The sequence below is a fragment of the Convolutriloba macropyga genome, chromosome 4 (assembly GCF_964194025.1).
Source record: "Convolutriloba macropyga chromosome 4, txConMacr16.3, whole genome shotgun sequence".
NCBI lineage: Eukaryota > Metazoa > Xenacoelomorpha > Acoela > Convolutidae > Convolutriloba > Convolutriloba macropyga.
The window spans coordinates 78,601,788-78,673,876 of record NC_134471.1 but is presented as its reverse complement, the minus strand read 5'-3'; the positions used below and the strand labels follow the sequence as shown (position 1 = coordinate 78,673,876).

Here is a 72,089-nt window from a genome sequence, read left to right as displayed (position 1 = left end):
GATAACATAATACAATTCGACCTAAGTAGACAAAATGGCTACTTTTTGAATTTTATCAATTAAAGAGAGAGAGAGAGATCCTTTAGCAATTCCATTAAAAAAACAGTAGATCTCAATTAGCTTCTTCCCGATTATCTTTCAAAAAATGTTCCCAAAATAATGAATTTGTGCGAGTGGTTAACTTGTAAGTAACTTTTAAGTCGAATGGTTAACTTGTAAGAGCCTTGTAAGTCGAATGGTTAACTTGTAAGAGCCTTGTAAGTCGAATGGTTAACTTGTAAGAACTTGTAAGTCGAATGGTTAACTTGTAAGAACTTGCAAATTTTGGAAGGAAAACTTGCAAGGCAATGCATCGCCTTGTAATTTTCTTCCAGAAACTTGCAAGTTCTTACAAGTTAACCATTTGGCCTCAAACCGGTAACGTTTTTTTCGTATCCTGATCATACGCCAAGGGCAATTTATGGCAATCCTTTATTTTGTTTGCATTATAATTCCAATTTGACTGCTCGCTGATTGTCACGCATCTCTGTCCCGTAAGATATGACGACTATGTTTTACAATGTTACACTTAAAGGTCTCTAATATAATTCTATTCAGCCAGTGTTCAATCTGAGATCTGCTCATAAGATTTTTTCAGTACGTAAACCCTTAGAAATGCAAAAAAAGAGAATCACAGGGCCGTATTAGTTTTGTCCATTAATGTTATTTTGCTATAGGAGAAATTTTTGCAAATTGAACAACTGCTTTCTTGTGTCCTTTAAAAATCTTTTTGCTTGAGTTTTCAAGTAACTTAACTCGTCGTAACAACTTCTGGTAACTTTGACAATTCTTTGGATGGCGGGAAAAATAAAAGGGATGATTCGAAAACTGTATAAAAACATTACAGTTTTGCTTAATGAAAACTAAAGGTAACTTCCTTATTATGTTCTTTAAAAAACATATTATCAAGCTGAAATGGTAAACTGCAAAAATTGACCTTGAGGCGTCTTCAATTAGGTACAAAAGTAATTCTTCTAGATTTTATCGTTGACAACAAAATCTTCCTTCATATGATCTAAGGACACCAAAAGGAAATTTGTGCGAACAAATGGTATATACTATCCTTTTGAGTGAAAATCGTTGTTGTAGATTTTACTTTGGTTCAGTTTTTTTCTGCTGTTCAATTTTATGGTAATCGCAATTTGGACTAAGCATGTTGCAGATTCACATGTCTATTAGGTAAATCTGTCAGCATTCTTTCTGAATGATACCTAAACCAATTTAGTCTGGCAATTTTTGTATTTTGCATTATAATTGCTTAATTGTTTTGTGATCCTGTTCCCTAACAATTAGTTAGGAGGGATCAAAAGTTATATCACCGGGCAAAATAAAAGAAAACCACGAAATTTCTTGTAGCAAGTGTATGCAAAAATGCAAGTGAATGAAGAATCTCTGCGGTATCTCTATAATTATTAAGAGCTTGGCAGATTGCACTGAGAAAAGTTTACCAAGATCTAATGATGGGTTTGCAAAAATTTTTGGCCTATTGAGATCTTGGCGATTTGTTTCAAGTGTTTCTGCTGCGTTGGTGATCAATAACTTGTATGACATTACAATTTGTATTAGCTTAACGTCTTTTTTCCTTTCCTGACCATACATCAACTGCAAGCGGCAACCGCAAGTTATGGTTTTCCTTAAATGTTTTAATCTTCCAAATTGACTCTTTTGTCCACGTCTTTAACCTGTTTTGTTCATCCACTCACTCCGCTGTCTGCTAGTATAGCGGGTCTGCTTTTCACCTTGTTCCTCGTAAACTTTTTCCCAGGAATATATCTTAAGGAAAGTTTTCTTCTCCTGCGATGATTTTTTAAATTTGAATGGTTCGTTCAAAGTTATTCCCCTCTGTGTATGGCTGCCCTCTGGAACTGCAGCTCAAAACCAGGATTCATTTAAAGTTTGAATGAACGAATTGAACTAAATGTTTGAAAAGAATGAAAAACGTAACTACTTATCGGAAACACGTTATTAGAAAAGCAATTTAAACGCATATACAATAGCCAATTATAACTTATATAACATGTCACGGGTCAAGCTACGTAAGTCTAGATTAAACAGATAGAACTCATCAGTAAAAGTTTTCAATGAAAGAAATTTAAATTCAGATTTCGAGGTATTAATTGAATAGATATACGCCAATTAGATTAATTATTTTTTTCAACATGTACAATAGATTCGCATACCTGTTCCAACACGAGAGGTCAATCAGTTGTACGGTTAGTAACTTCCAAGTAAAAAGGCACATCAGCAGTGAATTCTTGCTGTATAATGAATTAGTAGTTAGTGAAATTGTTATAGAAAATCTGTCTCTGATAAATTGTTTGTGCTATAAGCTGGTTCGTGCAGACGAAGATTGTTTTTAGTTATGTCAATTGAAAGTGTTGTTCTTATTTGTTATTTGTTAGAATTAGACCTTTTATTATTTACTGTTGTAACCATTTTCACTACAATTAAATTATCATGATCATAACTTCTAACTAGATGCTGTAAAGTAACCGAGCTACTTTTTGCAGAATGGTTTGCTGAATCAGATATGAAATTTGGACACTAATGATATGCAGTTCTTATGATAATGATGATAATGAGGCTACAGAAAGTAACGTAAGTTCGGCCATGAATAAGTAGGGATCGTACTCTCCGGATGAGTTTCGCACTCCAGGTAGCAATTTCAACTTATAACCATTTACTTTAACGTAAGTGAAAAGTGACTCTGTATCCCATTTGTACTTCACAAGGGGTTGGAATTTATCATCCTTCATTGTCGTTATTAACACAGATTCGTCTTCACAGCACCAAAGAACTAAGGTACCAGCGATTGCGGTTGTGCTGTTAATTGTTTTATTTTTGTTTCCAACTTTAATAATCCAGTACTTCTGTTCGAGAGCATTGGCAACGATGACATTGTTATCAGCTGTTATGAACATGAGTGTCCTAATGCTATATATGTCATTTCGTTTAACTGTAGGAAGTGTATCAGACTTGATTGTGAACTTATCATCATGAGTGAATTTGATCATCTTGGTTTCTTCGTCCCAGTAACACCAATGAATAGAACCAAGGGCGTCACAATATGGACACAAAACATATTTGTACAAAATAGACGTGATTTGATCCAGTTTTAGTTCTTTTTCGCTCAAATTCAATGTGAAGGCGGAGGTCCCTACAAGAAGCAAGACAAATTTATATGGAGAAATAAACAGACGCCTTTGGAATAAAAAGCAACGATCAATGTTTCCCTGAAACTCAGTCATTCTTTTCGTATCAAGTAAAGCAACCAATCCGGAAGATGTGAAGTTATAATCTTGAAAACAGAGTTGACCGTTACCAGCTGAAACTTTAAAACATTGATTAAACCATCCATCTTGCAAATAAAATTCATTTGACTTCAAACAATTTGGATTTATTTCTTCAACTCCCTTTGGAATTTTCGGTTCTTCTTTTATCGAAGTAACCGATTTAAGATCTGATCTCAATTTTTGCGTAAAACTATTAAAATTTTTGGTAATTAAACTGGTTGAACAGCTTATTAATGATTGTCCTCTTTTTTCCATTATTTTGTATCGCTCGCTTTTGTTTAATACAAAATTCTTCTTTCTTGTCGCAAATTCTTTCAACAAATGAGCATTTGATGAAGCTAACAATTCACGAAACTGTTTCTGTAAATCAACAGTCTGTTCAACACTTTCCGAAAGTTGTTTGAAGTCAGTAGAAAGAGTTTTGCAGTTCTCTTCACTGATTTCTGAACAAGATTGTCGGAGCTTTTCAATTTCTTTTTCCAAGTGTTGAAACAACTTAATTTGCTCCTTTTTGTGTGATTCAATAACGTTTGACATTTCTTCCTTCTTCAGTCGAAGCGGCTTTTCTTCAAGCTCAAGTTCTGTTAACATTCCAAACACTTGTCCTCTCAATTCGGAGCCCCTTTTTTCGAACGTTTCAAATTTATGTTCACTGTGTTTGCTCGTACATTTCCAGCAAAAAGCAACATCGCACGTTCTGCAGTATTCTTGCTGCAACATTTTGTGTTCGGGACAGACTAAAGGCACGTAACCCTTTCTGTCCGATATCAAATGACCTTGCTGCAAATGAGGTCCAACGCAAACGTCACAAAAAAGTTCCTTCTCCGATGGGTTATCTTCACGAGAACGATTGCACGTTTCACAGTGAAACAACTCTGTCGTTTCGGTGTTACATTGGTCGCATTTATGATTACCGTCAAGATTGCTATTCATTGTTTTAAAGTACAAACAGATATTATCAGATTTAAAATTAGCTGACTGTTAGCAGAACTTCACTATCGCAAAATAAACGTAAGTAGACTAAAAACAAGATTTTTCTGCATAATTTCTCTCTCTTTGCTGTTAAAATGCTTTAGTTTTAAGTTTAAAAGCACGTGAGACGAAACTGATAATTTTTGTATACAAATATGGGCTATTATTGTCTGACAGATAACTGAGTTTCTTGTCATAGTTTTATTCTATTTTAAAACGTAAAGTAATCTAAAGTCACAGCATCAGCTGAATTTATATTTTGTATTCAAATTAAGTGAACGTAAAATCACTGAAAAAATGAACTGAGAGAACTTACTGTTTGCGTCCAAAATTTGTAACAAAATGCGTCGTTTCAAATTATAATGCCAACATGCGTCGGCGTTTTTAGCATACTTCTTCAAAAATTGTGGTTAAAGTTTGTTTTATTGACCAATTTTTTCGAAGATCATCACGTGAGTTCTCATCTAATGCCATTTGGTCTTTTTTACTTTTTCCTTTTCGCTTACATTTCACTTTTTGAAACATCGGAACAACTTCTCTTTCCATCTATAAAATTCGTTCTTTTGATTTCTAATTGATGAGTTATGAAACGGTGTATATTATTCTTAAAAGTGCAGTTTGGATAATTACATCAATCGTTTGGCACCAAAAAAGAATTTGCCTCAAATGAAGGGCTAACTGAGCTGTAAAAAAAAGCGAGAAGACAAATTGCATCGTACATTTCTCTTCTTGATTTTGCCAAAAGACACAAGATTAACAATATTGTTATTTTTAAAGTTTCTTTCAGAACGATTTACTTCAGACTACCAAAAATGGGTAATAACAATTGAACAGATGCTGTTAATCTTTCACAAAAATTCAAAACATTATCCAATTTGAGACAGTCGTGTATTGCAGGAGTTAATTTTTCGTTTTAAAAATGGTGTTTTGAGTGTTGTGGTCAAATTCCTTAAAATAATAGAAAATGTATACGAACTCTCAAAATTTCATGAGTAGGACATTTAATTAAAAATGTTTTTTTTCAAAATGAGTACGGACAAACAAACTATTGTAGACAAAACATTCGATGTATAATAATGCATTGGATCTTACTAAACAGAAAAAAAATAATTGAGATATTAAAAAAGGTTAAACTTTTCAATTCTTGGTTTTTTTTACAGATTTTCCAGAAAATTTTAACGATTGATTTAAAATTTGCCCTCAAAATCTTTAAAAACTTCATTTTCAACGCTATTATTCAGATAAATTTCTTGAGAATGACTAAAAAAAAACAAAAACCTCTTTGGCGGTTTTTTCATACTGTTTCATCACTCATTACTTTTTTTGGATTTTCTGACAACTATATCTCAACTCATAGCAAAAATCAAATTAGACCTTTCGTTTTTAACTGATCAACGATATTGGAAAGCATATTTTTTATCAAAAAATTATCCTGTCTTCAATTTAATTTGCGGCAGATATTCTTTGGTTTGAAAATCGAGCAAAATTTAATTTTCAATAAAAACTTACTATTTGTTCGGAAAGAGAAACAAAAAACAGTCAAGTTTGATTTCTTTGGGTCAAAACTATTGTTATAGTCATTTCGGACAACTGATTGTTTGATAAATAGTAAAACCTAATAATAAATAGTAAACAGTTTGAAAAATAGAAAACATGGTAAAAATAATGAAAAACTTCGTGAAAAAGTACAAGCCGTCCTGTTGCTTGTATTGTCAAAATCTTATTTTTGTTAGCCAATACGGTATTTGTTGGTCCTGTGATACTAAAGTACATTTTGCATTTTATTTATTTATTTGGTGCAGTAAAATTTCATATGATGTATTTATTTAGTTCAATTTATTTGCCCTTTAATTCCCATTTCATTCCTGTTCATACTTCATGTCTCGAATTAATTTTATTTCAACTTAGTTTGTTTTCCCGCTTCATGATCAGACATGTCTGATCACACGTTCATGCTTGTTTACAAGTACTTGAGTTAGATCTTAACTTTTCCAATTCAAAGTCAGTTGCTCTTCTCTTTTTGCTAACTAGCACAGCAAGTAAGCGCAAAAGGATTAGGTTCAGATTTCGCTCCGCAAATCACAACTGTAGAAGTATTAAGCTAACGCGCATCGTAACAGTCTTACGAACTCTATCAGCGTACAACAGGGTGCAGCCAGCAAACAAGCGTACACTGCTCGGGAAAGATGCATTTCAGACAAGCCAACACCCGACTCTTTACTTCGTTGGGAAGAATGAAGAGTACAATACGAGCTTGCACTACACGCAAAAAAGAATATCATTCTCGACACTCTACTTAGACCAAAACCTGAGATGGTGGATCTCCCGTTGGAACCCATACATGAAGAGACAATAGTTGGCTTGTCGGCACAACCTGATGGAGAAAGAAATGCTTGCAACGCTTAGCAAAACATGAGATGGCAGAACACATGTCAACAATTCATTGAAAGCGGTTTAATGTGTGGAGATAAGCCATAGCCACTCGCAGATCGAAAAAAGGTCTCTCTTCTCTACTTGAGCATCGGGGGTGGAAGAACGACGCATTCTGAATTGCAAAAACCCGCATATAATGATTGATACATTGTCCACTGCGGAATTTTGGAAGATTGTAGAGGCTGCATTCATACGAACCCGAAACATCACCTTCGATCGTCACGTCTTCTTGAGCACGAAAAAATATCGAGGTGAGACTGTGGAGCATTTCTACCTAAGCTAAAAGAATTAGCTGAAAATTGCGATTTTGAAAACAAGGAAGAAACCCTAACACGTGATGTACTCATCGCCATTTCGATTGACCCTGAGATCCAAAAAGCTCCTCAAACAAACAGTAGAGCTGCGACAGGAGTTGGATTTGGCAATCAAAATGGGATTCGGGATGCGAAACCAGCATCTAATACAACAATACAACAAGATCATAATCCCAGTCAGCGTGAATGCAATTCAATTTCAAGTAACTCACGATCATCAAATTGGCCATTCTCAAACTGATTTCGATTTTCAAAACAAGGAGGAAATCCTAACATGTGATGTATTCATCACCAATTTGATTGACCCTGAGATCCAAAAAGAACTCCATAAACAAACAGTAGAGCTGCGACAGGAGTTGGTTTTGGCAATCAAATGGGATTCGGGATGCGAAACCAGCATCAAATACAGCAAAACAACAAGAACCTAATCCCGGTCAGCGTGAATGCAATTCAATTTCCAAGTGTCTCAGGATCAACCAATGGGTCATTCTCAAACCAGGTTCAAAAACAGGGAAATTGTCCAACCCTTTATTGGTCAAATTGCGAGGGAAACTGGCTCCCGAATCAACGCGGTAAGTGCACTGCCAAAGGCAAGACGTGTAACAATTGTGGGTTAATGAATCAGTTTGGCGAAGTCTGCCGAAAACAAAAAGAATGCGAAGCCCCAAAATCCCAGGAAAAGAACCGTAAACACAGTAGATGAAGAACCAAATCCCAAAAATTCGGTGAATTTCCTTCAGTTGTCGAAACTATATGAATCTGACTACAGCAGTGGGGAGGACCATATGGTCGCTGTTATCCAAAAATAGAACCTCTAAACATGCCGGTCAAAATCTGTAATATATCAACTACGCTTCTCGAGGAGTCCGGAAGCGCGTGTAGCATTTTCAATCGATCTCTGGCGTCAAAAGTAGTGGAGTGCAGCCCACATGCTTCCAGGATACAAGAAAACGCAAGCCCGCAACTCAGAATATTCTCGAATGAGACGATTCGTATTGATGGAATATTACAGGCGCCAATTACGAGAAAAGGAACAACCTCACATTCGGTCACACTCACAGTCGTCGCTGATGGCCTAAAATCTCTAAATGGTTCAGATTTGTTCAATCATTTAGACCTAGCTGTAAAACAATCTTCTTCCTCAGGTTATCAAGTCAATATCGTTTCATCATCGTCAGACTTCAAAAAGAATATTGCACAAATATTTCCTAACTTAATCTAGCGCATCGGAAGATCAAAAAATCACGTGGCTAAATCAAATTTTCACAAAAAATTCCAACCTAGACATCGAAAGGGTAGACAAATACCTATTAACCTTCAAGCTAAAGTTAATAATGAACTCAAAATGTTATTAGATGAAAAACACATCCAATAAAACTCACCAACTGTCCTGATAAATGTCTTATTTCCCCCATTGTAGTCACTGTCAATAAAGATCAGACAGTCAAACTTGCACAGGATTCAAAAAATCTAAATAAAGCCATTAGCAGAAACAAATGCCAAATGCCTAATATTGATACGCTTATCGAGTCTATATCTCAACAATTTAAGGCTCCCGCATCGCAAAACAGGATTTATTTCTCTACAATAGACTTAAAACACCCGTACTGTCAATTAAACTTAGATCCTAACACAGCAAAATCCGTAATTTCAATATAATTAGCGGCGACATGACAGGCACTTATAGATTTCAAACTGGATTTTTTGGTTTAAAAGATATGCCGCCAGAATTACAAAAAGCAACGGATTACACTCTTATTATTTTAAAGAATATCTATTGTTTTCTCGATGACATCTAGATTGTAAGTGAAAGATCGAAGGAAGAGCATAAACAAGACGTTCTAAATTGTCTCAAATGGTTGGATAACAAAAATCTCAGGATAAATCTCCCAAAAAAAATTGGACACCACATTTCACATTTGGGTATTTCGCCCATCCAGATTAAGACCTCAACTATTTTGACTCTTGAAGCACCAAAGACATTTAAAAAACTCCGCTTGTTTCTGGGTTCAGTACACTATATCAGCAAGCTTATTCCAAACCTAGCACAAATTAGCCACACACTTAGTCCTTCATTGAAAAAACCATCTAAATTTATCTGGACGGATGTACATGAGAATTGCTTTATTGAAACAAGAAATCATATTGCGAATGCCACTGAGAATAGTCAGTACAACCCGCAGCTCGATACACGTTTAAAATGTCCGACCTTGGAGCGACACTTGAAAAATTAAAAAATTATGGCTGGAAAAAAAATTGCGTCACTATCTCGATGTATAAACTCATTTGAAGAACGATATCATGTTAATTAACTAGGACTTCTCGCGGTAGTTTGGTTTAATGATAACTTTAGAAATTACCTGTATGGCAAACAGTTTGAAGTGATTACAGGCCACAGAGCCTTTCTTTATATTTTGAAAGAAAATCGTTCTAATAAATCTCATAACAGTCGCATAACTCGCTGGATCGATAGACTGCTACACTTCCAATTTGATATTGAGCATTTGTCCGGGGCAAAAATGGGATTGGGGACTACATCTCACGACATTCAAACCAAAAAGCTAGAAAAGTGTCCGCATGTGATGAGAAATTCATTGTTGCCAAATTAAAACTTATTTCTGTATCAAGCAATTAATTAAATATAAAATATAACGAATCCGCGTCCGATTTACACAAATAAATACAAGCAAATGATCCCTTATCTCAAATCACACCTAAATTTGAGTCTGCAACTAAAGCGATTAGTTTAATTAGCACACTAGCTACTCGTGTACATAAGCATGATGATTTTTTTTCTCCCGCACCGTGAAATCATTTTACAAATACAAGCTGTAATTTAAACAATTTAAAAAATGCATACCCAGCGTTGAAAATACCACCAAACACTTCAAGTGCTAAGCAAAATGTAATTCAGTTTAAACAACTTTTCCAAAATTGGAATGAAAAGTCTTTCGCTAGGCGCGATACTCAGTTCGATCAGCCTAATTTCCAGTCAATAAGGAGATATTTTGAAAATATTTCTAAAATTCACCACCGAAAAATAGAGTTAGTGCTTTTCGCCTCAAATCACTCTCCAATTAAGTCGCATAAATCTTCTTCAAAATTTGTTTCAAATTTTGAAAAATACTCTGATAATTTATCACATCATCTCAAATAAGAAAAACATGCCTACTAAAAAACGAATTACAAGAGTTCAATTCACCAACTCCTCACGCCCGCGAACCCACCCTATACTCCTCCAATATCATCTTGCGCTAAAAATCAGCCACTAAATTTCCCAACTGCTACTCGCAATTTTTATTTAACCGGGGACCAAGTATTAATTTTTAAATATTGTTTTTCTTATTATCCACAAATAAAAAACTGTACAACAGGTACAATTTTTTTTTCACAACAAGTAGTATTTGATACCTGAGTACATTTTACATTTCATTATTTATTTGGTGCAGTAAAGTTTCATAAGATGTATTTCTTCAGTTCATTTTATTTGCTCGTCATATCCCATATAATTCCTGTTCATAATTCATGTCTCGAGTTACTTTAATTTCATCTTAGGTTGGTTTCCCGCTTCATGATCAGACAGGTCTGATCTTCGGTCATGACACACGTTTTTGCTTGTTTACAAGTACTTGAGTTATTTTTTTCAATTTTCCAATTCAAAATCAGTTTCTCTTCTCTCTTTGCAAACTCGCATCTAAAGTACGCGCAGGAGGATTAAGTGCAGATTTCGCTCGGCGAATCAGAATTCTAGCAGTATTAAGCTAACGCGAATCGCAAGAGGCCAACGAAATTTAACAGCGTACGACAGCTTCAAAAAAGATAATTGCCAAAGTTCAATGGCTTGCATTATCTGGTTGTTTACTGGTTTTGGTAAAATTCTATCGCAATTTTCTATTACACGGTAGAAACAATTTACTGTTTCCAGATATTCTTTTCAATCTGTTTTCTCTCTGTATGCAAAATACCGTTTAAAAAATGTATTATGTTTATTTTTTTATTGAAATATTAAATTGTATACATTATTATTGGATTCATCGTCAACAGTAGGAATTTCTTGTTTGTCTGCCTGATTGAAGGTTTGCTTGCCAGACGAATATTAAATTTCACTGATCTTAATAAAAAATAAATTACTCCAAAAAAGTGTTTATTTTTAAAAAGAAAAAATTTCGATAACTGTTAAATTTTCACATAAAACTTAGCGGACAGTGGACTCCTTGTCTCTCCTCATTTTGCTAGATCTGTTTTATAGATTTTGTTTTATCCAAATCAGAAACGAAAATCACAAGACCGGTTTTTCTTATCTAAAACAACTATCTAAGAGGTTTTGAAAAAAGTTCTAATCAGCGTTCTTTTGTTTTGTCTTTGTTTCTATTCTTTCAAACTTTGAAAAAAAATTGAATAGAACAAGAACAAAAACAAAACAAAATTTTTTGGATTTTTTCCCCAAACTTCTGTAGATCGCTGTTTTAGATAAGAAAAACAAATCTTGTGAGTTTTTCCTCAGTTGGATAAATACAAATCTATTAAACAGATCTACAAAAACGTGTAAAGACAAGAAGTCCAAATTCTACAACGCATTATGTGGAATTTTAACAGTTGTCGCATTTTGTCCCTTGTTAAAAAAAACACTGTTTTAGAGTGTTTTATTTTGTTAAACATTGAAATGTAATATTGGTCTAGTAAGCAAGCAATCAAATATTCAATCAGGCAGACAAACATAAATTGCTGACGATGATTTTTTAGCAAAAACATGAACAAAAAACAACAGACGTTTCAATTTTCACAATTTTTTCATAAACCGCGAAAATCGATGGTAAGGCTTGTATCAAGGCTGCACTAAACGTTTCTTTGTCTTCCATTGTTTTCTCCTGCTATTTTTCTCCTGCAAAAAAGCTATTAAGTAAATTGTTTCAAAAGAAAAGACATTCAAATGTTGTCTTTGCGAGTTGTTATTTATTTCATTTTTGTATCTAAACTTTTTTACCAAGACAAACTATAAAAATTAGAAAAAATAAACTTATATCGATCGCAAAATTTCAAAAAAGAGGAATTTTAGTTCTAAAAAACAAATTTTCGCAGAATATTATATACATCTATTCAATTCAGTACTATTTGTGTTGATTTTTGAAAGTTGCTAATATTTTATCTAAAAAGCAACAGAAAACTGCAGTGAGTATTCTTATTTTATCAGCTTTCTTTTGTGTTTGTTATCAACATGGATTTTAAGTTAAATGTAACCGTTTTTCAATTTTTCGACCGAAAATGAACGCACAGACAAGTGCGCGAATTAACATGCCAAACGTGTGTTCCTTTATACAGACAGAAGCTCACTTCTATGAGCTTTAGTCATTTTTAATCTCGGAAAATTTACCAATTCGAGGTAATTGTGCTGACTCTCCTCAAAACCCTGGATTCACGTCTCGCTTGGCTAGGCGGTCCTTGCTAATCAAAGGAAGTTCTCAAAAAATCGAAGCTGAGTCACATTTTTCAATTAAAATTAAGGCTCACAATCTATTCATCCTTCGAGATTTTTAACATTCCGGAAAATTGAAATTTTTCAAATTCCAACAGAATGTTAGCATTTCCGTGAGAGTTATTATATTTTGGTAGAATCATCAAAGAAATTTTTTTGTTTGGCGATGCTTAAACAAAAATGAATATTAAATTCAACAAAGACAGTTGACATTAATTTTTTCTGTAAATTTATAAACCAAACCAGTCACTGCTCGCAAGACAGGGCAGCAAGGTAATGCCCAAATAAATGTTTATCATAAAATGAACAAAAATTTGCCAAAATTAAACTGATGAAAACAACCCTAATTTTTAGAAAAGTTTACCGAAGGGGGATCATAGGCGTCTAGCATAAATAGAACAAAATTTCCAGACTAATTTCCGTGATATTGCCTTGCGAGAAAATCAGTCCGGAAGCATCGGAGACACGTGTACTTTTAGAGACCAGTATTTTGTACATAAATATTGCATACTGGTTAGTTTTTATTCATCACTTATGTTTCAAATCATTTCACATCATTATATCTCCGTCAAGTCAAGAGACTCTATGTTATTCAAAAAAACGGATGCACGTAAATTTTGGGGTTTTATTTGTATACTGGGCCATAACTACTCAATTAAATAAACCTTCTGCTAATTATACCCAGTCTGTGTGCGCTCGATCGGTTCAGTCGAAAGATCTGACGTTAAAAAGTTCCAAACCGTGGCCTGATTCAAAAAGAGCCAAAATGATAAAAAATGATTTTAATAACCCCTAAATTTTCAGTAGCTTAGTACGAAAAGCATTTGTTTTGCTAAGTTGATCTGATGTTCGGTTGTGATATAAAATAGTTCCATATAAAGTCTGATGAAATGCTGAGACATGGCCATGGTCCGCAACAATTAGTGGAATCAACTATTTCGTCAATTCAAATTTTGCTAGTCTATAATGAAACCTGATTTCTGGAATACTCGGTTAAAGAGTATTGAAAACTTTTGTCTATCATTTTATGAGTTATATCTAATTGGCTCATTAAATTAATCTTTTACTATTAACACTTAATTAACTTTCATTAATCACAAAGAAATTGAAATTGTCACGCAGTAATAAAACAAACTCTTCAGATACCATAGCAACTTACTTATCCACAGTACAGTGAGGTGTATGAGAGTCGATGAAAAAAAGCCGATTGAAAGTGCCCAATATTTATTGAGATTATAGGGCGATAACTTAAGAGAAATTTTGCGGTCAATTTGCCCTCTGATATAGGACTAACAAATTCTCAACCAATCATAACCGAGTAATTGAGAAATTAAATTTGAATATTTTCTAGCAAAAAAACTGAAAGCGAATTAATAATTAGTTATTTTGAAATTTTTGCGGGCCATTGCCTCAGCAGCTCATGGGAATTGATATGAAATGTTACATGGCAATTTTTCTAATTCCATTTTACCAACCTGTCATTTTAACCATAACCATTTCACGCAATTACATTTTAACCAGTGACACTTTACCCAATGGTTTTTCATCTTTTTGTCCATTTATCCGATTACAATTTATCAGTCACTATTACACGTATGTTTTTAAATACTTATGTGGACAATATAATCCCATATTCGCTTATGACAATTTCATATCAATTCCGACGGGCCATTTAGATTCATAGCCATTTATAATCCCAAGATCGGTTGTGATATTTTCATCGCACGCGCCATTTTTCATATACTCAGCTAAATAGTAACTCGGGTAATTTCAACAATAGGTTAAATTAAAGTTCGCATTGGATAAAATCCCAGGTTCGTTATAATGGCGTTGAGTAAAATGGCATTGGGTAAAATGGCAATGGGTAAACGGGTATTCGGTGAAGCAAATTGGGTAAATTGTCCTAACAACGATATGAAAATATCACAACTAAACCTGAGACCATTTAACCCAATTAAGTACTCTTCATGGTAGTGAACAAACAACTTAGGGCAATTTAAGGTAACTTTTTGCTTTCGGCTCTGCTGATATCAAGTCAGGTTTCGGCGCTTTCTAACGTCGACTTGTATATATCTTCAAATTTGAAGTTGATAAGTACTGTTCAAATGCTGTGCTTCCGCTGTGAGGCCCTAGTGAGGGTTTTGAATGATAGAGTCAAATATTTTTTTTCATCAACCATATGGCAAATCTTATTTTTTTAAAAAGCAAGGCATAAAGCGACATTGTTTACCGAAAAGTTTGTTACGTTTAATTACTTATTGTAGCTTCTTGGCTTTTTGAAAACCGATTTGTCAAAAAAATTCTATTGATGAAAATAAAATAAAGCACAATGCTTTCTTGGTTTAGCTTTAAGTATTAATGAAAGAAAACAAATTAGAACAATGGATTAGTTAATTTCAACTCAGGAGCTGCTACAAAATTTTTGGCCCAGTAATTTCGATGCTTGTTTTCACATTTTGTATATCTATACATTGACAATGTGGCCCACATATACTTCAGCCTAGTCACTTTATTGGTTTTTAATTGACTCTTTTAAGGTGCTGAAGTGCATAAAATGAGAGCTTTCCACATTAATTTCCAGTTCATAAACGATTTGCAATCAAACTCACTTTTGACCTTCAGCGAAAACCGATAAAGCCTTTAAAACATTGAAGCAATTCCAGCAAGTGCTATTAAATTAAATTTTCACCTCAACGAGGGTGTTTAGTTCGGTTCCGACAGACGCTTTGTGACTATTTTTTGTATAGTTGAGGCAGTTTGAAAGCTCCCTTGTTGTTTTCGAAACAAGCAGCACATGAAATGAGAACTAAAGTTATGGTTTATTGTAAAATTTAATGCACGTATGAGTTAAGGGAGGCGTGAATTAATTAATGCATTGTATCCATAAATGGCAGAAGACAGGCAGGTAATTATAACTAATTAATTAACTAGTTAGTACACCAAGTTAATTAGTAAAGAGACAACTGTATCAATTTGTGATTGATTGAATTTTACGCTGATGTTTTTCAAAAGCTCGCGAACAGATAAAATATAGCACTGTAAATATAACTGTCGATTTGTATAGTTGAGTTATTTTATGACACCTGGTTTTTTGGCAAGTATTTTTTTTTTCGTTTTACTCCATAATAAACTAATGATGAAATTCAACTTTCAAAGACAAATGTAAAACTGCTCAACAAAAGGGTCTTCTGTTACACTTGAAAGCTTCACTATCATTTTTGACTTCCATTAGAGATAATTGGAATTTCAGACTTCTGTACATAACTCCAGTAATTCAGAATTGTCAAAATAATTTATCTAGCTCCAATTTGCAGACCATAAAAATATTATCTTTTTCCGATGAAAACCTTTTTCCGATAAAACCTTTTTCCGATAAAAACCTTTTTCCGATAAAAACCTTTTTCCGATAAAAACCTTTTTCCGATAAAAACCTTTTTCGATGAAAACCTTTTTCCGTTGAGTTGAAGTTCATGTTTTCTCTCCATACTCCATTTGCGAAGTCTCAAAAGTGAGTAATTTCCTCACCGACTCGTGAAAACTTCATCTTCAGTTGTCAAAACTTAACTCCTCTTGGTCCGTTATTATTTTTCCTGAATTTCGATATGCTTGATTGATAATTTGCGCGGACCTGTCTCAAAATATTTCAGTACTGACTCATAGTAATTTTATTATGATTTTTACTATGCCCATAGTTCTGATCATGACACTTTATAGACATTTCATGGTAAAATTCATAGTAAAATTCTGAGCTTATTCTGGACATAATGAACTAAATTCTGAACTGGATCTTTTCCGTTTGTTACCCCCCCCCCTCCCAGTACGTTATGCGCCCCCAGTTACAGAGCACGTGCCATTAGATAGTAAACCATTGTAAAAATATGGCACATGCGTCTGGGGGTTGCAAATAGTATGCGCCCACTAAGCTGGGGGCACAGACGGAAAAGATCCTCTGAACTATTACATGTAATGGTGTAATGGGAGTAGGAAGCAACAGTTGTTAGACGAGGAAGTATTTGAGGAATTCGGCATAGCTCAGTTTCCCATCCATGTTCGTGTCAATGTCTGACATCAAGTGGTACAGATCCTCTTCGTCCAGTTGGATGCCATGGTGGCGCAATATCTGCACAAACAACAACAAAATGGGGTCCGTTTTTGCAACCCCCCCCCCCCCCAGAAGCACTTGCCATAATTTTGCATAATGATTTGCTATGTTATGACACTCTCTAACTATGGGGGTGCATAACGTACTGGAGGGGGGCACCAACGGAGAAGATCCAAAGTTATGTAAACAAAATTGGGATCTTTTCCATTTGCGCCCCCGTACGTTATGCACCCCCAATTACAGAACACGTTCCATTACATAGTAAACCATTGTAAAAATATTGCACGTGCGCCTGGGGTGCAAATAACATGCACTCACTAAGCTTTGGGGGACACAAAGGGAAAAGATCCCAAAAATTTTGCCTCAAATAAACAAACAAAACCTTCCAACCTTCTCGAGTTTTTTTAATTTGAGTATTGTTATTCTTGAAAAAAACGGACAAACGATAAAAAGCTCAGTTAGATGAAAAGTCATAATGGTTCCTTTCGGCTCAAGACATAAGATCAACGATTACGCAATTTCTAAAATTACTCCTAATTTTTCTTTACCATGAATCAATTTTCAAACAGAAAATGAAGATATTTCACGAATACTTTCAGAGTTAAATGCAAAGATGTAAAAAATTACAGAACAGCAGAGAAATTTATCAAGAACCAGCATAGCGTAAACAATCTTTTACTTAATACGTCAAAAAAACAACTGGTTATGTTTTTAACATTTGAAATCCATACTGTGCAATACAATCTTAAAACATGAGAGCTCAGATTTCATTATTGATATACAATAACGGTAACATACAATAACGGGGGCTAGAATTATGTGGGGTGCGTCTATAATGGAAAATACCCGATAGAGCTTTAAAAACCAAATAAAAGACCGATTAAAGACCAAATAAGAGCTGAAACATATTCGATAATAATAAATAACAATGTGCTGGGATTGGCCAGATATGAGGAACAGACAAGACTGTCTATATTTGAGGAACTAATAATCTTCCTGTAAAAAATAGAGCACTAAAGTGAAAATCAACAATTAAGATAAAACAGGCCAAAATTTCCAAAAGCAAATAGACCGATCTCAAGCGCAAGGTGAACAGCGGAGATATTGATTACATTATATTGGCGGAAGCATCTTAGCCATGCGCAATGAACACAAACATAATGACATTCTGAAAACAATTTCTTCTCAAACCCGGGTTAATGACAAAACGCGCAGTCGGCGTACGAAGGAGGGATAGATCGGCTAAACTCAAAGAAGGGCTACGAAACAGCTTAAAAACTACACAAACCAAAGACAAAATCAGTATATATATTCAAGGAAATATCACTAAACGTAGCTTGAAAGTGACAGAAAGCAGAACCGAAAGAGATGTCTAGAGTCATATGAAGCGAATGCTCCAAAGATAAGCGCATCTAACACAGACATACAACCGTGGAACCTCTAATTTCAACTGTATTACAATAAAAAAAGATGAGCGGGATGATGATCTCTTGCTTGATCTCAAAAATTTAAAAATTGAGCGGGCAAAATGAACAACCAATCTCATATCGGAAACTTTATAGCTTCAGCATTTGTTCAGGTTTTAACTAAAATCAACATTCTTTTCTGAAAATTTAATGGACTTGTATATGGTTTCTTGTTTTGTTTTCTTGTAAGATAATTTTTTCTATCCAGATTTTACAAGGTTACTTTTCTAAAAGAACTTTTGAACTCAATCAAAGACAAAATCAGTAGATATATTTAGCGACACATCATACGTAGTTTGAAATTGACAAAAAGTAGAACCAACAGAGATGTCTTGAGGCATATGAAGCGAATTTCCAAAAATGGGAGCAGCTTACACAGACATACAGCCATGGAACTTCTGGTTTAAACTGAATTACAGTAGAAAAAAACTAGATATGAGCTGTGTTATTCACATTGACCAACTTCCTCCTGAAAACTTTCCATAAGATCAACGAACGAAAGATAAGCTTTAATCTTGCCAAATTTTGTTTTCTAGCAAGATAATTTTTTTTCTATCCGGATTTTACATGGTCACTCTTTTAAAGGAACTTTTTAACTCAACCAAAGACAAAATAAGTATTTATATTAAAATAAACATCACCAAAAGTAGCTTGAAATTGACAAAAAGTAGAAACGAAAAAGATCTCTTGAGTCATATGAAGCGAATGCTCCATAGATAAGCACATCTAACACAGACATACAGCCGTGGAACTTCTAGTTTAAACTGTAATACAGTATCCAAAAAGAAGAGAACTTCATAACTTCATCTTGATTACTTCATAACTTGATGCAGAACTTGGTAACTTCAGCGATTCTTCATGTTTTAACTTGAGCAAATCTCCTTTTCTGAAAGCTATTGAATATTTATATTGTATATTTTGTATATAAGCTTCTTCATCTCTTTCGCAACAAAGTTTGTCCTGCACAAACCTTGCAAGATTTTGCTAGAAAGTTTTCTCCAAATTTTACAACATGTTGCAAGATAAAGTTTTAATGCCAGATAATTTTTCTCTTTTAAATACGCAAATTAGGGTAGAAAAATGAAAACGTTCATAAACGATCTGCATACGATATCTTTAATGAAATCTAATAACTATTAAAAATTACTCCGATCAGGCTCAACAATTTTTTCAACATGGCGTAAAAATTCGCCCTGAATCATTAAAAATAAGGAAGAATGAATTGTACACTTTATTGATCGACTTGTATCAGGTTGATGAAATAAAGCAAATATTGTAATTTATTGTTTTGTAATTTCAGATCAACTTAGTTTTTGCTCAAATTTACCAACTCTCCAGAAAGCTTTCTACAAGAAAGTATAGAAAAAAGCGCCAAAAAAGCAACTAATTACAACAGAGATTGACCGAAAAGGAGTTTGCAAAAACCGTGCAATATAGCTTTCAGTCTTGAAAGATAATTTTTTATCTTTCAAAATCGTGCAAAATAAAATTTCATCTCGAAAAAATTTGTTTTCTTGAACGATGACATTTTTCTATCAAAATCTTACAATATAACCTTCTTCCAATGAAATCTTTCTAAGCCCTACAGGATAGGATTTCAACTAGTCTGTGTCAGATTGATTGTTGTTTTCAGCTAGAGCGGAAAGGATAGGGTCATCGCACACTAGTTAAGTCAGAAAAGAGAAAAGGATTTCCACGCTGAACTCTCATCGTTGAGATGCGACAGCAATCACATTCAGTTGAGAGTGGAAAATCACACTTTGACTATTTTTCGCAAGAAGTGGTCTTATGGCCACTTCTGTCGACGGAAACGCGCAAAAGTAAATGACAACTCAAAAATGTGAGCATAAAAAGTCGGTCTAACAATTACTAATTGCATTAAAATTCAGACGTCTGAAAACCCAATCTCAAAAAACAAATAATGAAAAAACTTTATGAACAGTGAAATGAAACCTTCAAAGACAAACATTTGAAAAACTCCACATTTTCTTATTTAAGAAAAATTTATTTAATAAAAAGAGTACTTAAACATTGGAATAAGAACGCGAAGCAAGCAAAAACATAGCTGGCAGATTGCTGGAAAATAGCCGCGATAGACGCTTTTGGCCTTCCATGAATTGAAACAACTAATGAAATGAAATAGATAAGAAAGATCGACCACCAGTCTTTAATAGACCACTGGACTTTTTGGGTCAGATTCGGACTGTCATTTTTATGACACATACGGTCTATACTTAAGACTAATACTCAAGAATTAGGGCATATAAGTTTGGCACTACTTAAGTGCAAACCTAAAAGCAGAAATGACGTCACGCATACAAATTTGAACAGGAAAGCAGTAGAAGTCACTGAAGTCATTGAAAAAGTCAATTCCAAGACGTCAGGTGGGAAGACGAAACAAAAATCTGTCAGACGAAAAAAAAACATAACAGGACAAGTCCTGACGTACAATTCAAATAATTTTCATTGACTAAAGAAAAAACTAGACCTAGAATGGACTAGAAAAATTTAGAAAAAAATCAGATAAAAAATGAAAAAAAGTAAAAATCAAAGTGAAATGGCCGTATGTGCAAAAAAAACAATAGCAAGAAATGAAAATTTGGTTCAAACAAAAAAAACTAGGCCTAGAACGAACTACGAATGGATTGGTAAAACCATTTAGAAAAAAAATCCGATCCAACAAGTGAAATTGCCGCATGTGAACAAAAAACTACTAGCGAGAAAGCGAATTTATCTTCAAATACCGTTTTCTCACTCTACTTAAAAATTAGAGCGAAAAAATTTCACGCCGCAAAACCACTCGCTTTTTTCCGCTCCACTTCCTGTTTCGGCGTGATCAAAATCCTTACTCCAATTTGACTTCAAAAATCATGAAAATGTGTGAAAAGATCTTAAAAAAAGACAGCGCCCCAATACAGTTCAAATTCTTTGAATTGTAAAAAGAATCAGGAGCGCAATGATAGCCGACTGGAATTGCTGACGCGGCTATTAAAAACAGATAAAACCTATTGGACCCATTTTTTAACTATGAATGCTTATGAAAAAGACAAGATGGAGTGCAAGATGCGTACTAAATCTCGTAAGTTCTTGTAACATCTTGCAAGATAACCATCTAGTACGACTGAATAGTTATCTTGCAAGATTCGTACTAAATCGAACTAAAATTGGACAACTCAGTACGAATCTTGCAAGACAACTATTCTGCAATATCTAGGGCAGAATAACAGTCATATATTATATAGAGTCATAGTTCCCATAATGGCTATAAGGTAATGCCCTCTGTAGCAGTTGAACAGAATTTTATTGCAGCAATAATATTTTTCACCTTTAAGAATTCGTCCCTTTGCAAGAATCCGTCTTTGTTCACATCGTGCTGTACAAAAGCCCTTCTCAGATTCTTCCACTTGGCCAGAATCTGCAATCAAAAATCAAACAAACAATTAGAGAGCATCCAATGACGTAGAAAACGCATTAGTTAGTGAAAATAAACAAGACATCCGAAATCACGCATTTTTCCAGAAATTATTATAAACTCAAAATAAAACTTTTTTATTCGAACTTTGCAGTTAACCCATTTTGATATTCACAGACAAAACTTACCGCAAAAGAAAATTGTCCCAACTTAACTGAAATAAATTTACCTAAACTTTGAGAATACTATTTACCTGATTTCACATGTTGGCACTTTTATTTCATAAGCCCTCGAGGGTTTTACTACTTTTCACCCCGATTGATTTAACTGCCCACATTTTATCATTATTTTTTTTTTACTCAACATCTTGTTTTCCCGTAAATTTTTCGCGCAAATACCTTTTCCCCAAACTCTATTTATCAGTAATTTCCGACATCTACCTAGAAACTTGTTAACTTAAACTTGAATATTCCTAATTTTGAACGTTTATTTGTACCAATTAACATCATGATGAATTGATACAGAAGTGAATTAATCGAAGGTTTGGATGGTAGGGGTTAAACTAAAGAAGTGTTAAAAGCCGGAATATTGGTCTGAACAAAAAACTTTGAGAACTCAGCTAACGAAAAAATCGCACAAAGTTCGAAATGCAACCGAGAAAACTAGAACTCGAATTAAACATTCACCGTATTTTTTTTTTACCAAGGTATAGGTAAGTAGATTTCACATCTACAAACGCATGAAGTCACCATAGTTGGGTAAAGCAACACTAAGTTGAAACTAACAACATTACGTATGCTGCACATCAGTACCCGGACTGAACTTCAGGTTTTAATCAGTAATGATTCAGTGAAATTGCTTGTTTTAGATAACTTGTATCAGAGCTCTGATCATGTCCATTTGAGACTTGGAACGTCTTGATTCAAGTCTTAAGTCTAGGCGGCTCTTGAGTCAAGTCTTGAGCACAGTTTTTAGCGTTAGTTTTCTATCGTTTCGCAACGAAAGAAAACATACCCGGCAGATTGCCGGAAAATAGCCACCGTTGATTCCAATAAGCATGATTGGGATTGAACGAATAGAATATATTGAAAAAAAAAAGATTTTTGTACAAAAATATTTTTTAAGTCCGATTTATTTTGATGGCATTTCGTAGTTGAACATACTTCTGTTTCTTAGAGCGAGGCTACAGGGGCTACTATCAACACCAATAAGCATTAGAGGTGGTAACTAAGACTTATAGGAACGACGTTCAAATAGCGGGCATCTAAAATTGGGCTTTATGTGTTTATCCCGTTTCTATTTCTGACTTCAAGTTTTTATACCGACTCTGTTTATTTTGAATTGCTTTGCTTAGCAACTGATGTTCAAATTCACTTTTAGCAGAATGAGAGAAGAGAGAAACTAGCCTAGAGAAGTCAAAAAGATTTCACGCAAAATGTCGAAAAAGCGGCAAAATGGTAAAGCGAAAAAAAGTTTGACGAAGTAAAAAAAAAATACGAGCGCAATAATAGCCGGCTGAGAAGATGAGGGCGGCTATTAAAAAGCCACCATTTACGATGGCTGGCCTTCAAATCACTCCAAAGTGAAAAAAAGAGCACAAGAAAATGCGAGCTTTCCTACGAAGTTCACTTAATAGAAAGAAAAAAATGGATATTCCCCAAATATAACACTCATGGCCACTCTTTTGTTCACAATGGAAAAACCTCGTTTCGTAGTGATATGGGAAAATTTAAGTTGATAGATGCTCAAATCAAATAGTTTCGCCAGATTAACAATTTTCTTGCCAAAACATGACAAATTTTTGCTAATGTTGAAATGCATTAATTATGAATAATGTCTTTTCATTTCTCTACATTGCTTAACTGCGCAATAATCATGACATGCCAAGTCTTGGCCATGAATTGACTCAAGACTTGCCAAGCCTTGACAAGTCTTGAAAATTGAAACAAAACATGATCAGTTCTGATTTGCCAATTCAAGACGCTATTTCACTGGAGAAGTGCTGATCAAGGCTTGAAACTCGTTCAGGGTACTAAATCGTAGACTGGTACGGGAGGACCCTTGAATAATTTCACGACAATTTTCGTGTCAAACATCTCCATCTTGAATAATAAGTTATCAAGAATAATATTCCCGCATAAAAATTGACAATTTTTAAAGAAAGAGTGAAAAATAGATTTACAATACAACCAAACAGTTACAATAGAACCATATAAATCAGGTTAAAAATATACGAATTGTGAATAATGAAAGCGAAACAGCTGTTACGCGGTGTTCCAATAAGCAAGCGAAGATGAAAGATCAATCTTCATTTTTTCAAATGATTGTTATCTCTATTCGTTACATGATATCTTTACCCAATGCCAGAATACATTATGCTACAAGAATATCGAACACATTAAAATCATTTATTTGGTAACTGATTGATTTTATGGTTGTAATAAAATTAATAAATGCTTGCATGACTTTCAAGCAATATTTTTTTCTTTCAAGTATATTTTTACTTTTGTGTACTATTTTTATTCACTTGTTTGAAAAAAATGATTATGCAAGCTTGTTTGATAAAAAATATTAGGTTTTATTGAGACATCTTAGCACGCAGGGTATTTTGGCATTGGGTATTTTGTTCTGACTCTCTATGCCTCTAAATAACTAACTGTCCATGCAACAATTCAGCTACCTGCTAACTAGCTTGAGTTTGGGTGCGGCTTCTAATATTATCAATTACCTGTAGTTTAATCTGTTTGGGAAAGTGGCGGCGACGCGGTTCGCTACTCTGGGAAAAGGGAAGAATAAAATCACTTCTGATTCTGTTCTGATTTGATTCGATATTCCAGTTAAACGAAACTTGAAGAATAAGATTTTTGGTAAGAGAGTTAAGATATGTACAATATGGTAATGTCTTTGCTGGTGTTTCGAAAAATCCGACATCCTATCAAGACATTTTCAAGGCATGTCAAGATTGATGAGGAAAATTTGGATACAGGATCTTGTTAAGGAATCCCATGTTTTGTTACAAAATTCAAGATATTTCAAATCTAGGTAAGATTCATCAAGTTTTCCTTCAATGAGACACCCCGTACCCAACTTTCAGAGTAATTCAGTACTGATTCAGACTGTTCATGTCACATTTAGCACTGAAACCCTCTGACTCAGACTCTGATATTTTTCTGATTCAGACTCTGAATTAGACACTGAATCAACGGTAAGTCTGAAACTTTTGGCGCTAACAATGTAGAAAACAAAGAGCAATTTTCAAAGTTTGGATCTATTGAACCCTAATTTTAATCTAGATAATCCTTTAAACAAAGATCAGCAAACCTGACATACACAATGAGGTTGCAATACAACATTAAATGAAGTATATCTATACACAAACGCTAATTAATAAGGACCAATAGGGTTTATCCACATTATAACACCCCCCCCCACCCAGTTACATTATGCTATGGTATAATTACAAAATGGCAAGGAGACGACTAGTTCTATGTACACTGAGCTGGGGGAGGGGGGCTGTGGAGGGGCATAATGCGAAAGACCCAAGCATTCAAACGAGAAAAACATAGCCGGCAAATTGCCAGAAAATAGCCGCGATAGACGCTTGTGGCCTTCCATGAATTGAAACAACTAAAGAAATAAGATAAACAGATCGACCACCAGTCCTTTAATAGACCACTAGACTTTTAAGGTTAGATTCGGACTGTCAATTTTATGACACATACGGTCTATAAGGAGAGCTTTTTCAAAATTGATATTCGTAATCTAAAACTCGAGACTAATGTTCAAGAATTAGAGCATATAAGTTTGCAACTACTTAGATGCACACTACTGATTTTTAATTAAAATGTTCATAATATTTAAAGTTTCATAAGTGAGTTCAGAAGTCATTTCTTCGAGTGAGGTAAGCCACGCAATTGACCTACAAGCAGGAATGACGTCACGCACACAAATTTTAATTGCAAAGGAATAGAAGTCACTGAAGTCAATTCCAAGAAGTCAATTCCAAGAAGTCAGGTCGTGAGAATCATCGATGGAGACGACGAATTAAAAAAAAACATAGCAGGACAAGTCCTGACGTACAATTCAAAGAATTTTCAATGACTAAACAGAAAAAACTAGACCTAGAATGGACTATGAACTAATTGAGAAAATAATTTTTTTAAAAATCAGATAAAAAATAAGAAAAAAACAGAAAATCAATGTCCAAATGCAACATTTGAACACTTTTTGTTCAAACACCGTTTTCTCACTCTACTTTAAATTTAGAGCGAAAAAATTTCACACCGCAAAACCATCGCTTTTTCGCTCCACTTCCTGTTTCGGCGTGACCAAAATCACTACTCCAATTTGATTTCAAAAATCATGAAAATGTGTGAACAGATCTTAAAAAAAGACAGCGCCCCAATACATTCAAATTCTTTGAATTGTAAAAATTCTTTGAATTGTAAAAAAAACCACGATGTCCCCAATAATAGCCGCTATCGCTTCGCGGCTATTAAACAACATTCAGAATAAATGAATTGTTCGGGGTGGGTGGTGGTGGGGGGGGGGGGGGGTGGTTTGATTAATAAAAGTACTCACCCTAGTTCTGAGTACTTGTATGATACTGTTAGTATCAATGGGAGGAGCTGCCTCCATTGGTTTCTGTACCACAGGTGGAATGTACAGTTGGAGGAAGCGGAGGTAGTGGAAATTTCCGTTAGAGTGGATGTCGAATGCCTTGCAGAGTAGATCCACCTCTTTTCTTGTCAATTCCACTCTGTGCTGGTAGAACAAGTTCTGAAATTTGCAAAAAGTTTACAAATTTCTTTTTACTAACTATAGTAACGTTAGATAGGTTTTCAGTTAGTTAAGGTTATACTCTAACCACTTATTAAAGTTTAATGTATCTATCTTTACAGTTGCCTAGATTTGCAAATTAACGCCTCTGCATTAAAAAAACGTGCTGAAAACCCCCATGAAAAAATCACCACCACCAAATTTTAGCTAGAAAAAAAATCCCAAGGAAAAATATCCTCACGGAAATACCCCCCCCCCCCACTTGCACACATGGCTGTTTAAGAGCTGCGCATTTAGGGTGTTTGGTGATGCCTCGCGGGCCACGGCTCTGCCTTAGCGGCCCGTGGGACTTGACATGAAACAATCACAACCGAACAAATTATCGCGACCGAAACTCAATGTTAATATGGGGGTTCCTTTCCGTGGGGGAGGGGAGGGGGTATTTTCGCTAGAGGGTTGACATTAACAGAGGGTTGAACGAAAGAGGAGCTAAGCGATAGAACAATTCAGTGAAAGTCAGAATGACGGTAGAGTGCAAATGAAAGAAAAAAAAGTGAGACCTTTGTAGTAAGATAGTCAACATGTGACCTGCCGTATCTGTCTCGGCAGACAAAAGCCTCTTTCAAACTACGTGTGATCTGAAAGACGAAAATGAAGACACGATCTAAGCAGACAAGTTAGTGCAGCAGATAATAATGTCTTCTATGAATTCTCAGCCATTCACGCACTGAGAAAACTCTTTTCTCTTTTAAATAGTGAATGCTCTTATAAACTATAGTCAGTTTACTGATTTTATATACCATGTATATATACCATTGACTCAGGCAACATTACATTTAACTTGTCGTAAAAAGTTAATTAAGTCTAATTCGCCCGCAGAAAATAGTATCTATCTTTAACAAAACCTTAAAGCTATAAAAACAGCCCACATCGGGTCCACCTTCCCGGGATGACCACCATACACCGATCTTAGACACCATATCATAGTCATATATGATACCATATCTAGGCTTCTTAGATACCATATCTAAGACCATGCAAAAAGATGAAAGTACTCCGAAACGACGGGTTTTGGGTTGCTATACAAAGCTCTAGAGGCATAATTGCATTTGGAGACGGAATTGAATTCTTTTTTTTTCAATGATTTCTTAGATACCATATCCAAGATCATAGGCTTTTATGGCCCATACAAGATCATAAAACGCTTTTGTGCAACCTCAATCTTTGACTCAAAGATGCTTTTAGCAACATCCTATGGGGGTTCACGCGAAAAAAATGGACATCCAAAAATTACTCATGAAAATTTTATGGGTCTTGGATACATTTTATGACCCATATAAGATCATAAAACTTTTTTGTGCAACTTCATTTTTCGCCTCCAAAAAACTTTTTACAACATGTTAAGGAGATTACAGACGAAACACTGGAAAAGTTTTGGACGTTCCAGCAAGAAAATTTGTCAACTGGACAACATCATTGCTTCTTTCTAGCCAAAGATTGTTCAAAGAAAATAATTTCGAAACCATGAGCAAAACACCACGACATTCTCAGAGGAATTTTCAATGCTTTGATTTAATAATGACAGCATAGCAGTTCTGTTTTTAGTTTTATCAAAAACCTCCTTAAACTGCAACAAAAAATGTTAAAATTATTGTTTTCCTGTGTTTCCAACAAATTTCTGGCAACTTATTCTTGTATGCAATATACGATTCTAGTTGAACAAATTAAAAAATATAGGCGAAACTCCAAAAGAGTTACTGAAGTGTTTTTAATGTAGTGAATTACTAATTATAGCAAGACACAATTGAGCTTCCTTTTACTTTTTAGTGTTTGACATTAAACACATTAAATTAAAATATATATTTAAGTTCTAACAAGGACGGAAAAGCAATAAAGTTTGAAAATTTATTGAAAGCAGTAATATTTTTGAAAATGTAAGAAGGGAAAAAGTGGTTATTTCCAGTTGAAAAATAAAATTTTTTCAAAGAACGTTAGGCGGATCATTCTTTTGGTTTTACAATCTAAATACTATTAGTAAGGTGGGACATCAATTTTGTTTAATTTAAAAAACTCCTTGAACTGATAAAACATCACTATTTTTAAACAATTAATAAGCGAAAAAGCTCATATTTCCAGTTTAATGATTTAGATACCATATCCCAGATCATACAACTGAACATTTGTTTTAATGGATTGAAAAGCCTTCATTTGTTTGCAATGTGTCTGACATTTTTGCTGAACCTTAGAAACCATATCCAAAATCATATACGGCGTCTTAAGTTTAATATCTAAGTTCAATATCTAATAAAATGTTCTATCGGAGGGAAAACCATCAAAAACGTGCTGCTCTGCCTTAACTACCAATTTCATGTAAACTCATGAAAATGATACCAAAGATCATATATGGCTTTTTAGAAACCATAACAGGATCATGCCAAAAATTTGTCTTAGACCTGGATGGAACCATATATGGTCTCAGATATGGTATCTAAGAAGGGTCATTCCGGGTTTATTAGTTGCATCTACGATAATACTAAAGCTAAAAAAGCAGTACACATAAAACAAAGACTTCAGTTCTTTCTTGCCGGGTTTTAAATTCTCGTTAACTATGTCCTATAACGTTATCAGGTTCCTTAAGCATTTCGGGCTAAAATAAATTTATATGACGTGGATATGGTAGCCAAAAAAATCTATCGTGGTAAACGTCAACACGAGTGTTCAGTTGCATGCCAGTGCCCTAAACTTCCTTCAATGACGTTATGTTCCAAAAACAAGAGATTAGGTCAAGTAAGAAGAACGAAGAACAATTTCCTACTGCCTCTTCCATATTAACAAAAAAACCTTCCATCCTCAGCATTATTTTGTGTCAGGCATTTTAAAGAAAACAAAAAATTTTGGTCAGGGAGGAGTAGGAAACACATCTAAAAATAACACAACAAGCTTCTATGATTACTCAACAAAGTTGTCCAAAACTTGATGCCAACTAGGTAAAAAAAAAAGGATCGCTGGACCACATGATTTGAAAGCAGACGTAACGATTAGTAGAAATAAATGTTAATACTAGTGACATGAGTATGTGTGAGTGAGAAAAGGTTAAAAGGGAGGGGGTAGGAGGGGTTGGGTTGTTCACTGTGTCACACCTCGATGGTGTTTCGAGTGACGTATCCATGTCCGATGGAATCCATTTGTCTCAATTTGGAGCGGAACTCGCTCAACATCTCCACCATCTGATCATAGGAGCAAAACATCAAATTTCAAGACCAAGTAGAAAGAATTATTTAACCTGATAAATACTATTCCAATAATGCTGCTTTACTTTAACTTTATACTATTTATTTTGAGTGTCAGTATTAAGTACATCAAAGCAATCAAAGCTCAAGGTCAAGAAGAAAGGGAAGTTAAATCAAGTTGAAAAAATATCTGACTAAAATAATACGGCAATATTAATGAATGATTACGCAAGAGCGAATATTCGTGAAGGAAATTAGATACAGTGGCAAAATTTTTGAAAAAGTTCTGTTTAATTTGACTCTAAGGCCTGAAAAGAAGGAGATTGAGATAAATCTACATTTGGTGATCACAGAATTTCTCGACTCAAAACCAATATGAGTAGTAAAATTTGGGGTGGTCTACCGCTGCAACGCTTAGGTGATATGTCCATTACTGTATCAGCGTTTCTTGTGAACTGCTCGAAGATCTCCTCTTCTTGTAATATCTGATGAATTAAATCGCAAGAACTGCTCATTGAAGGTCTGGGAAGCGCTTGTTGGCGTAAAAATTCTGGCTTTGATCTCAAAGAGGACTTTACTCTCATGACGGATATAGGATTTAATAATCTTCTCCATGTGTTTTGGATTATCGTTTGAATAGACCAAAATGTGTTGGTGCTCAAATGGTATGTCATTACACCATCTGAATTGCTGCTGTGTCTTTTGTGGCTCATGGTTAACAACTGCAAACTGCCATTCCGTAAATTGGTCAATCCAATGTGCTAGTCCTTTCGGCTGAACTTGCGTGGTGAGGTTGCCCTCTCTTTGATCAACTTTGCGTCTTTTTGTGTTTAGCTCAAAGGAAAACTGAGATGGAATTAGGACTTGAGCGCTGTAAACAATATATCGGAAGTTATCTGAGGTTTCTGGACTGTTTTTCATGGTTATTTTTGATAAATGCGAGAAGTTTACTTCTTCGTTGTTTTTATAGAGCGATTTGTTTAATTAGGTCTGATAAAAACCCAAAACTGAGATAGCTTTGATAACAAAGACAAAAATGAGATAGTTTTGTTTGTTTGTGTTTGATAAATTATAATGGAATCCAAAAGGCAACGTAACCCAGGTGATTATGCGTTTACGCGAGTTACCATCTGGGCCATGTTGCCTTATTTCAGGTTTATTATTTAATGATTTAAAAAGAAAACTTAGTTAGATTATGTATTGGTTAAGAAAATATTGCATGACTATTCGGCGAATCGCTTATCGCAATCGTACTATAAGTTTGTATTACTCAGCTTTAGCGTGATTTCGTCTAAGTAGTTTTGGTATCCGTAGCTCGGCAATGTAGGCATGCTTCCAGCACTAAGCTGTATGATTTTGAAGTTGGTTCGAGACTGGGCTGGGAGGGATCCTATTTCTGTGCGGTAGACCACCCCAAATTTTACTACTAATATGCACATAAATTAAAATCAAGATATAAAGTGACATCACAGTGGGAAAAATCAATAATTCTGGAGATAACTAACCTGTGGCTTGATACGAATCATAATCTCTTTCACTTTATCTCTCTCTTCAGCGAGAGTCAATTTCTTCTCTGCCTTCTCTTTTATCTCGGCATCCGTCTCACCCTAAATAAACAAACAAACAAATAAAATAGCAAAACCACGAAAAAAATAAAAAATTTTATACAAGGGTGAGCAACTCCAGCATCAACTTTTACTAAACTTACAAAACCATACAAAAATTTAGAAAAAAAATGTGCCCCGTTTTTCTCTGTGCGGTTACTAAACAATGCCGTCTACTATATCATAATTGTTATTTGATGTCAACTCACCTTTCCACACCTGTCTGGTTTAGACTTAAGAAGAGCAATCTTCCTCTCTCTCCTCTGCTGGGCTATTCTCTGCTTAGCCTGGGCCACCAATTCCTCATCGCTCACTAAATAAACAAATAAACAAATGTAAAAAATAACACGCAAAGACAAAAATATGAAAAGTGCGGTAAAAAAACTGAAGGTTAAACAATCGTGAGCTTTAATGTCAAAATTTGACAAAACTTAGTAGTAGTAGTAGTAGTAGTAGTAGTAGTAGAGTAGCAGTAGTATTTGACAAAACTTGCTATATTTACTCTTCAAAATACACTCCAAAGAGATCCTTTGAAAACAACACAACGAAATAATAACAAACAGCGAAAGAAAAAATGAAAAGTGCAGTAACCACAAGTTAAATAATGTTGCGTACACAAATTTTTAGACATGCAGAAAGCATAATTAATTTTCTTAGGACGAAAGTTGCACTCAAATAAACCTTCAAACACCCAGCACACATAGATGGCAGGGATGGCTTAAAATGCATAAAGATAAATTAATATGGTATATAACAAAAAGGTATACAGGAAAAATTACTCCTATGAACAACTAATTGTTGGATCGACAGGAACAAAACGAAAGGGAAACACACTGGCTGCAGAATTTTTGGGAATAGTGAAGCTATCTGATCACATTAATTGACACCAGAAAAGACGAAGATGCAAACTCACCGCCCGTATTTTTAAAAGGTAAAAGAAAGCGTTCTGAAAAAGCATTATCTACTGAACAGCTTTTGAGGCCAGTGTATATACTCCCACTTATCAGTGTTTTCCGTGAAAAAAAAACATATTACGTAAGCAGAAATGAAATAAAACCTAATTGGTTAATAGATATCTAAAAGTTCCTCTGAAGACAAATTGCAAGTTTAAAAGACAAATTGCTGATTAGCACTTAAAAATATCTCTGCTAGTGAGAAATGTTGGCATCTCAATGATATCTTATGTACTCAATACCGAACTAGAAAAAAACAAATTTTAGGCTAGATAAACTTGTTTGCCTGGAAAAATTGTAACAAAATAACTGATCCTAATAATAAACTGAGCTGTTGGATGAGTAACGGTGAGCTCAACTTCCAGGCAGAAGGCAAATAGACATAACACTGAATAATAACACTTAATTCTTCAAAAAAAATTTAAAAAATAACATAAAAAATGACGTGGTCGAACCTGTTTATTACGTTTCATTCTTTTTATCTTTCTGGCCTTCGTCACTACTTTCTCTTATATATCGTGCTTTGCAGAAAAAAAACGAATCTAAAATTTATTGAATTGAACCAGACAGCAACGTAAATTAGAACGCAAATCTTAAGTCTGCAAAAAATTTGAAAAAAGAATGCGATGGAAATTTAAAGAAAAAACAAATTCAAAAACAATCCGAAAAATTCTGAAAAACAAATCGAACGTTATCGTCGTTATGGTATAAAGACACGTAACTTGATAGCTACCTATTATTCAAATAAAAAATACATGTGTCTGATAGATATAAGTTTGCTCAAATAAACACGTGTGCACAGAAACAATTCATTTGGAAACCAGAAAACTCTTCAAACTGCTATTTTCTTAACTTTCTGAATAATTGTTACGTCAATTGGTCACTTTGCGCATATTGTTTTCATTTAATCTGACAATTTAGTGTAATCAAAACCAGTACTCACAAATCAATCCAAGAACGGTAACAAAAAATTTTAAAATGGACAACATAGTCACTCTTTCTATGCGTCAAAAAGCACTGCCCCAAAAAACTGAATGTTTGGAGCGCGGAGTAATTGAAGAACATAAGTGGAATAACAACATACAAACAAATTCAATAACAAAAACAACGATGACGAGAAAAAAAGAGTTCAGGATGCAGAAAAGGCTCAAGTGTTCAACAATATATGTAAAAGCAAACTATCGCGGGTTTTTGATTTTTGTCAAATGTTTAGATTTTCATTAAGTAAAAGTTTTCTGTCGATAGTGAAGAACACTCTTCATCAAATAACCATAACTTTGATGAAGTTTTCAAGGTAACCATTTATTTCATTAAAATTCATATCAATTTAGGTATGAGGTTAAAAGCATCTAAAAACGACAAAATAATGGCTAATCAGAAAAACAAATCATTAAACTACGCATGACAAATATCAATTCTCTACGAAAACGAAACTCGCTCTAATCAGACAAAAATAGCTAAAAAGTGAAAATATCGAAATCACATTCCTTGTCAAATACAGAAAAGCTTGAAAATATTGAAAAAAAATATATTTATTAATTTAAATAGTGCCAAAAACCCATAAAGCCATTTACGGATCACTCAAAGACTGTTAGAATAAAAAGCAGTCATGAAAATATTGGTATCTTATCAAATGAAAAGAATTTTCAACAACTTGAAGAGCATTGGGTGACGTCACCACCCTCCCCATAAAAAGTGAAAGCATGACTTGTCATTTAGAAAATAAATTAAAAAGGATTGTAGAGGCAAAAAATGAAACATTTCAACCCTGCTAGCCCAAAATATGTTAACAAAGCGCATGACATATGAAACTTCTGGATCTTTTCCGTTTTGTGCCCCCCCCCCCCCCCCCCCAGTACGTTATGTACACCCCAGTTACAAAGCACGTGTCATTACAGGGTTATTCATCATATAAAAATACGGCACGGGCGTCTGAGGGCTGCAAATAATATGCACCCACTAAGCTGGGGGGCATACACGAAAAAGGTCCACACTTCAAATTAAAATTGCTTAAAAAACCCAACTCAGAGAACAATGCAAGCGGAAAGTCCACTTTTGCCTTTAATACCCCCATATGAGGGCATGTATAGTATATTGTTTGAAACTCCCTATTACACAGCAATTTATTATACGGAAATAAAAATGCCGGTGAAAAGTTAAGATCAAAAAGTCAGCAAAATTACACTGAATCCGCAAAATCTATAGTAGAGACACAATCATACAATCATACTTCAATTAAAACTAGATTGTTTCAGCTCTAAATTCACAAAGAAATTAGTTCAATGAGCGGATCTGTTCTCTCTTTGTAACCCCCCCCCCCAGCTTAGTGGGTGCATATTATTTGCACCCCCCGACGCACGTGCCATATTTTACATAATGATTTACTATGTAATGACACATAATCAGTAAATTTGGGGTGCATGACGTACGGGGTGGATACGGAAAAGATCCCAATAAGCTTATATTTATTTATTTTTGAACATTATAGTTTTACTATAATAAACAGGTTATATGCAGTGATAGCTCAATTTATGTCCATATTCAGCCTTTGTCCATTTTTTTACCATTTAAAAGACAAAAGTCACCACAAAATGTGCAAAGAAAAGAGATCATTATGAATACCAGCAGGATGTCCAAAAAGCATGAAAACATTCAAATACAAGTTTGAACAATCGAACACTTTTATATGACACTCATAAACATCTTCAAAGCAAATAAAACAAATTCACGATCATACTTTGCACACATGAAAGCATCGGTAAAATAAACAACTTTTTTCGAAAAAATTATGCTGTTGAAGTTTAAAAAAAAACTTTGGGGATCTTTTCCATTTGTGCCCCCCAGTACGTTATGCACCCCCCCCCATTACAGAGCACGTGCCATTACATAGTAAATCATTATGTAAAATTATTGCACGTGCGCCTGGGGGTGCAAATAATATGCGCCCACTAAGATGAGGGGGGGCACAAACAGAAAAGATCCAACTTTGGATTGAAAATAATCACAAGCAATTAGTTTTTAACAAGAGTGGAAATGTCAAATTGCTTCTTTCGGAAAGTTAAACGCAACCGCAATGTTTTGATATTTATTTGGTTACACTAAAAGCTCCAAGATATGCCTCCTGTCGTTATAACCAATTCATCATTGGTTATAATGACGGTTATAATAATCCATATTACAGCTGAAACCGAGAATTTACGGAAATCTGAAAACCCCACTCCTTGTGAATCAAAAATTGGATCTTTTTCGTTTGTGCCCCCCCAACTTAGTGGGCGCATATTATTTGCACACCCCAGACGCACGTGATTTTTACATAGTGATTTACTATGTAATGGCACGTGCTCTGTAACTGGGGGGCGCATAACGTACTGGGGGGGCACAAAAGGAAAAGATCCCAAATATTTAACGACATCGCATATGGCCATGGATAACTTTTAACACCAACTTTTAAATAACTCTTACTCGTTACGTCATCACATGGACACACGTGATCAAACTGAAGCAAGTGTAAAATAAAAGAAACATTGTGCAATGCTTGAGAACAAAATGCATACAAAGAAAACACGTTCACAAACAAAGTGATGGGTCGTCTCTTCTTGCATTAAAATTGAATACTCACTTTAAAGCTTTCACAAGCCACGACAACAAACAGGGTTTGCTCGCAACCCAAAGCGTCACCTGCTAATCGAATTCAAATCTTCTAAGATCATCAATGATATTTCGAAAATGGACCCCATGTTATAGATATGATCTTTACCATTATTCACCCTCCCAAAATTAATTGGTGTGGATTTTATCACAATTCAAGGTCACATGTTCTACATTGCATCAACCAGTAACATCCCCAGACGAACTTCAACGGTTATCTTGTAAGATCTTGCAAGATTCTTGCAAATAACGTTTATCTTGCAAGATCTTGCAAGACTCTTGCAAACAACGTTTATCTTGCAAGATGCAAGATCCGGACGTTTATCTTGCAAGAATCTTGCAAGATCTTGCAAGATAACCGTCCTATTTTGACTGGGGATTCGTGGGGAATTAATAACCAAAAAAAACCTACCAATTAAACAACTAATTTCCCGTCTATTCAACATATCATTGCTTCAAATTTCAGTTCAGATATATCCTCGAAATTGTTCCTCAAATATTTCTAAGCTGTTATTTGAGAAGCTAAAAACAAATTTCAAAACCACACGGTTCAAATAATTGAAATTGCATTCAGTAAAATTGCTTCGTTAGTGCACCAGAGCGAAGCCAAAAATTGCGAGAAATTGAACTTTTTTGGCTGATTTTTTCAGCAAATCAACATGCTTTTAGATTATTATCCCTTTTTGCTTCTAAATATTATGCAATCAACTAGTTAAATTTTTGTGTTCAATTCTAAAGGGTTTAATTAATTTTTATTTTTTAGTGAAAACAACTTTCCGGAGAGGTCGCCTTTCTAAGAAAAAAAACACACAAAAGCTTATTTTAATAATTTAAAATTAAATTAACAAACCATTTTATAAAATTCTAACATCTTTTGCAGCAACCAATTGACGCTAATTGAGAAACTCTGACAACCTTCAATGGAGATTTCAATTTTTCGTAAACAAGAATAAAACATTTGAATTAAAAACAAACAATTCAAAAACAGCAAGAATTTTTAATGATCCGAATGAGTAAAAGCTAGTTATGTACAAAAAATGACTAAGACGAGATAAAAAACAATGTTCGCTTTCTCAGCATTTATTTGCTCCTGCCTCAAACTTTTAGGAAAGCTGTAACAATTCATTGTTATTAAACTAAACATTTGAAACACTGGGGGCCATCAAAACGGAACAAATCAATTTTTTAGCAGCTGCTATTGAAAAAATAGGCTAGTTTACAAGTCGTGTTTCATTTTTTAAAAATTTTTCGAAAACATAATAATTAACAAAACTTAAAAAGTATACAGCAAACTCATTTCTCATTTTCTGCTTTTTCAAAAAACACAGAGTTGTATGGTGCCCAAGATTCGTTAATTAATCGCCCAAGCAAACGTTTACTAGACAAAAATTAATTGTTTTTGAACATTGAATCGTTTTACATTTATCATTGATATGAAAGAAGATAAATCTCTTTAAATACCCCCTTGGCTGACTTTGAGATTACAGTGCATGTCTTCATACTGAATGACTTTACGTCGTGTTTTCCCCTTTTTGAAAGGTCTTTGAATAAGCCAGTTTAATCGCTTGCCAAAATTTCAGCCAGGTTACTATCGAAAAAGTTAGAGTTTATCTTTAAATAAAACCCTAAACGAAACTTTTCAAGATCTGTCGCATCTTGGAAAGTGACATTTCACTTTGACAACAATTTCTGATCCATCTAACGTAGAAATGACGTAGAAAGATTGATGATTTATAAAGTAGGAGCAAAATTAAGAATTTAAGTCATTCGTAGACTAATCAGGGTTATTCGATAAGAGCATACAAAAAGAAAAGGTATCTATTTTAACTTTAACGTTGTTGAACGTTGGCCGTCACTCTTCCCCCGTGGAAAACCATCCCGACAAATTAATGCTGTGTAACCGTTCTGCTGGCATATAAACCAGAAATACTGGCGCTAAACAAGAAATGGATAAACGGCTTTAATTAAACATAATTGCCCAAATAAATATTCTATTTCTCCAATTTTTGTTGTTCTGAATGTCTGATTAGAATTCGGTTTTCGAACAGTTCCGAGAAATCAGCAAATAACTTTATAGAAGTTACTATAACAAACCTGGTATGGGTCGTTTCTCGTACATAGTGTTTTGCCCAGTTAGGGCATTATAGGGGTGACCAGGGGTAAATCTGCCCACCAAAGCCTCCATGGATACCTCCCCACTTTCTGGCTCTAGGGGCAACGTTGCCCAGATCCTGTCTATCTCGTCGGGCGACAATGGGATGCCTAAATAAGTTATTACGTCATAAAATACCCCACTTTAAAACCACGCATTTTGATAATTAAAACAGTGGTTGATACCTCTAGTTAATTTGAATAATTGATTCGAAAAAAGAACATAATCTTGTTTATCACAAAGTCACAAAGAATAGAATAAAAAAATTGAAAAAAACGGAGAAAAAGAACATGAAAATTTTTAAACAAAAACAAGATCCGATTTAAAACAACTGATTTTTTAAAAGAAAAAAATCTGATAATTTTTAAGTTGATAAAGGATTACCTATTTTGGAGAGGATATCCGTGAATTCTAATTTGTTCATGTGTTTCTTCCCATTTTTAGTCAGCAACAGGAACGCCTGAAATAAAAAAACAGCTGAAATTAATGCTTTCAATACAAACACATCATAAAATTGCAATCAACTGAAAAAAAGTATTTTGGAAGACTTCTGAACAGCAGATCTAAAATCTGTGAAGAACACAAATTTTTTTGCAATATTTCTGCATATTTATTAAATTTGATAAATTTTTAACAAAATTAAGAACTGATTCATGAGATAAAAAAAATAGCTCGAAAAAAATTGATTTCAGAACTAAACATTAAAAAAAGTGATTTAAAAAGAGAAAACTAATAATAACTTACTTTATGAAGAGAGTGAATTTTGTTCTTGCTCACTTCTTGCATCGCCATCTCTAACTAGAAAAACATTAATATATAATGCAATCGACTTCTTAATTCTTTTTAAGAGAAAGTTAGAAACATTATATTAGAAAAGCGCAAAATATATTTATAAGCAGACAATATAGGTTCTTTCTCAATATACCCCCCCCCCATTGGTGGTCAGACATAAAGCCCCAATCATGGTAAATTTTACCAAAATCGGGGGGGGGGGGCTATATTTTCGTGGGGAGCAGGGGAGCTATAATGGGAAGACCCCAGACAACAATTATCTCATGACAAATTATGGAATTTATTATACGATCCACAGCTATGTTTAAACATGAAGTAAACTTACCATAGAAATGGGCAAATTGAAGACATTTTGTTCAGACGGGTTCTCCTGCAACTCTTTCAAAGTGTCTAAACTCCTCTGGAGCTTCTTGGGTGACACACTACGAGCAGACTCTCTCAACAGACGTCTGTTCCTGGAAAACAACCGAAAGTTAAAGGTATGAATGAGGACACAAAGAAAATTGGGACATTTTCCTTTGTGCTCCCCCCGTACGTTATGCATCCCCCAGTTACAGAGTTATGCATCCCCCAATATGGCACGTGCGTCTGCAGGGTGCAAATAATATGCGCCCACTAAGCTGGGGGGAGGGGGAGGGGAACGGAAAAGATCCAAAAATTAGCATAGTTAATTGCGAAAAAACAAGCCAAGATCTGCCATCATTTGTCTTAAATATAGTGTATGGCCTCTTAATTTTTGCATCATTTATCATTTTTGTGCGTCATTTTTTGGTGTTTCCTAAAATTGGTTCATCGTAATACCGGCTACAGGAAAAAAATCTCCCGAAAACTATTAAATTCGAAAACGACAGAAGATGATAACAGTCTTAATTAAGCACCGTCCAGGCAACACGTATGTACAATGGGATCTTGTACTATAAATTTTACGCCCTCCAGGAGAACGTGCTACTTTTTTGGATCTTTTCCGTTTGTGCCCCCCCCCCCCCCCCCAGCTTAGTGGGTGCATATTATTTGCAACCCCAAGACGCACGTGCTACATTTTTACATAATGATTTACTAGGTAATGACACATGCTTTATAACTGGGGTGCATAACGTACTGGGGGAGGGGGGGCACAAACGGAAAAGATCCTCTTTTTCATATAACGCGCTTTATAACAACCTAAATTTTACGTGGGGGTCACAAAAACACTTCCGCCTCTGGTAATTTTTGCTAGTGTAGGATAGTAATAGTAACCCTACCTGTTTCTAGTAGTGACACCCCATGCAGCAGAGAGAGGCTCCTTATCCATGATGAATCCCTCCTCCCTCTTCTCCTGAGCCCATCTGGCACTCTCAGCCTGGAACCCTCCCACAGACTGGCCACTGAATGGCAATTGGGAAGAAGCACTGCGTTGGGAAGCGGGAGTGTGTGACAGTTTGTATCGGGAAAAGCTGAACAAACATTGGCAATCATCATTTGAGATAATCTATACAAACATTCTCTCCGAAATTTCGATTCTACAAAAGACTGTGTTGAGACAAAAATTAACACTATTGTGAAGATAGCTCAATAAAAATGCACCCTATGGATTGGTTTGAAACAATATTTCCTTTTCTCAATAAACTGGAGCGAACGGTTGTGATTCAATATTTCTATACTTTGAATTTTTAATGCAAACTTTTTTTCAACCAAATTGAAAAATATTGCCGGCTATGAATCCTATGGACATAATAATTAGCCCGACCAGTCAAACCAGCATGTAAAAAATAGTTGAAAACCTAATTCAAATTAGGGAAAAATTTTCAAAATCTTTGAAAACTAACGATTTGATGAACAGTTTCATGAAGTGTAGATACGCGACTTTTCCCTTGTTCTCCTCAGAAGCGACAGCTGGCTTCACAAATATCACAAATTCCAGCACCTGTTTGTTACCAGGGGTCAGAGAGAATTTCAGATGCTTCTCAATCTGTTGTTCGACTACGGATGGTTCCAACGCACACGAGCCGTCTTTGTCGGCTTCCCTGAAAATGGACCCTAGACTAAAAAGTTGATATAACATACAAAACTTTAATTTAAGAGCTTATGTTAGCTAATTCCCAGGTTGAGGTGCCAGATGGTAGTGACATTTGATCAGACCGTTGCAGGCCAAAACATCTTCTGATCAGACTAATGTTCTCTAATAACATCGTGCGCGCTCGAAGTGGTCTCTGATCAGACCATCACAGTCGGAAAAGACTTCTGATCAGGCTAAAATTGTCCCGATTCTTGTGCAAACTCGGCCCAGTCCAATTTCAGATCATTGTCCACACGTTCGAACTTCCAGCGTTCGGAACCACTACCAATCACACTTAAGCCAGACTTATATGCGCTCAAAATACAATAATTGCACTGACAGAGAAAAAAATCTTTATGTTGAAGAAAAAGATATAGTCTTAACAATCTTTTTGGATTTAGCGAAAGCTTTTAACTCAATATCCTTGGACATTTTCATTCAAAAAATTGAAAAATATGGTTTTGGAGAAAACGCAGGAGTCTTATTGAATTCGTTTCTAGTTAACAGGAAACAGTGTGTTAGAAACGGAATAGTTGAATCCGACTGGAGAATTATAAATCATGGCGTTCCACAAGGTACTGTACTAGGACCACTAGTATTCATACTTTATGTAACTGACTTCGGTGAGGAAATAGGGAAAAGTTCGAAAGTTTTACAATTTGCAGATGACACAGCAATTTTATGTCATGAAAAAAATGAACAGTGTTTAGAAGCAAAGGCTAAGAAGATGTTGATGGAAACTGAACAATATATGAAACAAAGCAAGTTAACTCTAAATGAAGGGAAAACAGAAATGATGGTTTTCAAAAATGAAAACTTACCAACTGTCAATTGCGTTGAATTTAAAAGTCATTCATTGAAACCAATAGATGAATGCCGATACCTAGGTGTTATTCTTGACAAAGAGTTGGCAGACCAAAAACAACCTAATAATGTGATCAGTAAAATGGCTTTAGCTATCAGATCAATTTATTTGGTACGCAATCAAATACCTTCAAAGGCTCAAATATATCTCTTCAGATCACTGTTTTATCTGTTTTATCGCATTTAGAATTTAGTGCAAAATTTTTTAAAAGTTTGCCGTCCTATTCAATTGACAGAATAAACAAACAAATTAGATGGGGCATAAAAGTTTGCTTTTTTCGAACAAAATATGACAGTGCTCATAAACTACTTCTTGAAAATAAAATACTTCCCGCAGAAATTCAAATAGCAAAAACTTCATTAAATAGACTTTTCGATATTGTCTGACAAACAAACATACAAGACCAAAGAAAATTCAGAATAATCGGAGACGTTGAAATTAAAGTTAATAATCGTACATATGATTTTTCTCTCACAAAAAATGTAAATCAAAATGGAGTCAAAATTCAATTATAAGAAATTTTGTTCGGAAATGGAATAAACTTTCAAGAGCTCTAAGAAAATAAAAATCAAAGAAAAAATTTTAAAAAGAATTAAAGCAAGAGATGCAAAAAAGACACGAACGAGTTTTAATGGACACAAAAATTGAAGGCTTTAAAAGTTTATTTTTTAAAAAAAAATTCACGAAAACTAGAAACTGAACCTTAGTTTTTTATTGTTTTTATGTATAGTTATTCAAGGGAAAGATGTAGTATGTTTGATTTATAAAATTACAACATGTAACTTTAACCTTGGGGTTATTCGAATTTACATGTTTGAGATTTAGAAAAAATGACCTCTGATTCGATTTATGTTCGCTCGAAATCCTCTGACCAGAAACTAAAGTTAAACATAGACGCGACATTAAATATCGCCATAATATGTCATTACATAAAAACTGATTTCCTCAGCAGAATAGGCAATCAAATCAATTCAAAATCAAAATCGTTTTGTTAGAAAAAAAAGAATTTTCAAAAATTGATAAATTGAAACTTTTGCATGAATTTGCTACAGTTCGCCGGCACCATAGTTGCACTTGTTGAATGAGTCTCTGGTCAGAACATATTTGTTCTTGGCTCTTACACATTACGGAAAAAATGAGAAAAAAATAAACCATTTGACCTCTGATCAGACTTTTGTGCACTCGAAGTGACTTCTGATGCGACCATCCAGACGCAAGCGAACCACGGTCAGGCCGTCCCAGACCAAAGTGACCACTGATCGACTAAAATTTCCTCCGAGGAGACTCAAATCAGAACATGCTTCAGACTTTCGTACTCTCAAACCGATTTCCAGATCTATAATTTTGGTCTGGAAAAACACCGTGTGCGTTCGACTTGGGTCTGATCAGAGGTCACATCCGTCTGGGACCTAAAGCTGGATTATAGGGGTTGGTCTAGTGACAGAGCTAACGCTTATCAAAATAGTCCATAATGCTTAGTCAGGTAAGAACATGTACGATGAGGTAGGTAACTTTCACTTCAGCCATTAAATGGTAACTGTTACATTGTTTGTTTACACAGAATGGTATAGAACTCAATGCAAAAGACATGCCATATATTCCAAACGGTCCAACAATTTAATAAAAAACCATGAAAAGGTACAAAATGTCTTGATATTTTGCAGTTAACTGGGAACCAATATATGACCTCAATTTTAATTAAATGCAGTCCACGCGGTCTAAGAAATGGGTTGCACTATTATAGCGAGAAAAACTTTCTGAATATTTTTTATCACCTTAAACTGCAGTTTCGGATTAAAAAATTATCATTTTTTTGCAAGAAATTTTGCAGGTAATGTTAGCTGCAATTTTGCTTAACTGCAAACATTGCAGGTAAATTTATTAGAAACTTTTTAGAGTGTGACTAACTTGAGAGCATTGAGTAGATTTATAAAAGGAGAGGCTAAGTAGTTCACAATTGCAGTCTCCAATTTGCCGTCATCTTCACCCGCCTCAACTGTCGGTTTCTTAGTACCACCCGCAGAGCAGCAGCAACTAAAATCAACATAACAACGTCAGATGTGATGAGAGCTGAACGAATTCCAGATCACAAAATAATAGTTCTTTAAAAAGATATTTCGGGCTTAATTCATAAATTAAAATACTATAAGGCTGTGTTGAGACAAAAAAAAACTAGCTTGGGAAAACATAAATTAGTGAAAAAAAATCATTTTAAAAAATTAAAAGTAATATAAAGATATCCATAACTACAGATATTATGATCGGCTGAAAATCAGTCGCAAAAACACTTAAGGTAAAGACCAATAGCAAAAGATTTTATGTAATGTATTCAAAAATTTGTAAAAAATATTTCAAATTAAGGAGTAATTATTTGGATTTTATGGAAGATTTTAAAATTAAAAAAAGGACAATTATTTCCTTGTGTAGTTTCTCATTTAAAAGAGAAACAGAAATAAATGAAAACTAACTCATCTTTTTGATTTCCTGTTTTCTTCTCTCCGTCTCCTTTGTAGTCTGGACTCAATTTATGAACCGATTCCGATTTCATCTGCAATATCAACACAAGGAATAATTCACTGAAATCGCAATAAACATAAGAAAGAATGGACCAATTGTTTGTTAAAAAATTTTGGATCTATTCTGTCCCCCCCCCCCCCCAGCTTAGTGAGCATAAATCTTTTATGACCCCCAGGAACACGTGCTATTTTCTAACATAGTAACGTGCTATATATCAACATATAACTTGTACCTGGGGGTCATAAAAAACACTGGGGGGGGGGGGGGGGGGGGTTTGTGAAACAGAAAAGATCCAAAATTTTGATCTCAAAACGACACATTAGTTGATCATAACCGAATACTTAATAATCATACAAGAATTTACCCAATAACACTCAGCAAAATTCTACATTAACGATAATCTAAAATCAACAAATTTATGCATTAAACACACTCCACAAGAATATTGAGACCTTTGTAATGGGCGCATCTAATGCAATCTTGCAATAATCTTTCAATTTGCCTGATAAATCTGATAGGAGATATCATTTTCTCTTGCAACTTTCTGATACGCTTTTGGGAACTTTTTCGTTTGTGCACCCCCCCCCCCTCCGGGCTTAGTGGGTTTGCACCCCCCCCCCCCCAAACGCACGTGCCATAATTATACATGATGATTTACTATGTAATGACACGTGCTCTGTAACTGGGGGAGCATAACGTACTGGGGGGGGGGGGGCACAGACGGAAAAGATCCCGCTTTTGAATTTTTCAAATACTGCGGAGGAAGTTGTAAATTTCCTGACCGGTTCAGCCCTGGATGCGAGAATGGTGACGAAGTGTGAGAAATAGACTCCATTCTCATCACATGGAATGTCTAATCTCCCCTGAAGTTTGTCCAACACACTCTCTTCACACTCTATTGAGGTACACTCCAGTAGACACTTTTTGATCACACCAAGTGGGAGCTAAACAAACAGAAAAAAAGTAATTTTGATTAATTTTTTGTAAAAACAAACATGTTTGCTCCAAAAATATTGAAAATTTTTGTTTGACAAAAATGTTTGGGTCTTTCCCATTACTTAAAGCCCAGACACGAAATTATAGCCATACGCCCCCGTGTAATATGTTTATCATGGTTGGGGGGGCTATACGTTATCTGACTACTAAACTGGGGGGGGGGGGGGGGGAGGCAATGGTCTATAATGGGAAAGACTCAAACGTTTCTGGGCAAATGAATGTTCTTTCTCGCGCCAATGACAGTTTCCAAAGCAAACGGTCAGAAATTATACTTTAAAGACACTCTACTTTCATCATCTCTAGTGATATTTAGACACAAATTGAGAGTCTATGTGAGAGTGAAGCAAAGTAAAAAAAAACTAGCAAACAAATTTTCAACAACTCCACGGCAGCCACTGTACACAATCTGTGATAAAACGCGCGTACTATAAATTTTGTATCCTTTTTGTTCATTTTCTGCTCCAGTCAAACATTATGTCATATCTTACAAGACTCTCATAAGCAATTGATTAATCGTACAAATTCGAACAGAATTTCATCGTCTGATTTCAAATTTTTGTCATGTGCACCTCAATATCTGATAACTACCAAAAATAATTTAAATAAATGCTAATTTCATCTGAAAAATTCACAAGAAAAAAGTGATATACGCATTAATCAATGAATTGAAAACAAACGTTATAACGTTACAGACTAATAACAGAAGCAGATGATTAAATTAGGCAATCAGTTAGCACAATTTTCCTTCCAGATCCTTCTGTGTCATGGAAGCTTACAGCAAATAACAGTTTCTTCAATATCAAAAGAAAAATAAATCTTCAGTCAGTTTCGTCGATTCGAAATGTTTGGAAAAGTTTTCTGGAACAGTACTGAAAACAACCTCTAATTTTAACTAATGAAACTGGGAACAAGGTCAGCTCACAAAAATCGTTTTACAGAAAGATATAAATTTGAAGGAGGCCTTGCATGAACCAAAAAAGATGTTACACCTATTTGTTCCAACAATTTTTGTCAAAATAATTAAATATATATGCGAGGCTGGCTTTTTTCAATCCAAATTTTCACTTTTGGTTGGAGCATTGCGCAGAAAGAAGAAAAACATCATTTTATAACTTTACGAATATAGTTTTGATTAACATTAAAAAAATTGTTTTCTCAGAACTCTGAAAAAGGGGAACACTTTAAAAATTTGAAGTCAAAAGCAAAAAATAGTCCGGTGGGACATCGCTAAAACATCGCTTAAAAAATGGAGAAAATTGCACTAAATTTAGTTAGTTAAAATGACTTTCATGAGTATTTCTTTACAGTTTACAGTTTTAAGCCAAAAAACTAAAGATTTAAACTATTCGACCAAGAATTAGAAAAAAATCATTTTTAATGGCCACGAAGCGATAGCTTTTTTAATTCGCCGTCTCCATCGATGATTCTTGCGGCCTGACTTCTTGTTTTGAGTTCTTGTTTCTGAGTCTTGAGTTTTTGATTTCGAATATTAATTTTGAAAAAGCTCCATTAGGGTTTCCTTATAGAGCGTATGTGTCTCATTAAAAAGACAGTCCGAATCTAACCTAAAATCTAGTGGTCTATTAAAGGACTGGTGGTCAATCTATCTATCTTATTTATTTAGTTGTTTCAAATCCATGGAAGGCCAAAAGCGTCTATCGCGGCTATTTGCCGGCAATCTGCCGGCTAGGTGTTTTAATTAAAACAAAATTTCGTTAAAAAATATTCTTACTCAGCATTTCAAGTCTGAGCAATGCTTTCAATTAAAAGTCGAAAAATTACTTGATCGTGAAACTGAACAAACAAAAGACTTTTTTTTGAAAAGAAAACCAAATTCATAATTTTTAGTTCTTATATAATTTGTTGAATTTTTCTAATTCTTCAAAAGCAGAATCCAAAGAAAGCCTGCCTTCCGAAGTAGGCCTCGGGATGGCCTACTTTGGAAGGCGCAGGCTCGGGAGGCGACAACAAGCTAATTCAAAGCCCTTAAAAAATGCAAACACAAACAAACAATCATTAGATTCATAGGCTACCTATAGGGAGATACCACGATGTTGACCCTTTAGAGTGCGCACTATACACGGTGATGATTTTTCATCCTAACAAAACTGAAAACAAAATCACGTTTTACCCATTGAAATTGCAAACGAAGCCTGCTTGCTAAGATTATTTCACAGATAGAAGCATTTCAAAGGACGCCTAACATGAAGCACAAAAAATAAACGCATTTTTAGTAAACAATCAAATAAGTTTAATACCCGTACCGTGATTTTTTTAAAAGAGGTCTGCTTGATCAAGATATCTAAAAGCAAGCATATATCCCAAACCACGTTTCAAAAAAAGAATTGAATTGAACTAAAAGGCTACGGAACCGAACATGCGTACTGAAAAATAAACTTGAACTTAATAAAAATTAGAAAACCAGATAAAAATAATTCTGCCCATCAATCTATTTCAATAACAACAAGAAAATATAAACAATCAAAGAATGGGAAAATAACTACTAAGATAATTGCTTAGTTTTGATGGAACCAAACCCATAAAAAACCCATTGATGGAACCAAACTCATACAACGCATAGTCAGTGTCCAAGTGCATAACCAAAATATCACTTTTTACTTATTGTCAACTGTCGATGAATGTGCTCAGAAATTAACCGGTCACGCATAACAATGTTTTCCTTAATTAAATGAATTCAATTTGTTTCAGTTAAAAAAATTGTAAAAGTCTTTATTTACTGAAGAAAGAATAACACACTCTAATCAATTCGTTTTTCTCAAAGATGGAAACTGCGCACGTGAACATAAAAAAACCATGAACTTTATGTTCATGCATCCTCGCTATAAAAATAGCTTTAGTTGTGAAAAAAGCAGTGAAACAATTTAACATACCGTCCCCAACAAAAACCTTATAAAATTGGCCAATGCTTGTAAAAAGGGCCAGTAAGCTAACGAATGATAGCTGCCAGATACGTTTAATTTCTTATCAGAATAACAGTTTACGTTTTTCTCGAAAGAAGATTGCTCTTTCCAGGTGAATTTTGTCCCCTTTTTTGCGACAGCAACTTATTGTCGTATCAAGTTGTTCCACTGCCAGTTTTTATTTGTCTATAACTTTGATTTATCTCGTACATTGAGCGTTTCATAATTTGATTACCTAAAATTGTTCAACTTTTAAACTACAAGTTTCACAAACAGTTGATTTGAGCAAAAGCTTATCTTAAGAATTCTATACTATCGATTTGAGCTAAGCTAATACTTTCCAAACAGACAAAAAGATCGTTAATGTGCGTTCCCACATAGAGGTCTAGCCAATTTCATGTTATAACTTATAATCAACCCTAAAAATCTCAATCAAATAATAAATATGTACCCTAGACAGGCTCAGTATGTTTTATAGCCGTAATCACTTGCTTCAAAGTTTTCGCTGTAAGAACATGGAAAAAATTACAAACAAACTTTAAATTATAATGGAAGTTGCGAAGCGTTAACATGACTGTGTTTTCATTTTCCTCGGACTCACTTCAAACAACTCGGTCTGTGTAGTTAACAATGGAAAAAGATCTATTGGTGCATTTCAGTCAGTACAAAATTAGGCCGAACCAATTACTGTATATTCTTCATTTTTTTTTTATTTTTACACAATTTTTTCATTCTTTGTCTGCAAATCTGATTTAGGCTGCACGTCTCTCTGCGCTACCTTGAGCCTCAAATTTTATTGAAAAAGCTCTATGAATTTGGATAGCGTAAAAAATCTGTCTTAAAAACTTATCCTGTGCATTCCGTTTAACGATCAGATCTGCAAAATGTTTCCACGGAACTAAAGCACTGCTGATGATGAAACTTGTTTAAGTAAACGTGAATTTGAGACTGTTCTAAGTAGTTCTAAACCGCAAAAGCTCAAGGTGCCTTATTATAGATTAAAACAAACAAATCATCAAAATTATGCATCGTTTTTGTGGCTGCAACTTCCTAGGGTTTTTTTTCTATGGTGATCATGGACAACCAAGATAATTAACTGAGATATCGCTTGTTAGTGAAACAAAAAGTCATAAATGAAAAACTGTCGAAGTATTAGAAAGAAGTTCGAAATTTTTTTAAGATCTAGTTTTGAGTAGAGAGCTTGAAATTGATGCTTATCAATTGCTGTAAACGATTGCGAAGGTTGTGTATCTTCAATTCAAGTTCTAATGAGATTAAAACCATTGTGAACAAAACATATCAGACAATTAACTATTTAACTAATAGATTTAACTAACAAATAACTATTTAAAACACACAATTTAATAATGAAAACCAAAAAGTTAACGTCAAAAACCGATGGAGACGGAAACAAAAACGTAAGCAGTTAACTCCATTAGATAAATATAACCAACTGACGTCGGACGAATTCTCTCAAACGACCGGCGAGCGGTTGGCTTCGGTAGCACGCAGCCGGGGCTTAGGGATGCTAGCATTGGGGGTGGGGAGTGTAAAGCGATGATGTGGAGTAGGGTCGAGATGGCTGGAGGAGGATGGACTGGGTAGTGTTGGGGGTGAGTAGGGTGGGGGGGGGGCAGGAGGTGTAACTGAGGGCGGTCAAACTTTTAAGATTAAGAACCGCCCGTCACACTGTGAAATTGTCTTCTAAAGCAATTTTGTTGAATCACATACTTATGGACTACTAAGGAGTAAGGCTCAAAAATAGCTGCTCAACCAGTTAATGCCCTCCGAGTTATACCTGATTATCATGTTTTTGCCGGCGTTAAAAAAATAAAAGGGTCAGATGAAAAACCGGTCAGGCAAAAAAACGCAAAAAAGACCACATGACTGATAGAATTGCAACCAACTTCGTTTGAGAGCCATTTTCAAGCCTTTTTTTGTCTGGAGAAGCAAAAAAAGAAAAATTTCGTTAAGGATTGTTTCAGTTTTTGATAACTTTTCAATGATAATCCTCTGTATCTCCCCAGGAAAGATATCTATTAGCCAAAATTGACGGATCGGAAAACATTTGAGGGTTCAAACAAGTCCCGTATTTATTTCCCTTCAATTGAAAGAAACAGAAAAATTGAAAATCCAATTCTACTGCGGTCCCCCAGGGCGGCTTGTGACCCTCAATACATATTAAGCTTGACATTATAATATGTTACTATGTAAAAATAGCACTCACGCTTGCGGCATAAGAGTTATATGTCTAATAAATGAGGGGCTGGTACCACGCGAGGCTAGTTTTATGGCTCTAAATTTGGAATTCGCCTTTCTTCCAGTGCAAATTGCAAATGTTGAAAGTTCTAAATCGCCGGACTTTATCACGGCGCCTACAAACTAACTGGACTATATCAACCCTCCCTGCCCCCCCTTCCCCGTCTAATCTAATAATGAGACACGTCAGACTGGAGTTTTCATGCATCGTTGGTGTAGTGGTAGCATAGCAGCCTTCCAAGCTGTTGACATGGGTTCGATTCCCGTACGATGCAACTTTTCCTATCATTTTTTGGATTTGAATATTAGATTGGCGAATCTTGGTGCAAATAGAATCGACTCTCAAACACTTTCGAATCTATTCTCAACCTTTCTTAGATAGACTAACTTGTCCACAGTTGAGTGCGTCATACTTCTCAAACGTCTTCAAAAGCTGCAGAGAGGCACCTTCAAACTAAAACAAGCACACAAATGCTCGAATGGAACCGTTTCGATTCAATTTTGGATTCAAATGCCATGTGTGAAAGAAAAAAAAATTGAAATAAAAAAGAACACTGAATTCAACCCAATATTGCTGTGCAAAAACAAATGAGTATATTGCGCAAAACAAAATGACAGTGCAAACTATTAATAATAATAGCAATGTCATTACTTAAAAACTTTTTAATTATTCAAATAAGTCTGGTTTTTTCCGAAGGTTTTTTCCTTTTAAAATCAGTCTAGGCTGAAATGGCAATGGTTTATGTAGCGAGTCTAGGGGAAAAAAGCACAGACTGATTCTAAAAGGAAAAAAACCTTCGGAAAAGGAAATAAACCCCTTCGAAGAAAAATCACAGAAATAATACCCCACCCCCCCCCCCCCCCGCCCAAAGAAATAAACTTCCATTATAACATTGAATTTCGGTCGTGATACTTTGCTCGGTTGCAATAGTTTCAAACCATTTCTCAAGGGCCGATAAGGTAAATATTATATACACGTTACGCAATTATATACGCTACCATTCTCATTGGTTATTAAGTCTGTGGGCGTGAAATTCAATTGTTATTAACTTGTTTTTTATTACTATATTTCTATCAATTACCTTTTCTCTGAGAACAGCCATGAACTCCTTAGCCTTCATCTTTAGCTGACTTTTGGGAATGGGTGCTGAGGGGTCACTGGTCACTCCACTGGGGTGATCCAAGTCCCATTTGGGCTTCCACGGGGTCGCCCTCTCACTCAAGTCCTCTAGTGCTATTGAGTAGGCGGTGGGCAAACGTGCACTCTCACGACCTGAGAAAGGTACAAAATAACGTAAAGTTTTTAACTGTGAGAGTCTGATTGGCCAACGATATTATGTGCACGTTAATCATAGAGTATCTTTCCATGCACTTTGAGACAAAAAACAATCAACAATCAAAAAGTTTCCCCAATTTGGCAAATTGAAAAATTATGATTGAAAAATCACAAAATCTAAATATATAAAAACATGGGTATGTGTCCTACTTGCAAATTATTTCACAATATTTTTTCAGCCCTGCGTCGTTTAACCCCGCAAACTTTTCATTCCGGAACCCTTTCCACAAACCCGGGAAAAAATTTCAAGGGATGGGCTTAATTGTACCGGCTGCTTGCCATTCTTTTTCTTGATCGAGATTTCTTCATCGTCTAATTTGTAAAGCATTTGAAGCCCCACTAACAGAGAGGATCAAATATTTGCGGATATTCTAAAGTTAAACAGTTCTGGAATCTCCAAGTAAAAATGAACCTGGAATGAGGTCAGTCTTGGCCCTGTGGTACATAAAGTCCCTCAATTTAGGTCTGCCCTCCTTGTCCAGACCCCACAGTGTGAACAACTTGTCCTTGGAGATAGCACCCACGTTCTCAAGGTCGTACCTAAATGAAACGGTGAATATACAAACTCTTTAACTGTTAGGGGGTCTAAGCAGGCGCAACTAATGTGAAAATGGATTAGTACTAGATTCGAAACAGCATCTCTTACTTGCTTGTCTTGTGTGCTAACCATCACACAAACTGGTCTTAATCTCTCGAACTTGGGCGTCTCTTATAACCCGTTCTCACGTTCTTTCTTGTTCTTCAAGGCTGCATTTCTCTAGACAAGTATACGTTGAGCAAGTAGAGCTTCTTGTCAAGATATGTCAAGCTTATCTTATGAACAATCTACATCAGATTGTCCTCTCTCAACCTTCTAACATGTTCCATGGTCTACTTTTTGAAGTAAATGATTTCGGGTTAACACAAATGTCAACAAAATTTGGTTATTTTGATAGTGAGGAAATGACATGCAACTAAATAGTGCAATAGCACGACAAGACATCTACTCGTTACTAAATACAATTTTAAAAAAGCATTTTTCTACTTATAATTCTTGTTTGTTTTTGTTTACTCACATGCCAGTCACTTCGCAGATTCTAACACAAAAACAATCAGAGTGAAAAGTCAGATTAGCATAGCACAACTTTTACAATCTTAGGAGAACAACGCTGATGAGGTCGAATTTATATTTTCAATCAATCGATTACAAAGTTAAAGTTAAATAAAGTTAAAACATAACTAAAGTTTAGAATGCCCTCCAGGGGTAGAATATGGCCATTTATAACTGACATGGTCAGAGATGATCTACCAGCTTTACAATGGAACAATAGCTTTGTAATGGCTGGTACCATCTATTATTAGGATTCACAGACTATAATCAATAGAAAAACATATAATAGGTCGTTCACAAACCTTGAAGATCATAGGCGGCAGATTGCCGGAAAATAGCCATAATAGACGCTTGTGGCCTTCCATGAATTGAGAAAACTAAAGAAATAAGATAGACAAATTGATCACCAGTACTTCAATAGACCACTAGACTTTTTGGGTTAGAACCGGACTGTCAATTTTGAGACACATACGCCCTATAAGGAAAAACCCTAATAGAGCTTTTTCAAAAATGACATTAGACATCAAAAACTCAAGACTCTAATACTCAAGAATTAGGGCATATACTTTTGGCACTACTTAGGTGCACACTATTGATCTTTAACTAGTAAATGTTCATAAAAATTTAAGTTCATTAAGCGAGTTCAGAAGTCAATTTCTTGATTGAGGTACTTATATTGGTGTTCCCTGATTATATTATAAAGTACCTGATGATAATTACAACATATTTCAGGTCTTCGGATATGGGTCTAGCAGTTATCCCAAAACAATAATAATTCTAACAATCAATTCTCTTCTTCATTCCTTTTTAATTTTCTTCAACTATTCAAAAGCTTTCTACTACTTCAGTTCTACAAACCCAATCCTTCTAATGGCAAGTTATCTACAACTAATTTATTCAATAATTCGTACAATTTTTCCACCAATAAGATTTAACTAAATCTAAATAGAAATGGCTTAACTTTAAATCCAATCAAAGTTTAGACATTACTCTTCGCTTCTTTAATATTAATGATTATACTACCTAGCATTAATTCATAAAGCATTGATTCTTTGAGGCATTTAAAAACCACATAAACAGGACGGCTTATGGTGTTATAGTTGGCATACTGAAGTTTTGCATGCAATGAGTATCCAATTTTAAGATATAAATTAATAAAAATGGGGTGTTCAGGTTTTGCGCAATTTTTTTGCAAACAAGTTGCACGTTGCCTATATCTGCTGGAGCACTCTCTTGATTCGTCAGTTTGAAGTGTTGCATCAACTGTTGCTCACTCAAAACAATATTATTGTTTGCAAGTTTATTCATAGGATGTAGTTGTAGATACTGATAAACTGTTGCGGACACAACCAACATCGGCTTTGATTTACTTCTCTTTTGAACAACCACTGATGTGATAATTCTAGCATATCGTTGATGATAACATTGTACAACATATGTCCGTCAAAAATGCAATAATAAGGAAATGCAAAAAGAACAAAATCCAATCGTTACTGACATTTTCCAAGTTCCAGCTTCTCAAAACTTATTCTGATTGCTTGGTCTCAAGTTTTTCATGTTAAGAATAATAGGTTCTGAAATCTCGTCTAATTTATCTAGTGATTTTCTGTGAAATTCAGGCACCGTTAACATTTTTAATTGTACTTGTTCGATAATTTGTCTGCGAGCTTCAGACATTGATGAGATGTGTGAGAGTTGCGCTAAATCTGGTAGGTTACTAAAGAGATGCTGTAATGGAACAACTAGTTTGATGTCAATCTTTATCGCGCTGCCATTTTTGCAAGAGAACATATTCGCACTCAATTCCATTGAGCTAGTCTCTAATTTTGTTCAGCATTTTAATTCTAACACACATACCTGACACTCAGGAAGTTTTGTTCGTTTAAGATGGTTCGTATTTTTCAAGTCACTGAAAAAAAGATCGAAGTTTTTACTCGATGATGTAATCAGCCATTCACCATTACCAAGATTTTTCGCCTTTTCCTTAATCGGAAGTTTGACCGTCAAAATATTACAATTCTGTAATGCTGAGAACTGATTGCCAATTAGTAGTGAACCAAGACACGTATTTTCTGCGGTTTCTAATGAGAATCAATTTATGTATACAGAAAAGCTACAAAGAAAATGGAGCCCACAAAGTTGTTAATTTGTGGTTGTGAGAGTAATGCTATGCGGTTTGTTGATTCAGCTATTGCAATATAATTTGATTCCAATTCATACTGAGGGGCATAACCATCTTCTCCTCCGTTTGGCATTGGTAGTGGAGTTGCTCTATGTAAATTGAGAGCGGGGGTAGAATTACTGATTACATGCCATTAAGCATCTCGTATTTTCATTTAGCAACTTAAAATTATGCTGTGGTTTTTCTGCGTTTCATTGAGAAGCAATTGCGTTTTTTGTATCTTCATTTGCGATGCAATTATGAAAAATTTTTCGTTCAATTTCGAGTTGACTTCGGTATTTATTGTCTTCCAGTTCTTGCAAGGCATAGTCAATGTCCTCTTAACTGTGACTTGATCCTCCGCAACTTCCAAATATTGACCCTAACGTATATGCAATTCCTGCCCCTGCTGATAAAGCAGTTAATGCTCCGAACGCTATTAAGCCAGTTCCTCTTTTGTTTCTATAGTATGAGTAACTACTCACTGATGTTGTTGATCCCATTATTTCAACAAGTTCTCCTTGAAGTTCTCTTATGTCGATTTTGGCTGCTTGTAGTTGTTTATCAACGTATTTTGAAATCAATTCAAAGTTCAGCGACGATTCATTTGTTGACATATTTGACAAGTCGCAACCGTACCCGTATTTGCTCCTAGCTGTTGATAACGTAGTCGTCAGATGTTTGATTTGCTCGTCAATTGTTTCAATGAGTTTTGATAAAGAACCCAAAAATTGAACGTTGATAAATTTTTCAGCTAACAAAAGTTTTTGTTGATAAACAAATTCTATGCCGTTGTTTTGATATTCGCAATAACTCGATGAAATAGTTACTGTAACTATTAGACTCAGATATGCTAGCAAAACCATTTTGTGAGAAAATGACAGATTTTTAGTAGGATTTGATTTTATCCTTAGGTGGCCAAGGTAAGAATAAATTGTACCTACTGAGTTTTCATCAAGCCATTGTAATTGGAAATAAAAACTTCGAGCCTTGAGACTCAAATGAAAACATCTGCGAGCAATGCTAATAACATTTCTGGGTAACTAGATTCTCCAAAAAAATCATGCAGTAATAATTCCGTTTTCAAAATAATTCTAGGATTGATTTGTTGCAATTCTCATGCCGAAAGCCGTGTTGTTGAACTGTAGCGTGTAATTTTGCTGTTTCGTAGTAAATGTTTAAAAGCTGAATTTTATTATTTGTTTTTGCAATTTCTAAAAATAGTGGGGGTCTAGACCAGACCTCACCTTTCATTATGTAACTTTTTATTTAAATTTTGCATAATTTTAGCAATGTTCTGATAACTCAAGTGAAATGTTTGTTTTCAGTGTCTTCTGTTGTAACGTAATGTATGAAATAATTCTAACTCATCACTAATGGTAAGTATGTTTTCAGTTGAAACATGTTTCGCCCCTTTGTGTTTCTCTTTATGTTGGCTTTGGCCTGTAATGAGATCAATGTAGACTTTGAAACAAAAATTTTGTTGCAAAGATGCAACCATATTCTTGGAGTCTGGGGTGGCTGTCCTCACCTCGGATAGTGTGGAGTATTCCTGCATTTCAGAGGATGTGGAGCCTTCTGTTATACAGTATTGGTGGTTGTTCTCTCTGGTCTGTGTATTGTGTGTATGCTGCTGGCCATGTTTAATTGCTGCTATTTTGTTGTACTTTTGCTAAGTACCTCTGAAATTTAATCTTTCAGTGTAACTCAAATTTTAACGATTCAAATGTAAACAAGTAAAACATTCTTCATTCGTTAGGGAATGAGAGGTAATTTTTATTTAAGATAAAACATGCCAAGTACACGAAATTTTTCATTATCATTATACGAAGAAATTGAATTATTTAAGAACAGCTTCTATAATGACTCGACTTCAAAATTCATTGGGTTCAAGGCGCTTCCAATTGGGCTGATGTTATGGCGGAGTTCAACAATCAAGGTTTTAATTATATATTAAATTACAGCTGGATGAAGGTACCCGTTGCAATAACAAACCATAATTTGTTCAAATATACAATAGCTTTTTAGAAGATGTTGAAAACATTAGTAATTCGAATCAATTTCGAGAAATTGTTGATAATTATTATACCTTGCCTTCAACTGTAACAAACAACTGTCGTGAATCACGAATTTACCAAAATCATTCCTGTCCTGATCCTGATTTAAACGAATTTTCATTTTCTGCAAGTTTTTCTTCGTTAAATTTATGTACGTTTTCTATTCCTGAGTCGTTAACTTTTACTAATTTTGATGCATTATTTCAATTTAATCCATATTATACAGATGGACACGTTGAAACTGGTGGGCAAGATTCAATTTCATATACTCTTGTTGGCGAAAAACTATTCTTAATTTGTAACCGTGGCAAACAAAGTGTTTTATTGGAAAGGCAACTTAGAAGTGTTAAGAATTTCATTCAACTTGTAAAGCATGGCTCGGGTAAATACGAACATTCCATGTACTATTACATTCCAAACAAATCGCATTTCCTCTGCCAGCCTGCTTTATGCGCGCATTCAGTTTTAACCTTCACAACCGGTCCGTCACTTGTCTTGGGTTGGGAAGCGAATAATATAAAAGATATTAGTCGAGCACCAGAAACACTCAGTAACTATGGCAATGGTTTCGAAAACAATGTGTTCAAAAACCTGATTAACATTCATGGCATGAAGGGAGCTACTGAATCGAGTAGTTTTCGTGATAATCAACTTGGAAGAGTCAGTGCAAAAACGGAGCAATTACAATCTTATGCTACTTCTGGGCAAAATATTGTTATTACCAATAGTACAAGTAAATGCGGTTGACCTGCTGGTCCAAGTAAAAGTCGCAAGCAGAGTTTCTTCTTGCCTGGCCAGAAAGCAAAATATGAAAAAAAGCGTAATAAGGATATTGGTATAATATATTTTAGAGAAATAAGTTAGGGAATATAGGAAAATAATTATAAGAATTTGTTTGGATTATTGAGAAAGCCTTCAGTTAAGATTGCACCGTGGTGTTGGCAGAGACTGTACATCAATGAAATATCCTACAGCATAACAAGTCTCTGGAATGCGTATCAAACATGTTGGGCTGGAGTTCAAATTCAACGGCGGCCAAATGACCAAATTGCCCAATAAAAGTACGTTTTTATAAAGTATTGTAGTTTACGCTGCTGGCACAAAAGTTTCGATAATGAGTATGTGTTCATTCAATGCACAAGAACCTAAGCCACAATCGTATGTAGACGTATTTTTCATTTTTTTTTTATTGTAACTTGAAACAATTGCATTTTTGTTGGTTTTTCTAATCATAATTATGTTATAAACATGAATAATCTGGGATATAGATTGTCATTTCTTCCCTTTCGATTTGTGTATTTTTCAGTTTTGCTTGAGGCAAGTTTGGAGTGGTTGGTGTTCATTCAGTGTGTAATGCAATTAGGTTAGGAAAGTAATCTATATGAACATAAACAATCTAATATCAATGCGTTGTTTTAAACAAGAAATAATGTTGTAGTAATTATAATAGAATAATTGTTGGCAAAAAAATCTCCAACTAGATTGAAAGTGCTGAGTCTGCTTCCTGACTCAGCCATATCGTGAAACCGTGTTGAAAACTTGCGGAGATTGTTGTTTAGCTTGCACTGTTACAGTTTGTTGAACTGGTTTTTGAGCCGTTGAAAGTGAAGTTGAATCATTACTACTTGATTGTGCCGCTCTTTCAGCCTTTTTATCTGCTATTATTTTTGCTAAATTTGATACTGGTGCTTTTGGTTCAGGTGGTTGGGTCCCTTTTCTGGTACTGACGGGTTCTGGACTTAAAACTTCTGAACTTGATATTGAATGTACTGGATCATTTCTAATTGATTAGGAGTTTTAAAGATCGAATTTGATGAGTCAACACTTGATTGTGTTTGGCAATTAGAGAAGCTTGAATCAGCCGTTCTCATTTCCGGAGTATTGTCTGTTGGTTGATCATTCGGTTTCGATTTTGTTATTTTTGTTTCTACTATGGTTACTCTATTTAAATCCCACGGATTGTGAAGCATTTTTTCTAAACTACTGTCGAAAGTTTCGGGTTCTCGTAAAGCTTCAGGCAGGTATTGAAGTGAGTGGTTACGCGAACATGTATTTTGTAGAAACGTCCATTCCGGTCAATATATAGGAATACCCGCCACTATGGGGTAATTTTCCTACAATGTCTATTTGGAGCATGTCAGCTGGTAGGCTGGTGTTAGAACTAACTGGATTTGGTGGAGGTGTTAATTTTTTGTACTGTGGAGATTTTGCTTGCGCGTACGTTAAAAATTATTAATATACACTACTAAAAAGTCAATGAAACCAGGAAAAAAGTATACTCTGCTGAATTCACGTACTGTTTTTTGTATTCCCAAGTGTCCCTTCATTTCACTGTTGTGAATACGGTACAGTAACTCTGTTCATAAATGATTAGGAACAACTAACTGTTTATGGTAATTTTGTCCTGTGTGATCAAAGAACCTTCTATACAGTATACCAGGTTCCAATGTTAGTCGGCTAAGGTGCTTAGTATTTCTTCAAGTCATACGTTGAATAGGTCGTTTCCGGTTTAATTTTATTCAATAACATGTCAGATTTTTACTTTCACTATGTCTGGGTCATTAAGTTGTTCTTTCTCAACATTAAGTGTAACAGGCTTTCAATCAATCAAATTTATCCATCGGGTTTTCTTCCGAAACTGCACATAGTTGATTATAATGCACTGAAATCAGCTCTGTAATTTCTGCTTCTATTTCATTATCCGCATTTGTAACTATGATTTCTGGATTTTTGTGGTGAGTAGGTTGTGGCGCAATTTCTTCAGTAGTTTATACTGACATATATATACTATTATTAGTATATAATTAGTAATATATACTGAATTATCCGGTGTATTTGATAAAACGTTAATTTGGATTTTATGTAGAGGTATTTGACCTTCTAGCTTCATTTTCATTTTTGTTGCCGGATTTATATGTACTCGAGACACGGAATCCGCAGCTGCGTTTGCTTTGCCTGGAATATGGCCTAATACAAAGTTGAATGAATGCACGAAGTCAACAGCGTTCCAAAGTCTGCCCGGAAGCCGTTTTGCTTGAAAGAAACGTGTTACACTTTTGTTGTCTGTTAACACAATAATTGGTTTGTTTGAGACTCCCCATATGTAATGTTCAAACGTTTCAAAGGCATAATGTACACTAAGATACTACTTGACATAGATTGAATGTTTTAATTGTGCTGGAGAGAATAAATGGGAACCAAAGGCTACTGGTGCTTAAGATTTTGAAGTGGTATTATTGTGATTAGAGTAATCTTCAATGAGTAATACAAAGCCTGCGGCAAAGAAACTTGCATCATACATGATGACGAATTGGCAGTTTGGTTTTGTCATCTTTAATGACAATGAACACGCTTTTCCTAGGTCATCTTTCAGCTATTCAAGACTTACGTGACGTTCAGAATTTACAAAGAATGCGTTTTCTTTTCGTAGTAGCTTACAGAATGGTTGCAGTTTTTCAGCCCAGTCTGGAATAATTTTTTGAAAGTACTGAAGAAATCCAATTAATCCTCTTGTTTGGTTTACAGATTTTGGTAATTTTACTTTATTAGGTTTGATGCCATCTCCTGTAATTGTATGACTAAGAAAATTAATTTCAGGTATTCCGAATTCGCATATTCTATCGACAGTTTGAATCCCAGGTTTCTATTTTAAAAAAAAATGTTCCAAGTTTTCAATAAGTGCACATCCATCGATTGCTCCTGATCCAAAGTCATCGACATAAACAAAGCATCTATCGCTTGCAACGCATGCATGAAGGTGTTTGTTTACACAAGCACTGAAGGCTGTAGGCGATCTGCTTAAGCCTTGCGCAAGTCGCTTGAAAGCAATTGTACGCCCACCATAACTTAATGCGAGTAATTGAATACTCAACTCATCCGCCATTTGCATCGAAAAATATGCTTGGCTGCAATCCATTTTTGCAAAAATTGATTTACCTGCTAAATCACAACTGGCATCAGCCATTGTCGGAATAGGAAAATTATGATTTGAGTAGTCAAGTCTAAGTAAGTGGTTTTTTTTTCTAAGATCAAACAGAATTCGTAGTGTTCCACTTGACTTTCGTTGGGCGAAGATCGGTGACGAATAATTCGAAAAAGGTAACGTTGTTATGATATCATAATATTGCATAAGTGCGAGTTCAATAAATAGTTCGTCACGTAACTGTATCGGAGTTATCGCATTTGTAGAATATACCGGACGGTTATGCTCAGGTGTCAATTTGACTGTACTGTCGGAGTTTTTTCCTGAATCTAATCGGTGTCGTGCAAAAATTTTATGAAAGCGCACCAACAGTTCTTCCATTTTTTTTTATTTTGACTGGTATTGAAAATTGACTTATCCCAATTAAATTGGCTAAGAAATTGTTTTCGTTTGGCGTCATTAATGGTTGGATCAAGCATTTCTTCTTCCTTAAATTTCATTAGAGACTCATAAATTTTTTTTCCACTCCGATAAGCTTCGAGGCGACTTCGTGAAATGCTTGTTGACGCAAGTATTGTGCTGATTTAGGATAGCAATTATCGTGTTCATTATTTTTAATCAGGCTACAAAGTGAGGGGTGAATTGATTTGTCGGCTAGCAAATGAGTTTTGTCCCGATAGTTGTTTTTGTTGGGATTTCCCGTGAACGCATGAAGCCCCTATATGGCCTCTTTTGGTTAATGCCCCTCGAGAATCTTTGCATATTATTTCCTAGTTCTTTCTGCGTTTTTATTAATTCGCAATTGGTAGCAGCAATCGAATTAAGTGCTTCCGTCAGTGAATTTGTTGTCTCATTAAAAGAAAGTGCGTTAAAGGCTGTACATCTGGTAGAACACTTTTCAACGCTAACCTCTTGGAGACAAATGTGCAAAGTTCTTGAACTGTTTTTGTATTTAGCTCCATCAAAAATTTAATCCGTAGTTGGGAAGGTATGCCAATTATAAATGCGTCACGTATCCGTCTGGTTCTCTCCTGTGATCTATCTCCGCCTGTTGAATTTGCAAATGCTAAATTTGCCAATCTCGTCAGATCTTTTAAATAATCTTCCGGGGTCTCTCTTGATAAATTGAATTTTTGTTCTTGAAATTTCAGTTTGAACAATTCTATTCATTTTGCACTTAGATATCGGTTTTCGAGAGCTTGGATTGCTTTGTCAAATGTGTCTCTGTCTGCTGTTGAAATTTCCAAGAAGAAAGCTAATGCGCCGCCTGTCAAGTGCAGTTTGAGGTCATTCAATTTAGAATTGTTCGGTACTTGCGCAAGTGACACTGAGCTTCTGATCTGTTCCTTAAAAGTTCGAAAATCTTCTGTTTCGCCACCGGGAAAGAGGTTAACAACGACAGTTTGTCCTGAACTTGTTCCTGTGATGCCTGTTTGAATAGCAGTCGGAATGGCCGTAGCCATTGCTGTAACGTCTGTCATTTTGCTGTTTGGTTAGCATCAAATTTGTTCAATAATGTTTAAAGGGCAAAATTCATTTGAATTCGGGGGTGCAAATCAATTATGCAGTTTGAATTGGTGGTGAGAGTTGATTTAATTTCAGTAAAATTGTTCTCAATTTAAGTAGTGTAAAATATATGAATACCAGGTCGACTGTCGATTTAGTAAAATTTGAAAATTGCAGTTTAAAAATTATTTATAGAGTAAGATAAAAATGGGACCAATGTCGTTGTGAACTCTAACTTTGATATCTTTATCAAGAACGATGAGATTCATGATTCCAATGTGAGTTCGGCAATTTGCACCCAATTTACTAATAGAAGACATTAGGCAAAAACCTGACTTGAATTGAAGGTTCTATCAACCCTGAAGCATATTCATAAGCTTTAACTGGATTAATCAGTTCACATTCAATAATTTCTTGTTGATTCGGATGTTTAGTAATTTTTGAGACTGTATGTAAAATTTGTGATTTCGATAATTTTCCATCGTACTTTTTTGATACAATCAATGAGATAGTTAGTTCCGGTAAATAAAGAAGACCTCTAAAGGATGTATTACAATATTGTTTTTGCGAAAGAATGGAAGGCCGAGTAACGTTGAAGTCATATTTTTTAAAATTAGGAATTCTTTTCTAAATTGACAATTCCCGATGGTTATTTGAGTTTCAACGCATTTTTCAACACCGATAACTCTACTATCTGCCATTTTTACTGATTCGGTAAATACTTCTGACGATTTGCGGATCTTGCTTGGCTCCTTGTTCAGTATCAAGTTGAAGAGTTTAATTGGCATTGCGCTCAAAAATGCGCCCGTATCTAATAAAGCGTTAATATGGAAGCTATCAAAAATAAGCGGTACATAGAAAAGTTTCTCTCCTAGTAAAGAAATTTTGCTAGTTTTACATGCTGGGACAATAGCCGTTAGATAATGTGGTTTTTTCAGTTTTTTGAAGGGTCGTATCTGTTGAATGAGATGTTTGTCACACGTTCTGGTAGCAGTCGAAACCAGCAGTCACTTCTTTTGTGTCCTGGTTGTCCAGAGCAGTGACAAAACATGTTATCTCTTCCTCAGTAGGAATTTTGAAAGTGTTGTGACGGTTGTGCGCGATTAGTCCAACTTCCTCTATTCTGGTGCGGTCGGCTAGCAAATGAGTCTTGTCCGCGATAGTTGTTTTTGTTGGGATTTCCCTCGAACGCATGAAGCCCCTATATGGCCTCGTTTGGTTAATGCCCCTCGAGAATCTTAGCATATTATTTCCGAGTTCTTTCTGCGTTTTTATTAATTCGCAATTGGTAGCAGCAATCGAATTAAGTGCTTCCGTCAGTGAATTGGTTGTCTCATTAAAAGAAAGTGCTTTAAAGGCTGTACATCTGGTAGAACACTTTTCAACGCTAACCTCTTGGAGACAAATGTGCAAAGTTCTTGAACTGTTTTTGTATCTAGCTCCATCAACAATTTAATCCGTAGTTGGGAAGGTATGCCACTTATGAATGCGTCACGTATCCGTCTGGTTCTCTCCTGTGATCTATCTCCGCCTGTTGGATTTGCAAATGCTAAATTTGCCAATCTCGTCAGATCTTTTAAATAATCTTCGGGGTTCTCTCTTGATAAATCGAATTTTCGTTCCTGAAATTTCGGTTTGAACAATTCTACTTATTTTGCACTTAGATATCGGTTTTCGAGAAGCTTGGATTGCTTTCTCAAATGTGTCTGTCTGCTGTTGAAATTTCCAAGAAGAAAGCTAATGCGCCGCCTGTCAAGTGCAGTTTGAGGTCATTCAACCTAACATTGTTTCGTACTTGCGCAAGTGACAATGAGCTTCTGATCTGTTCCATAAAAAATCGAAAATCTGTTTCGCCACCGGAAAATAGGTTAAGAACGACAGTTTGTCCTGAACTTGTTCCTGTTATGCCTGTTTGAATAGCAGTCGGAATGGCCGTAGCCATTGCTGTAACGTCTGTCATTTTGCTGTTTGGTTAGCATCAAATTTGTTCAATAATGTTTAAAGGGCAAAATTCATTTGAATTCGGGGGTGCAAATCAATGATGCAGTTTGAATTGGTGGTGAGAGTTGATTTAATTTCAGTAAAATTGTTCTCAATTTAAGTAGTGTAAAATATATGAATACCAGGTCGACTGTCGATTTAGTAAAATTTGAAAATTGCAGTTTAAAAATTATTTATAGAGTAAGATAAAAATGGGACCAATGTCGTTGTGAACTCTAACTTTGATATCTTTATCAAGAACGATGAGATTCATGATTCCAATGTGAGTTCGGCAATTTGCACCCAATTTACTAATAGAAGACATTAGGCAAAAACCTGACTTGAATTGAAGGTTCTATCAACCCTGAAGCATATTCATAAGCTTTAACTGGATTAATCAGTTCACATTCAATAATTTCTTGTTGATTCGGATGTTTAGTAATTTTTGAGACTGTATGTAAAATTTGTGATTTCGATAATTTTCCATCGTACTTTTTTGATACAGCCAATGAGATAGTTAGTTCCGGTAAATAAAGAAGACCTCTAAAAGATGTATTACAATATTGTTTTTGCGAAAGAATGGAAGGTCCAGTAACGTTGAAGTCATATTATTTAAGATTAGGAATTCTTCTCTGAATTGACAATTCCCGATGGTTATTTGAGTTTCAACGCATTTTTCAACACCGATAACTCTACTATCTGCCATTTTCACTGATTCGGGAAATACTTCTGACGATTTGCGGATCTTGCTTGGCTCCTTGTTCAGTATCAAGTTGAAGAGTTTAACTGGCATTGCGCTCGAAAATGCGCCCGTATCTAATAAAGCGTTAATATGGAAGCTATCAAAAATAAGCGGTACATAGAAAAATTTCTCTCCTAGTAAAGAAATTTTGCTAGTTTTACATGCTGGGACAATAGCCGTTAGATAATGTGGTTTTTTCAGTTTTTTGAAGGGTCGTATCTGTTGAATGAGATGTTTGTCCCACGTTCTGGTAGCGGTCGAAACCAGCAGTCACTTCTTTTGTGTCCTGGTTGTCCACAGCAGTGACAAAACATGTTATCTCTTCCTCGGTAGGAATTTTGAAAGCGTTGTGACGGTTGTGCGCGATTAGTCCAACTTCCTCTAGTCTGGTGCGGTCGGCTAGCAAATCAGTTTTGTCCGCGATAGTTGTTTTTTTTGGGATTTCCCTTGAACGCATGAAGCCCCTATATGGCCTCCTTTGGTTAATGCCCCGCGAGAATCTTTGCATATTATTTCCGAGTTCTTTCTGCGTTTTTATTAATTCGCAATTGGTAGCAGCAATCGAATTAAGTGCTTCCGTCAGTGAATTTGTTGTCTCATTAAAAGAAAGTGCGTTAAAGGCTGTACATCTGGTAGAACACTTTTCAACGCTAACCTCTTGGAGACAAATGTGCAAAGTTCTTTAACTGTTTTTGTATCTAGCTCCATCAACAATTTAATCCGTAGTTGGGAAGGTATGCCACTTATGAATGCGTCACGTATCCGTCTGGTTCTCTCCTGTGATCTATCTCCGCCTGTTGAATTTGCAAATGCTAAATTTGCCAATCTCGTCAGATCTTTTAAATAATCTTCCGGGGTCTCTCTTGATAAATTGAATTTTTGTTCTTGAAATTTCAGTTTGAAGAATTCTATTCATTTTGCACTTAGATATCGGTTTTCGAGAGCCTGGATTGCTTTGTTAAATGTGTCTCTGTCTGCTGTTGAAATTTCCAAGAAGAAAGGTAATGCGCCGCCTGTCAAGTGCAGTTTGAGGTCATTCAATTTAGCATTGTTCGGTACTTGCGCAAGTGACACTGATCTTCTGATCTGTTCCTTAAAAGTTCGAAAATCTTCTGTTTCGCCACCGGAAAATAGGTTAAGAACGACAGTTTGTCCTGAACTTGTTCCTGTGATGCCTGTTTGAATAGCAGTCGTAATGGCCGTAGCCATTGCTGTAACGTCTGTCATTTTGCCGTTGGGTTAGCATCAAATTTGTTCAATAATGTTTAAAGGGCAAAATTCATTTGAATTCGGGGGTGCAAATCAATTATGCAGTTTGAATTGGTGGTGAGAGTTGATTTAATTTCAGTAAAGTTGTTCTCAATTTAAGTAGTGTAAAATATATGAATACCAGGTCGACTGCCGATTTGGTAAAATATGAAAATTGCAGCTTAAAAATTATTTATAGAGTAAGATAAAATGGGACCAATATCGTTGTGAACTCTAACTTTGATATCTTTATCAAGAACGTTGAAAGTATTGAAATTCGAAGTGTCAAACATAGTTAAATTTCTATCGAAATTTTTATCATAATCTCTAACTGCTTTTTCTCCTGTCACCAACTTATATTGGTGCTGCCTGATTATATTATTAAGTATCTGATGATAATTACAACATATTTCAGGTCTTCGGATATGGGTATAGCAGTTATCCCAAAACAATAATATTTCTAACAATCAATTCTCTTCTTCATTCCTTCTAAATCTTCTCCTTCAACTATTCAAAACCTTTCTACTACTTCAGTTCTACAAATTCAATCCTTCTAATGGCAAGTTATCTATAACTGATTCATTCAATAATTTGTACATTTTTCCAACAATAAGATTTAACTAAATCTAAATAGAGATGGCTTAACTTTAAATCCAATCAAAGTTTAGACATTACTGAGGTAAGTCACGCAATTGACCTAAAAACAGAACAAACGACGTCACGCACACAAACTTTAACTGCAAAGCAGAAGAAATCACTGAAAGTGAAAAAATCAATCATCGCAAGAATCATCGATGAAGACGACAAATTAAAAATATAGCAGGACAAGTCCTGACGTACAGTTCAAAGAATTTTCATTGGTTAAACAAGAAACTAGACTCAGAACAGACTATGAGTGGATTGGGAAAACCATTTCTAAAAAAATCATATCAAAAAATATTTAAAAAAAAAACAGAACATCAATGTCAAAATGCCGCATGTGAACAATAAAACCACTAGCGACAAAAGGAAATCTGGTTCAAACTAAAAACTAGGCCTAGAATGAACTTGGAATTAATTCAGAAAACCATTTAGAAAAAAAAATCCGAGCCAAAAGAAATCGAAAAAAAATAGTAAAAATCATAGTGAAATTGCTGCATGTGAACAAAAAACCACTAGCCAGAACGCGAATTTTTGTTCAAATACCGTTTTCTCGTAGCTCTACTTTAAAGTAAGAGCAAAATAATTCACGCCGCAAAACAACTCGCTTTTTTACTCCACTTCCTGTTTCGGCGTGATCAAAATCACTACTCCAATTTGACTTCAAAGATCATGAAAATTTGTGAACAGTTCTTTAAAAAAAGACAGCGCCCCAATACAATTCAAATTCTTTGAATTGTAAAAAAACACGATGTCCCCAATAATAGCCGCTATCGCTTCGCGGCTATTATTAAAAAAACAATTGTTCCCAGGGAGAAAGAAATGGTTCCTAGTTTTACTTTACAAAATTTAGCTTGATGAAGGATGATACTTTAACCAAATTCAAAACTTTTTCAGCGAAAATGCCGGAAAATAATAAAAATTTCTCTTGCCTCAGGTATCAATTGAACCAAAAAATAACTGATCTTTTCTGAAGGTTGAAAAATTAAACGGCCTTAGAAAATGTATTCACAACTCAAGGGTGAAAATTGAACTCGATTCTAAATTAACCACAATTTCTGTCCATACCTTCGCCATAGTGCCCAGAACTCTTTGGGTTCCAGATCGAATCCTTGTGAAGAGAATGCTTCCCTCAGTTGGGGTGGAAGTATGAGTCCACCTTCCTTCAGACAAGCAGGTGGAAACATGTCCTCAACTGTCAAACGACTGAAACAAGAAAATAACTAGAATAGTTTTCAAAATGAAAACAGTGCAAAAGGTGTTCTTCAAGCTCATGTTATGTAAAAATAGAAAATTCAGGATTTATTCTGTTTGGGTACCCCGATTGTTTAGTATGAAACCTTTACCCCATCCAATTGTAGGTGTAATAATTCACATAGTAACGTGCTATATAACAAAACATAATTCCTGGTCAAAGAGGGCTTTGGTGGGATAACATATTAGATCTAAAAATTGGGTCTTTCCCATTGTAGCCCCTCCCTCGCCATGGTTTGTTTCTGATACTATATGACCACTAAGCGGAATGGGAAAGACCCCAAAATTCAATAATAATAAAATCAAAATACATTTCGACTGATCAACCTTAAAATTGGGAAACGCAGAACAAAACATATATTGGGCTACATGAAAAATCAAAAAGCTCATTAGTACTAGAAATGGAAGCTATCATGAAGTGACAGAAATTTTGGTAGTCGTTAAAATAAAGTAGTTACTCGCACCTTAATTCGAAAATTTATAAATCTAATTTCTTGTTAATATTTTTATTGATCATTACTTTTTTCTCCAAGCTAATAAACATTCTGAGATTAAATATTTAACTATTTAAGCATGGCTCTGATCATAGTTCTTACTTTTGAAACAACATGGCTCGTATTTGTTCGACTGCAAAAGGCGCAGTAAGTTGCCTGTTGAAACTAGGAGGCGTGTAGTTGTTGAGAAGCCCACTCTCTTTGGGTGAGTTGAATCTAGGGTCTTGAAGTCTTTTCCTCGTTTTGGGACTGACATAGCCCTCTTTGATGACCTAAGAAAAACAAAGTTTTTAAAAAAAAACAATGCAATCAAAGAGATCTCAAAAGAGTACAATTGAATCCATTTTAATTCAGATTTGATTTAATTTCTTTTTTCAATAAGTATATTGAAAAATATAACTAAAATTTTAATTATAATTAAACTAGCAGGATATTTTTTTAAATAAATCCCGGAAGTTCTCATTATTTTAATTTCAACAGTAAAAACAAGTCGAATATTTTCCGTTTGTGCCCCCCTCCACCCAGTACGTTATGCTCCACCAGTTACAGTGTAATTATAGCTCACCGTGTCATTACATGGTAAATAAGTATAAAAAATATGACACGTGCGTCTGGGGGCGCAAATAAAATGCAACCACTAAGCTGGGGGGCGTGGGCACAAACGGAAAAGATCCGAATGAAGATAGATAACAATTTAGCCTTCCCCAGAGGACAGTGGAGCAAGCGTTATCACCATATTTAAAGTGAAAAAAAAACAGACTATTTTTGATACATCTCCCAACAATATATTACACAAACCAACATACGCAAATAAGTGTTCGAATGTTGGTTCGTAAGGGTAATGCCACTGGTCAGGGGACCTCATAAAACGCCAAGGCATAAAAACCCATTTCCAAAAAAAATGATCGGAAAAACTTTTCTAAAAAAAGTGAAAACAGAAGGCAAGTTACCTCATGAAAACAACCCACTCCCTCCCCCGCCGAAATCTACGACAAGTAGAAACCATTTATGTTACAAAAGTACTCGCTTTTTGTTCCCTCTTCTCTTTTGACGTTACTTAAACCAGCACTAAAGTCTTTCTTCTAATTGACTTCAAAAATCATCAAAATGTCTGACACTATCTGAAAGAAAGGAGAGCGCTCCCGTTCAGTTAAATTTAAATGATTTGTAAAAGAAATGAAATCAAAAATCGCGTCAGCTATTGCTTCGGATATTAATGAGGGAATTAAAATTAACTCTGGCATTAAGTATTAATGCGGGGCCTCAAACTGTTCACTTTTGCCTGTCGAGCAAAAGCATAAGTGAAAAAAATTCACTATTAAAACTAATATTCAACCTAATTAAACAAAATTTTAAATTTTTCGGCCGGTCAAATTGATGCTTTCAATGAAATATTTATTTTATATGACGTAAATATTCATTTTCATAGATTAGCAGACACAATCTCTGGGCTCGTGAACCCAGCTCGTCATAGGCTTCTTCCCTCTTCATTACATGAGGTGGACACAGCTTAGTATGAAAATCTCAACTCACTTGATGATCGCGAAACTTGGCTATGAAATCGTCGAAGTTGATAAGCTTGTCGGAGGGAAACCCAATCCTAAACAAACGCCAAATTCAAGCATTCTAATGTACGATTATGGCTTCGCTTGGCACTTACTTGACTAAAAAGTCATTAATTTGCTGATTGGTGAAGTACCCACAAAGATGATAGATGACTTTTGTAAAAGATTCCCTGAAAAAGGCAAGATGAAGTGAATGCGAAACACAGGGATCAGTGTCCTCATCTATCATTAAATCTAACCTTTTGATGGTCTCAGGATGCTCTGGTAATTGATGAACTTGGAAAATTTGTTTTGCTCCTTGCATTCCTTGAGTTGAAAGCTTTTCCCTGATTAAACATTCTATCTAAACACGTAAACCAAAAGTAAAAATAGACATGATGGAGTAGGGACATTAATAAACAAGTACCTCTGTTGCTCCCCATTTATGCCGTGGTATTGACGAAAAGTTGGGTTCCAGAGGTGGTTTTACCAAACCCCGCTGCTCCTTATCGGGCTTAACCAAATGATCTATGCAAAAGATTATCCCAACTGATTGAGCTGAAAAAAATTAATAGCAGTAAATAATTACCTGGCGGCCACTTTAGGAGAAACTGTTTAGGGGTCGGCCGACCAATTATCAGTTCATCGATAAGTTCTTTATTGGATCGCGGCGATCTAGAATTTCGAGTAAGGCAGGGCTTGATCTCAGGGAGTGTAGCAGCCCGTGATTCTAATGTAAGATGCTGTCCCGAAATTGAAATATTATCATCCGCTACCATGTTTTGTTGACCGAAAAGACAAATTGGAGGGAAATTTTTTACTTTTAATCCTTATCATGCTTTCGAATCTTCAAATAAGTTAGAAAACGAAATATTCAAAAAAAATAAACTTTTTGCTTTATAACTGCAACTAGAGGACATTTGACTTCGTAAATAGGAACCTACTGCTTACAAAACTGATAAAAATGGGGCTCCACGGGAACATGCTACACACCATACAATCAGTGCTAAAATGCAACTTCCAGCAGATCCTTGATGGAGAATTCTTGTCAAGTGAGATTGAACAGAAATCAGGAGTAGCACAAGGAGACAAACTCTCACCACATTTTTTTTTAGTTTATTCATAGCTGACTTATATTTTGAGTTGAAATGCAAGGCACTAGATGTTATAATTTACGCGGATGACTTAGTACTTGGAAGCCATAGCCAATGCCAACTATAACAAACTTTGAATAATCTGAACACGTATTGTAGCAGGAATTATTTGAAAGTTAATGGAAACAAGACAAAATGCATAAAAATTAGAAGAGGTGGCCGTTTAGCTGTCGACGAAAAGTTCTATATATCGAAAAGAGAAATTGAATTTACACCTTTTGTTATCTAGGTGTAATTTTTTCCAGCACGTTATCTCCCAGTCATCATCTAAAGCATCTAATGAACAACGCTTATCAGTCAAGAGCTTCAATAAAACGAAAACTAAATCTACAGAAGGTTAGCTTCAACTCAACACAACACCTCTTCAATTCAATTAATTTTCGACTTACGGATTAGAGACGTACGTCGATGAACTTTTTGAAATCGAAATAAAACAACAATACCGGAAAATAGAAGCCATTTTTTGGAAAATTGGTGCGGAGTAAGCAAATACACTTCAACCACAACGCTTTTAAACAAATTGATGTTTCATGATATACATGGATTAAAAGACTGCCCGTCAAAACACAGGAGTGATAGCCAAGTTCTATGCCAATGTATTGCACAAAAATTGTTGTATGGAAGGTTGTTACCAATGGGAGAAAAAACTATGTGTGTGCAGGTTTTGCGAAAGATCTCTTTTATTAACCGACCATATTCTTTTTTGT

General features: G+C 35.1%; 1 protein-coding gene and 1 non-coding gene across 5 annotated transcripts; one reads left to right on the top strand and one right to left on the bottom strand.

The window, feature by feature from the left end:
• Positions 1–16,396: 16,396 nt before the first annotated feature.
• Positions 16,397–71,036, bottom strand: LOC142337917 (uncharacterized). 4 transcript variants are annotated; one of them, XM_075387554.1, is made up of 27 exons: positions 70,818–71,036; positions 70,656–70,756; positions 70,489–70,592; positions 70,345–70,419; positions 70,218–70,284; positions 68,787–68,956; positions 68,005–68,142; positions 52,647–52,667; positions 52,004–52,131; positions 51,338–51,528; positions 50,644–50,709; positions 44,862–45,023; positions 44,031–44,110; positions 43,471–43,596; positions 40,468–40,665; positions 39,904–40,095; positions 38,988–39,117; positions 38,615–38,668; positions 38,255–38,330; positions 37,813–37,980; positions 31,327–31,430; positions 31,019–31,120; positions 29,424–29,510; positions 26,086–26,283; positions 24,233–24,280; positions 21,418–21,507; positions 16,397–16,644 (listed from the first exon to the last, which is right to left on the bottom strand). In XM_075387554.1, the coding sequence occupies exons 1-27, from the start codon at positions 71,005–71,007 to the stop codon at positions 16,522–16,524; spliced, it is 3,189 nt and encodes a 1,062-aa protein (XP_075243669.1). In that variant the 5' UTR covers positions 71,008–71,036; the 3' UTR covers positions 16,397–16,521. The 4 variants fall into 4 exon arrangements, with proteins under 4 accessions (XP_075243669.1, XP_075243672.1, XP_075243671.1 ...); XM_075387557.1 differs by lacking the exon at positions 29,424–29,510; XM_075387556.1 differs by lacking the exon at positions 24,233–24,280 and having other exon boundaries at positions 16,398–16,644.
• Positions 50,460–50,530, top strand: Trnag-ucc (transfer RNA glycine (anticodon UCC)). The gene has a single exon. It is a non-coding gene; the product is annotated as a tRNA-Gly (tRNA).
• Positions 71,037–72,089: the final 1,053 nt, after the last annotated feature.

Bases quoted from the DNA above. Each gene is read 5' to 3' on its own strand.
- LOC142337917 (XM_075387554.1), bottom strand. From the start codon at position 71,007: ATGGTAGCGGATGATAATATTTCAATTTCGGGACAGCATCTTACATTA. The intron at 26,284-29,423 runs GTGTGACACAGT...TGCAAATTTCAG, and splicing joins TCACTCGAAACACCATCGAG to AACTTGTTCTACCAGCACAG. The intron at 24,281-26,085 runs GTGAGTACTTTT...CCCTTTTCCCAG, and splicing joins TACAAGTACTCAGAACTAGG to AGTAGCGAACCGCGTCGCCG.